At 45.8% G+C, this 72,089-nt stretch overlaps 1 long non-coding RNA gene across 2 annotated transcripts; it reads right to left on the bottom strand.

The window, feature by feature from the left end:
- Positions 1-17,950: 17,950 nt before the first annotated feature.
- On the bottom strand, positions 17,951-51,974 carry LOC310753043. Of its 2 annotated transcripts, XR_014543105.1 has the most exons (4): positions 51,891-51,974; positions 24,007-24,199; positions 20,000-20,166; positions 17,951-19,966 (listed from the first exon to the last, which is right to left on the bottom strand). It is a non-coding gene; the product is annotated as an uncharacterized lncRNA (long non-coding RNA). The 2 variants fall into 2 exon arrangements; XR_014543104.1 differs by having other exon boundaries at positions 17,951-20,166.
- Positions 51,975-72,089: the final 20,115 nt, after the last annotated feature.

The following is a 72,089-nucleotide window of genomic DNA, read 5'->3' as shown; positions in this document are numbered from 1 at the left end:
GGTCCAATTGCTCTTCTCCCCCCCCCCTCTTCCCTTCGCTATTTTGTTTCAGCCTTTCTTCTCGTTTTCTTTGTTCTTAACTTTTGCCAATATTTTTAACAGCACATTTCTGCAAATTGCTTCCAAAAGTCTGCAGTTGTAGAAAATCTATCACGGAGCTTGGGGTTTGATTCAAAGTTCAACATGGTTTTATATCCTCCCTATAATATCTATTTGAACACGTCCATTGGCCAACACAGAAAGTTAGTTTTGGCTGTGTTCTTTGCTGAGGCTTTCATAGGTTCCCCCCCCCCCAAATCTATTTGCTTTTTCCTTACCAAATGTCAGGAGTGTTTTAACCCTTACCCTTGGAGACAAGGCAGTCCTAGCCAATCAGAAGGGTTTTATGCCTTGGTGCCCCCCCCCCGTACACCTTTGAACATGGACCCTACAATTCAAATTCAGAACTGAATCAAAACTGACTCTTGACTCAAGTATTTTCATCTTTTGCTTCTAATCCCAAGCCATCCTGGCTTGGACCCAAAATTCGCAGTTGGCAGAGAACTCACCTAGGTATTTACAACTCTGGTTCTCGTCCACACGGTTTCATTTGTAGGCCTCTCTTTTACCCTGGCCTGATCTGCTTCTTTCCCCACTTTCTCTCCTTCTATTTCCGGCAAGTCTTTCTTTTCCTGACATTTCAATCTTTCCTGTCCCATCCCCATTCCCCCAATCCCGTCCCCTCCTTGGTTCCACACACATGTCCAGCAGTTCCAGGTTAACACTTACCCTTGGCCTCCCTGGGGGGAAATTCTTGCCCAGACCAGGGTGACACTGGGGCAGAGCCGGCCCACCCTAGAGGCAAAGTGAGGCAACTGCCTCAGGCAGCAGAATCAACAGGAACAGCAGATCCGACCTTCAAGGATTACATCTCCTGATGCTGCCGTAGCAGCTACAGCTATGGCGTGCTCCCTGGAGGCTGAGTCTGCCTCCTCCTCAGGAGATCCGCGGTGCCACTTCTGCCTTAGCCTCTTGACGAATAGGAGGTGAAGAAGAAGAAGAATTTGGATTTAATATCCTGCTTTATCACTACCCTAAGGAGTCTCAAAGCGGCTAACAATCTCCTTTTCCCTTCCTCCCCACAACAAACACTCTGTGAGGTGAGTGAGGCTGAGAGAAGTGTGACTAGCCCAAGGTCACCCAGCAGCTGCATTTGGAGGAGTGGGGAAGCGAACCCGGTTCACCAGATTACGAGACCACTGCTCTTAACCACTACACCACACTGGAGGATATGGTCGGGGCTGCCCTCTGAGGTCTCCTGGGCCCATTCCCCCACCCCCTGACTTGACAGCCTTTGATTCCCTCTTCAGCCATCAGCTAAGGCTAATTTGATTCCTGTTTGTTCCTGAGATAGGTCTTTATTTCCCCTTGTTCCTGATATAAATCTTCACTCAACTCTTCTTCCCTGGCATGAGGAGACGCCATTTTGTGCCAAAATGTTTTGCACTGACCCTGCACCTGGATGAGGTGGTACTCTCTGTGCTTCTCAAACTGCCCCAAATCCACAGTTGGCCAAGAATTCACCCAGTGCATGTCCCCAGCTTAGCCAAGTAGTGCAAGAAAACCAGCACATTTAAAATAAAAAAAGAAATGCAACTTCCAGTGGTTGTCCTCTCCGCCCCCCCTCCCCACTGTTGTCAGTGGGTTGAAATGGGCCTTACACTGGGATAGGTGTTTTAGTTTTGGGACCAAAGGAGGCAAAGAGAACTCACCTAACAAACACACACAGAGTAATTGAGGGTGTCTCCAGGTGACCTGTTTATTGAGCATTCATCTTGATTTATTTCCAGGGATATTAGATGGCATTGGCTATTTAATGAGCATTCACTCATATGTTTGTGAGGAGGTTAAGTGGCATTGCATCAAAGCAAGGGTTATCTCACACTTTCCAGTGCATTTCTCCTCACTTTCCTCACTGCAAAAAGTCCAATTGTGCAAGACCTGAATTTGCTGAAATGGCGACAGTCTGGAAGCACTCCTATTATTATTAAAACAGAAGGTATAGTACTATAATATGATAATGCTATAAACATTATTATAATATAGTGCTGCAGCATTATAGCTCCATAATAATTTAACACTACAGTCATATCTTGGGTTAAATGTGCTTCAGGTTGAGTGTTTTTAGGTTACGCTCCGCGGTGACCCGGAAGTAACGGAGCGTATTACTTCTGGGTTTCGACGCTCGCGCATGCGTAGATGCTCAAAATGGTATCATGTGCATGCACAGAAGCGGCAAATTGCGACACGTGCAGACGTGCAGACGTGGGTTGCATTTGCTTCAGGATGCGAACGGGGCTCCGGAACGATCCCATTCGCATCCAGAGGTACCACTGTATAGCAGAATGACATTATAGAACTATACATCTCTTTGAATTAAAAATAAAATAGCCAAAAAAGGGTATTAGCCAGAGCTCACCATGAACTCATCCCCTGTTCCCTTCTTCTCTTAGAATGGCAGTGGTGCTTACTTGAGAGGTGCTGGAGCCGAGCTCTGGTGAGCTCCAACTGGAAAATAAAAGGCCCTGGTATTAGCAATAATTAAATGATTGATTAAAATAAATATAAAAACAGGGTTATAGAACAGCACCCACCACCAGAGTGATTGTGAAAGTCTGCTGAGCTTTAAATAGATCCAGTCACAGCAGCTATGTCATACCCACTGTTGTGGGCAGACCATAGCAGGATAGATGCATGGAAAAAACCACAATACCCCTGATAGTGTGGAAAGTTAATTGTAATACTGCTTGTAGTTTACAACAGAGAAGATTGGGTAGTACTAGGAGCTACTCACCTGGAAGCAGCCCCAATGTTATTTATGTCCAAGGCGGTTTTGTAGTGCTCCACAAGAACTTGCTATCTATAGACAATAGTGGGATGAATGGACTGCAGGCAAAAATGTCTCTTTCATACTCCTTTCATCACTTCGAATTATCTGTCATTTGTCTTCAGTCACGAATGTCAGTGCCCAGAGTTCGAGATGCAGGCAGCCTGATTAATGACACAGAATGAAGGACTGCTCTAGTCCTGCAGAGACCATATACCAGAACGACGTCTATCTGAACACTTTGGTGAAGAAGAAAATTCTGGTGGGTGCGTGTACCAAATCACTGCCCTCAACATCACGTGCCATTGGTTGCTGACAGGGTTGTGGCATGGAGGGAGTTAGGCTACGCATGCCTTCGGCCACTGCTGCACACACAATGGGTTTTGTTTTCCGTTGTGTAAACTGAACAAAAGACCTCAGTGAAATCTCCAAACGCGAATCACCAGAAGTGGCAGCTGCAAGGCCGACAACTACATTGCAGACTTGGGATACTTTTTGTTGTGTTGTTGTTGCTAAAGGAAGAATATGGAACTTATTAAAGTTTAATTTGGAACTTGCGGGGAGGCTGGTTTCACCTGAACAGCAAGCTCTGTAGAGGTTGCTCGAAACTCGGTCTGTGCAACAGCTGCTCTTTCTGCGCAACAGGCCTCCCGAGTGCAGCAATGCACCATGTAGATCTGCTGCCGCCGTGCCATTTTGTTCTCCAGGCTGCCACAAAACATTCTTGTCGGCAGTCTGTGGCACTCTGCAGAAAGCCACGTGGTGGCAGCTGATCCGCACTGCAAGCCAGCATTGGGATACGTTAGCATATTGTTGCACTAAGACTTGGGAGACCAAACTTCAGATCCATGAAGTTCCTTGCTGGGTGGCCTGGGAAGAAGGGAGAACTACGTATACACTGCCTTGTGCTTCTTGAGAAAGACATGCATGTAATAATATGTGCAGTGTTGGCAAATTTGGCTTCAGGTAACTTCTATGCAGGGACGCGGGTGGCGCTGTGGTTTAAACCACAGAGCCTAGGACTTGCCGATCAGAAGGTCGGCAGTTCGAATCCCCGCGACGGGGTGAGCTCCCGTTGCTCGGTCCCTGCTCCTGCCAACCTAGCAGTTCGAAAGCACGTCAAAGTGCAAGTAGATAAATAGGTACCACTCCAGCGGGAAGGTAAACGGCGTTTCCGTGCGCTGCTCTGGTTCACCAGAAGCGGCTTAGTCATGCTGGCCACATGACCCGGAAGCTGTCTGCGGACAAACACCGGCTCCCTCAGCCAATAAAGCGAGATAAGCGCCGCAACCCCAGATTCGGTCAGGACTGGACCTAATGGTCAGGGGTCCCTTTACCTTTACCTTAACTTCTATGCCTCTTGTCGTTTGTGTGGAAGGGCAGTTGTGCTCCCAGGTTTGAAGGGGACCTGGGGTAGGATATCCTCTGGGTCCCCTCCCCACTATTGCACCACTCCCCCCCCCCGCCCACTTCCATTCTGCTTGCACACTCTCCCCTTGCCTATCAGGTGGCAGAAAGAAAACAGAAACAAACCAGCTAGACTGGTCAAGAAAAAGCGATTTATATGTGTTGTACGTGCGATATAACATTGTGCCACCAGAAGGCGACGTGGAGTACCGTTTTTCTCTACCTGTTTTCCCTGTTCAAATTTACAACGCTTTAAACTGAAACGCTTCTCTGATGTGTCTAGATCCAGCCCCTTTTCTTTCTTCTGTTTGCAGAGGTGGGGTGAAGAAAAAGGGGCCTGTTTGTTCGCTTCCCTGCCAGGTAAGCAGCGGCAGCAGGGGGGAGCAAACAGGACCATTTTTATTTCTTTTCTTCTTTTTTTTAAAAGATATTTATTAAGATTTTACCAAAACATAAGTTTACAAAATAGAAAAAAGTCACACAGGGAAAAAAAGATACAAAAAAGAAGACATAGAAAAATACATAGAAAAGAAAAAAGAAGAATAAAAATACAAAATACAAAAAACAAATAGATAAAAAAGAATTAAAAACAAATCCGTTTTTAGTAACTTTAAACTCATTAGCTTGTTTCCTTGACCTCCTCACACCTCCCCTTTTTGTATTCCCATTTAAATAATCAAATCAGCAAATCCTTACCCTCTTTCGTTTATCTTAACTCTATATCTTAACATATTATAACTCTATATTTTCATCCATTTATCAATTCATTTTTGCATATTCTTATTAACTTTGTTGCTAATGCCACTTATTTTCAATCCAACATCATTTTAACATTCATTAATTTTACAGTGTTTCTGAAGATAGTCTTTAAATTTCTTCCAGTCTTCTTCCACCAACTCTTCTCCCAGGTCTCGGATTCTGCCAGTCATTTCCGCCAATTCCATATAATCCAGCACCTTCATCTGCCACTCTTCCAGGGTGGGTAACTCTTGTGTCTTCCAATACTTTGCAATAAGTATTCTTGCTGCTGTTGTTGCATACATAAAGAAAGTTCTATCCTTCTTTGGCACCAATTGGCTGACTATGCCCAGGAGAAAGGCCTCTGGTTTCTTCAGGAAGGTATATTTAAATACCTTTTTCATTTCATTATAGATCATTTCCCAGAAAGCCTTAATCTTTGGGCACGTCCACCAAAGGTGAAAGAATGTACCTTCATTTTCTTTGCATTTCCAACATTTATTATCGGGCAAATGATAGATTTTTGCAAGCTTGACTGGTGTCATGTACTACCTGTATATCATTTTCATAATATTCTCTCTTAAGGCATTACATGCCGTAAATTTCATACCGGTGGTCCACAACTGTTCCCAGTCAGCAAACATAATGTTGTGACCAATATCTTGTGCCCCATTTTTATTTCTTTCAATAAATAAAACGAGAAAGGGCATTGTCAGGCAGTGGGAAGTGAAGGAGCAGTTCCCTTTGTCATTCTTCAGACCTTTTGACAGAGGTTGCCTCAGGTACACTTGGAAGGAAGGAAGGAAGGAAGGAAGGAAGGAAGGAACTGCTCTATCCTCACCTGTCCTGGCCCCTTACCAGATGGTGATTTGCTTTCCTCTTTTATAAAGCTTTCACAGAGATGTGCTGCCACAGGGTAAAACACCTGAGAGTTGTCTCTGCCGTTTTCATTGGGGCCCAGGGAGGCAGAGCACTCTGGGAAAATTAAGATGGTGGGCATGTCTGCCTGGGGCTCTGCGCCACAGCAGCACACCTGCTTTGTAAAGAGAAATAAAAAGGTGGGGTGAGGGGAGATGTTGCGGTACGTGTTACTGATGTGGTGCTGGGATGACCAGTGACCCGTCTCAGACAGAGGTTGTATCCAGGCCTGTACTATTAAGATATTTTGATTGGAGACACCAGGGGCCTATCTTGGAACCTTCTGCAGACAACGTGTATTTTCTACCCCAGGGAAACGCCTTCCTTGAAGGATTGTCTGCTTCTGCTACTTTAACATAACAGACTTTGCAACTTTAACACCTAGCCTCTAGATCAGTGTTTCCCAACCTTGGGCCTCCAGCTGTTTTTGGACGACATCATGGATGATGGGAATTGTAGTCTGAAAGCAGCTGGAGACCAAATGTTGGGAAACACTGCAGATGTTCCAGCCTACAACTCCCATTAGCTCCAGCCAGCATGGCCAATGGTCAGGGAAAGAGTAGAAGACGCCTGGAGGGCAAAAGCGTAGGGACAGTAAAATATACTTGGAGTTGAGAGTAGATGCCATTCTGAGTTCCTTGGGTCCCGGAGCTGAAGCCTGGATACACGGTGTGAGGCAGTGGTGCGGCAGGTGGCGGTGTTGCAGTGCTGTGTGTGGCGGTGAGCTCAGCGGGATCCTATCTTCGCCACCAGTGAAATATACTCGGAGTCGAGAGTGGATTTCATGCTCTTTATTCAGCTCATAGTGGTGAGGAGGAATAGAAGTACCCCCAGAATGTCTGCTTTATATACGTTATTTACACAATGAGCCCCACGTGATTGGCTAATTCCGGGATTCACCTGTAGGCCAATCAGGCTGCGAATTCAGTTCCACCTGGAGCTGGATTGGGTGGCTGCATTCTGGACCCTATTCTGGATTGGGTGGCTGCATTCTGGATTGCTGCATTCTGGACCCTATTGTTCTAGGACCAATCAGACTGCTGCCTTTTGGATCCTGTTCAACTCAGTACATAACAGACAGCCTGTGTGGAACACACCCTACTGACTAGCTCAGTTGGTTAGTGTGTGGTGCTGATAACAGCAAGACTGCAGGTTCGATCCCCATAAGAGACAGCTGGATGTTCCTGCATTGCAGGGGTTGGATTTGATGTTCCTCAAGGTCCCTTCAAATTCTATGATTCTATGACTATGCGCTGTCTCTCCAAACGGTGTTCTGAACAAAGGAAACAAGTGCACATGAATGAACATCTACCACCCACCACATAAATAGTCAATCACGGTGGCACAGGTCAGGTGCAAGGGAAGAAAGGGGTCTCGTGCCTTTGTTGTAAAGCAGAGAGGTTTTCAGCAACTACAGCTTTTCTGATCCCTACATGACAAGTGGCACGAACCCAAATTTCCCCTCATGTACAAATATTAAAGTTACAGGAGCCCTGCCGAGTCCTCCTTTGCATCTGGTCACGACAGCCCAGGAGCATGTCTGCTTATCAGAACTATAAATGTATTTAATAGCTAATTTTATTTGCTATGCATGTTTAATTCTTAAAATCTTCTGTAACAGGGGGCTCCCTGGGGTTTGCGAATAAGAGCCAAGATGTACTGTTCAGTCTCTTGAATATCATTCACATACATTGACATTTACATGCTATTGCTGTAAGTGATATTTCATAACCGTTGTTTAGAATTTTGTGTCACTTTTTCATATAATAGTTATCTGTCGTGAGGTTGTTTTGTAGGCTCTTCATTCTCTGTTAACAGTTCTAATAATGTTTCAGATATTTGGCTAATATCGGGTCATATTTGTGCCAAACGACAAAATTGCATGATTTACTTTATTTTGAAAAAAGTAAATAGCAGACATAAATAATCAAATCATAGAATTGTAGAGTTGGAAGGGATTCCAAGGGTTAAGTAGTCCAAACTCCTGCAAAACAGAAATCTCAACTAAAGCTTCCAAGACCAATGGCCATCCAACCGCTGCTTAAAAACCTCCAAGGAAGGAGAGTCCACAACCTCCTGATGGATGGAGACAGTTCCACTCTCCAACAGCTTGCTTGTACCATCAGAAAGTTCTTCCTGATGTTTAGTCAGAATCTCCTTTCTTGTAAGTTGAATCCATTGTTTCAAGTCCTAGCCGGCGCAGGAGAAAACAAGCTTGCTGCATCTCCCAGGTGACAGCCCTTTATATATTAAAAGATGGTTCTGATGTTTTTGATCTGTTTTATATTTGTTTTTTGGTTCTCTTTTGTAGGCTATCTTGGAAATCTAGATTAATAAAACTGTGTTGTTGTTTTTAAAAAAGATGGTTCTCATATCTCCTCTCAGTATCCTCTTTTCTAGGCTAAACAAATATGGGGTCCCCAGTTTAGATCAGGACCATGGCAAAAGAGGAGGATATTTAACCCTTTGTCTCCACTCCAATCATGAGTGGAGCTGAGCAGCCAGTTTACATATCAGTTGATCAAGGGCTTTTTTCTGATTAAATACTTTAAAGCTGAGGTGGAAAACCTGTAGCCTTCCAGGTGTTATCATACTCCAACTTCCATCAGCCCCAACCAACATTATCAGCAGTAAAACATGATGGGAATTGTGGTCCAACAGTAGTTGGAGACAGGGCCAGCCCATTTAGGAGGCGAGATAAGGCAACCGCCTCAGGTGACAGGAACCACAGGAGCATCAGGTCCTGATGAAGATCCTTAATCCCCACTTGTTCCTGATGTAGATCTTCATTTCGTGGTTCGCCTCAGGTGCCAAAATATCTTGGGCCAGCCCTAGCTGGAGGGCCACAGGCCTCTCACCCCTGATTTAAAGGTTAATCCTTGTGCATTGAAATGCGCTCAGAAACAAATTGGCAGCACAGCAGAGATCCATTCCATTGCTTTGTCCCCCTGTGATTCCTCCACAGTCCTGTTGCCCAGTCTCCTGCTGCAGCCAGTTTAACAAGTTTAACACCACAGCAGTAAGGTTGGCGGGTCTCGAGATTTTAACACTCTTGTCAGAGCCTCTGTCAGAAGACTCATAATCTCAGGGTGAGGAGCCAGAATAAATAGAGATGGGCAGGCTATTTATTGCTTGGCTTTAGAGCAGCCTCCCCCAACATGGTGCCCCCAAAAGCCTTTGCTGGCTGTGGCCGATGGAAGTTATCCAAAGTCCCTGGAGAGCACCAGGCCGGGGAGGCAGCTTTAGAGTTCTCCCTCTGCCATCTGCCTCAGGCTGCACCCTGAGGCACCACACACAGGCAAGCGTGGCCCCTTAACCCAGCAGGTCTCAATGTACCACACGAACCTTTAGGCTCCATTGCTAAGAGAAATGTACACAAAAGGAACTGCCTAGTAGAGGAAAGGCCTGAGTGGTATAACAACTACTTCTCTTGTACCAAGGGTGGGGGTGGCGCAGTGGTCTAAACCACTGAGCCCCTTGGGCTTGCCGATCGGAAGGTTGGCAGTTGAAGTCCATGTGACGGGGTGAGCTCACAGCTCCTGCCAAGCTTGCAGTCCGAAAGCACACCAGCGCAAGTAGATAAATAGGTACCACTGTGGTGGGGAGGTAAATGGAGTTTCCATGCACTCTGGCACTCGTCACGGTGTCCCGTTACACCAGAAGCGGTTTAGTCATGTTGGTCACATGACTTGGAAAGCTGTCTGCAGACAAATGCCGGCTCCCTCAGCCTGAAAGCGAGATGAGTGCCGCACCCCATTGTCAAGTTTGACTGGACTTAACCATCCGGGGGTCCTTTACATTTACCTTACCATTACTTTTCTTGTTGCTCCAGAGCTTTCAAAGCTAGTTTATTCACATAACCAGTAAGACATTACTGAGCTTGCATCAAGAAGCTGAGCTGAGTAGCCTACAATACAGGGCCTACAATACAGGATGCTTAAAAAAAAAAAAAGGACTTCAAGGCTTACATGTGAGAGAAGAAAGCAAAGGGGCACATATCAGGGCCAGCTCAAGACATTTTGCTGCCCGAGGCAAGGGTACAATGGCACCCTCCCCCAAGAGAGAAACAGAAACCAATAGGACTGGAATCTTAAGTCCAATACTGGTGAAAGGACCATGTCCTTCATTACACTTGAGGGCAGCAGGCTAGCATAGTGGGTTCTGAGCAGATCATGTGGCACTCACAGCTCCGTCCTCTCCCCACACTTCAGCATCTGCTGCCTGAGGCAGCTGCCTCACTCTGCCTCATCGTAGAGCCGGCCCTGGCACATATGCAGTAGGTAAGTCCACCTTGTTGCAAATCCCGATTGAGGAGTCTAGACCATCTGCTTTTCAAACCAAACCAGATAAAACCTTTATAAATGTGAGTGGTAGAATGAGAGCAGAGGGAAGATGTATCTAAAATTGGTCTACTACCTCTATTTTAATAAAGTAGGATGAAATATTTGGATAAAGAAGTGGGCTGGCACATTTAGTAAATTTACAGGAGAAACGGAATTGTGAAGAGCTGCATAAACTTTAGAACATGTGTCCTTCAGGTGTTATTGGACCCCAACTCCCATAATCCCCAGCTAGCATGGCCAAAGATCAGGGATGGTGGGAGGTAAAATCTAGGAATTTCTGGAGGACTACAGGCTAGCCATCCCTGCTCTACATGATTGCTGAATTTTTTTTATTTAAAAAATCTTAATTAAACTGGGCAGTAAACAATCGAATGGACTTTCACAAGCAAAATATGAAATGTTTTGCCTAGCAATGAAAAACCAAATGCAAAAGTGCCATGCAATTAACAATTTGTAGCTTGTTATTTCTTAACGTATTTTCATACTCAGATGGGAGTGACTCATCACCCTGCATTCTTAAACTAATGCGAGAAAAGTCTGTTCTGCCTGCCACAGAAGTATGGATCAGGGGCCAAGATCTGCTTTTCTGCCAGGGTGGGTATGATCTCTGGAATGCCAGCCATTGTGTTTGCTTTTTTGGTGACCCTGTTCACACAAAACTGCCCTGGGCATGGGATATGATAGGAGACTATCTTATCTCTGCACGAAGAATGGTTGAAACTGGTTCTGTGTTCTAAGGATGCAATTGCCACATGCAGTTGGTGCTGCCACAGTCACTGACCCCGTTCTCAGCCAGAAGTAGAAAGCACAGTGCCTGCCCAAGGCAACACTGGAAGTCCGTGGCAGAGCCAGGAATTGCATCCAGATTTCCCAGTTCAGCAGTACAATCTTACAGTGAGGGGGGAAATAATTTGATCCCCTGTTAAATTTGCTCGTTTGCCCTCTGACGAAGAAACGACTTTTCTGTCAGACAATCTCTGACTTTTGTCTTCTGGGTTTCTGGGGTTTTCCCTGTTGTTATTCAGTCTCTCACGGCTACAATAAACCTACCATTAAAATTATGGAATGGTCATTTCTTCGTCTGGGGGCAAACAGGCAAATTTAGCAGGGGATCAAATACTCCCCCCCCCACTGTACTATTCTCCCACGTAAACAATGGAAATCCACTGAATTGTTTGATTGGCCTTCTCTGTGCAGACCGAGTTGGACACAAATGCCTGGATCAGTCCCTACCGAGTGTTTATCCTTCATTAGCTAGTTCTTCAGAAGCAAGAGTGAGGAGGAGCACTACTGCTTACATGCTGCAGAAAAACCTCTTAACGCTTTTAATTGCCTCTGCAAATCCTGAGCGGACGGCATCCAAAATGCCCTGAAATGCTTTTCTGTTCAGTGGTGGGGGGACTGAGGGGGGATGCAAAAGGGAATATTTCCCCAACCTGCGCAGACGCTGCAGATTTCTTGCCTCGGAGCCCAGTGTGGTTGGAATGATATTTTCGCTCATGAGTGTGTGTGTGTGTGTTTTAATTCATTTCCCAAAGAAGATGTAATGTCTTCACAGAGCACTTGACTCCTACATCTGTGTCTGCAATATGGCGTCCTGGCACATCTGTTGGAGCTGAGGCTTGTACTACAAATACAGCCGGCTCCGGCCATCTGGAGTGTGGTTTCCTCCCCCCTCACACACACACACACACACACCTCCTCTTCTTGCCCGGTGGGTCTCAGGGAGAAGAGATAGATCCATCCCAGGGATAACTGGAGGCATATGGATGTTACTTAAGATGAGCGCCTGGCGCCAGCAGCCACGGCTCTCGCAAGAAGCTTTCGGCAGGTTGGTTGCGTCTATGCCCAGCAGAGCCCTTGCACAAAACACAGCAAACACATGTGCCTGCATGAAAGCACATGGACTTAGATGGCAGGCTTACAGCCATATGCATGTGAGCCATCTGAAATTGTGAGTGCACCTGCGTGCAGGGACAGACGTTGCATCAGTAAGCCAATTCACTTTTTAAGTTGTCTGCCACAGTATACTGGGTTGTCTCTCTGCCCCAGATTCACATTGCTGCTCTCCTGGAGCACCCTTAATTGTACATGCAATTAAAACTAACGCATCATGTAGCAGAATGTGTGGTGATGTTAAGGAAGGTAGGAGAGGCTATCTTGTTTTGATTTTATCCCTCCTCACTCATGCTAGTGAGTAAACAGCAGAGCACATTCCCTTTGCTACTTATTGGAAGCAAGTTGGTGATTCATTAGAATCCTTTAATTAAGCAATCCAGTCTGGCTTTTCCAGTCTGGATTGTTCCTGGTAAGTTTTCCCTTTATTTCCCTCTTAAAAACACAACACGGTCTTATTTAAAAGTAAGAATCAAGTTTTACTTACATTCAGTTCACAGCGATAATCTGAAAGCAGGCTTTATCTTGTGTTTACAGTGAAGTGAAGTCTGAGCTACATCTCAGACTTTCTGCTTGTGGGCTCCACGCTATGTGAAGGTTGACCCATGCACTGGCTAAGAGCCAGGAGAGCGAGAGTCCAAGAGTGAGAGTAAGAAAGTAAGAATCCAAGAGAGAGGTGGTTGCGTGGCCAACCCTTTTATCTGGTCAACTAGGGTCACGGACATCTACCAGGCCACACACTCAGGGGGAGGAAGCTCCAGAGCAGGTATGACAGGAAGTCCTCCCTGTCTGGAGCCACATTCCCCTGTGTGTCCATTCTAGGCAACAGGAAAATGTTGTACAGTCATACCTTGGGTTACAGACACTTCAGGTTGTGCATTTTTGGGTTGTGCACTGCGCCGAACCCGGAGGGTTGCTTCCAGGTTTCAGCGCTCGCACATGCTCAGAAACACTAAATCGTGCTTTGCACATGCACAGAAGTGCCAGATCGTGACCTGTGCATGCACAGACGTGGCGCTGCAGGTTGCGAACATTGTGGGTTGCGAATGTGCCTCCCGCATGGATCACGTTCGCAACCCAAGCATTCACTGTACTAGTAATAATACATCCCACAGAATGCAGATTTGCATAAATGAGGGGCTGCATACACATAGTTAAAAGGGCTCACATATATACACATAGGCAAATGTGTAGATCCCACCTGCTGGGATAGTTCAGTCGGTAGAGCACGAAACTCTTAATCTCAGAGTCGTGGGTTTGAGCCCCATGTTGGGCAAAAGATTCCTGCATGGCAGGGGGTTGGACTAGATGACCCTCAGGGTCCCCTTCAAACTCTACAAGTCTTTGAATACATTCACATCTCTACAGGTCTCATATTGGGGCTGCAGGCAGCATAGGAGGACTCAAGTACCTTAGTCACTGCACGAACATGGTGGCTTGTCAGATGGGCGCTGCTGCCTTAGTCTCCACAGTTCTTCCACTTCACCCTCTGCTGAGGGTGTTATATAGCAGCTACCTGCTCAGCAAGGGTCACATGACACAAGGAGGCCAATTGGACCTGGACTTTCAAAAGCTTCTGACTCTGGCCTAACTTCTTTGAGTGAATTGTCTGTCAGGTCTTCCTTGTAACTGATGCCAGGTGGGTGGGGACTGTTTAATGGGCTCCCCAACATCGTTGCCCTCCCTCCCCAAGCAGGCTTACCATCAGTGGGCAGCAGCAGCTTGTCACCGTCTGGAGGGCCAAAAACGCCCTATACCTGTTTTTGCTTTTTGTTTTTTTAGCCCGGGGTTATTGCCTATCTACTCATCATAGACTAAGCCTAAGAGGCAGTGCTAAGCCATGAAGGTGATTAAAAGTTTGGCACCATGGCAGGTGATGCTCTGAAAGAAGCCATGTGTGTGTTTTGGTGCAGAGCAAGGAAGAATGTGAGGCAAGACATTTGCCTTGCTTTAGGTAGGACTTGTTTGAACTCCCTATGATCAGAGATGGAACATATTGTTCTCTCACATTGTTCACAGTTCATCCTGTTCTCTCGGAGAGAGGTTTTGCTCCGTTGCAACAGATGTTGCAACAGATCCCTTCCAGGTTACATGCAGCTTAGAAATTTATTGCCATCCTAAGCAATCGCCTAGGTTGCTCTTCCACTCAGGCTGGATCCCACAGCTGACGCAATGGGGTTGGCGCACATTTCCAAGCACAATTCAAAGTGTTGGTGCTGACCTTTAAAGCCCTGAACGGCCTCGGTCCACTATACCTGAAGGAGCGTCTCCACCCCCATCGTTCTGCCCGGACGCTGAGATCCAGCACCAAGGGCCTTCTGGCGGTTCCCTCACTGCGAGAAGCCAAGTTACAGGGAACCAGATAGAGGGCCTTCTCGGTAGTGGCACCCACCCTGTGGAACACCCTCCCACCAGTTGTCAAAGAGAAAAATAATTACCAAGCTTTTAGAAGACATCTAAAGGCAGCCCTGTTTCTGGAAGCTTTCAATGTTTAATAGGTTATTGTATTTTAGTGTTTTGTTGGAAGTCGCCCAGAGTGGCTGGGGGGACCCAGCCAGATGGGCGGGGTATAAATAATATATTATTATTATTATTATTATTATTATTATTATTATTATTATTATTATATCTTGGTGCTTGAGGTGGAAAAATCAAGATGTCACTCACCTTTCCACGAATGTGTTGGGAAGCATTCCTGTGGAGCTGTGAAAGAGCTGTGATCTTGAGTAACTTAATAATTCCTACAGGTCAAGGATGGGGAACATGTGGACCTCTGTATATTGCTGGACTAAAACTGCCATCACCTCTGGCCAATAGCCATACTGACTGTGGCCCGAGGGAACAGGAATCCAGCAACATTGGATGGTGACATAGTTCCTATCCTTGCTATAGGGTTTGCAAAGGATAACTTCCCAACTGATCATGCCACTTGGGTGATGAAGAAGAAGAAGAAGAAGAAGAGGAGGAGGAGTTTGGATTTGCTATCCTGCTTTATCACTACCCTAAGGAGTCTCAAGGGGACGCGGGTGAAGCTGTGGGTTAAACCACTGAGCCTAGGGCTTGCCGATCAGAAGGTCGGCGGTTCAAATCCCCGTGACGGGGTGAGCTCCCGTTGCTCAGTCCCTGCTCCTGCCAACCCAGCAGTTCGAAAGAATGTCAAAGTGCAAGTAGATAAATAGGTACCGCTCTGGCTGGAAGGTAAACGGCGTTTCCGTGCGCTGCTCTGGTTCGCCAGAAGCGGCTTAGTCATGTTGGCCACATGACCCAGAAGCTGTACGCCGGCTCCCTCTGCCAATAAAGTGAGATGAGCGCCGCAGCCCCAGAGTCAGTCACGACTGGACCTAATGGTCAGGGGTCCCTTTACCTTTACCTTTAAGGAGTCTCAGAGCGGCTAACAATCTCCTTTCCTTTCCTCCCCCACAACAAACAATCTGTGAAGTGAGTGAGACTGAGAGACTTCAGAGAAGTGTGACCAGCCCAAGGTCACCCAGCAGCATAGCTGTCAACGTTTCCCTTTTTTAAAGGGAAATTCCCTTATTCCGAATAGGATTCCTCACAAGAAAAGGGAAAAGTTGACAGCTATGGCCAGCAGCTGCATGTGGAGGAGCGGGGACGCGAACCTGGTTCACCGGATTACGAGTCCACCACTATACCACACTGGTGAGATTTGTCTGCCACCTTTAAAGGCCCCAAAATCCATATTACCTTGCTTTGAGATATTGTTGTCTTTGTGGTGCAGAAATGGCACCTCTAACATAACTATTGCCTCCAATACTGTACTTATGGTGTTTTCACTGCTCCTTATGCACAGAGATCAGGCAGAGCGTCTGGAATATGTAACTTGCAACTCGTAATTCAAGGAAGCTCACACAAAGAGCTGAGCAGATGAGATATGGGAGATCCATTATTAGATTTCCTGACACCTTTTTCTAAGCTTAAAAGCAGCTTGATGGGAATGGAACCACCGTGCAGGGTTTTCCCAATATAAACCCCTCCACCTGACATATAGTTGCCTGTGGTTATATAATCCAGTTCCTGTACCTGCTGTAGTGTCTAATGGTGTAAGAAACCATTAAGTTCTGCTCTGTCACTCTTGGCTCTTCCAAGAGTGATGGAAGCATGAACATTGTACTTTGTGTGTCTCCACACACACACACACACACACACACACGATGGATAGATCAATATCATACATGTATGCAGTGGCATTAATGTGTATCAGGAACAGCTAATCTGGTGTCATCTAGACATTATTAGGCTACATCTCCCATCATTCCTAACCATTGGTCATGCTGGTCATTGCTGATGTGTGTCCAGCAACATTTGGGGGTCACCATTTTGGCTACCCCTGATGTGACTTGGTAAAAAAAATCTAAACCATTCAAACAAATACTGACTCTTGCCCGAGGAGGGGCTTAAAAACCTATTCCGAACAATGAGAGAAACCACTCAAGAATAAAGTGGGAGAGCCAAGGTTTAGCAAAGGATAAATTTGAGCAAATGCAGTTGTAAGATTTTAAGAAGTTAGGCTTTGTTTCAGCCAGGGGTGAGGACTAAGGCTGTAATTAGATATTACAGCACACATGAGCCTTCCACCAAGAGCAACAGCGCCACTTCTCCTCTTTCTTTCCTAATGTCTAGCAATAAAATAATAAAAAACTGACATGATGAAATTATATTATGAGTTCCACTGCTCCCTTCCAGCTCACTGGCCCATTAGAGGGGCACTGGACAGGGAAATGTGCAGTGTGATGACATCACATCACATATTTTATACTACGAAACATTGGGGAGCAGGGGAGGGGATGCAGTGCGAATGGTTATAGTGGCACCCATGTGCGTGTGCCATGATGTCGGCTTTGGGGCTCGGGATTAAGCCAGACATGATCATCTGGGATAGCTCTGTCAGTAGAGCATGAGACTCTTAAACTCAGGGTTTGGGGGTTGTGGGTTCAAGCCCGACAATGGGCAAAAGAGACCCCCACGGTCCCTTCCAACTCTACACTTCTATGATTCTGTGCTGCAAATAGGTTTTGACACAGGACCCCCCAGGGGTGAGATAGAGCAGTGGAATTTGAAGCAAGATCCACAAAGCAGTTGTGTTCTAGGAATGAAATAGCCAGCATTTGCTTCTGCTGTAAAAAATTGTGGGAATGTTCAGGGTGGCAGGAGGGGATATATTGTTTATTAATATCCTTTTTGAGGGATGTGGGTGGCGCTGTGGGTTAAACCACTGAGCCTAGGACTTGCTGATCAGAAGGTCAGCAGTTCGAATCCCCGCGATGGGGTGAGCGCCCGTTGCTCGGTCCCTGCTCCTGCCAACCTAGCAGTTCAAAAGTATGTCAAAGTGCAAGTAGATAAATAGGGACCGCTCCGGCTGGAAGGTAAACGGCGTTTCCGTGCGCTGCTCTGGTTCGCCAGAAGCGGCTTAGTCATGCTGGCCACATGACCCGGAAGCTGTATCCCTCAGCCAATAAAGCGAGATGAGCGCCGCAACCCCAGAGTCAGTCATGACTGGACTAAATGGTCAGGGGTCCTTTAATATCCTTTTTAACTTGCGCTAGCAAGTTCCTTCACTTAGCAGAGTGCATTCCCTTTTACACAGCAGAAAACTTGTTGCAAACTCATGTGAGTTTCTTAAGACAATACGCAATTCAGTCTGGCTTTGAAATGTGTTCTAATATTTTCCTGAAAAGACCCCTTGAATCCCTCCTAAAAGATTAAAGACACCACAGTCTTATTCATAAGCAATAAAAAGAAAGTTTACTCACGATCAGGCAGAGCATAGTTTGATTCCCTGAAGGCAGGCTTAAGCCTTAAAGTTACAAACATGTACAAACAGGTTTACCCCATATGTGGGTTGACCTAATGACTGCAGTTAGCAGTCTGAGAAGTTCACAGAACGAAAGGAAGATGGAAAAGAGAGAGTGGCCAGTGGCGGAGTTAGCTGCATGGGTGCCCAGAGCGGTGGCCATGATGTGCACCCCTGCAGTGTGCCTTTTTGTCACACACACACCCACACTCCAGGATGACACCCGGGGTGGCCCGCCACCACCGCCCCCTTCCTACGCCCCTGAGAGTGGCAGCATGCATTGGCCTTTTACCAGGTCTGGAAAGGTCACGCCTACCCACTAGTCACATGTAAGGAAGGATGCTCCAGGCCAGGAGGAACAGGTAGTTTGACTGGCTGGACCAAACATTCTCCTGCATGTCCACTCTAGCAAAACAAGGAATGCTGTACTTGACTGCTCCCAGTGGATTGCATCCGACAAAAATTAACAAATGCTCTAGATGAATGAGTGCATGGGTGCAACTCGCCACTGAAAAGTAAGAGAGAAACTAAAGGGCTTCAGTAATGAAGGCGTTAAGCTGGTCAGTTCTTTCCAGGCTGTTTCAGGCGAGTTTCTGCCTCTTGTATTAGGGACGAGCTTTTGCATGAGAAAACCAGGAAGGTGGAGGGCAAATGCAGATCATGGAACGCAGTGCAGACTGCATCTTTTCCTTCTTTTCCTCCCAGTTCAGCAGAGAGGAGACAGCGATTCTACTTGGCTGGGCATTTAACGTAGCGTTAGCCTTATGTGCCTCAGCATCACACCGTTGGCTCATACTCAATTTCTTACTCTCCATAACTCCTATATCTTTTATGGAAGCAATGTTGCCGCTTCTGACAGTATATTTGCTTCATTTTCCCTGCACATGGCTTTTACATTTGTCCTTGTTGATTCATTCTGCTGCTGCCTACCCAGCTAACCTGTTTGTTAAGACTATTCTGAATGCTTTGGGTTTTAATCCTTTCCAATTCTGAATCTACTGCAGATCTGAGAGGTGTCCTTTCTCATCCAAATCCATTATGGGGATATTAAATTACAACTGCAAAGTTACACCCAAACAGTGCATGTAGCTGTTTTGGTGGTGGTGTGGTTTGTTGCTGAGGCTGTTATGTCTGGGCTATATGGGGAAATGGAAGTAGAGCAATGGGAGAAATGTAGAAAAAGTTCAAGGGGGAAATTGCAATTCCAATTTGGATAGATCAGTTAGGGCTAAACATCAATTCATGTTTTCTTTTGCTCTGTTATTGGCAGAGGAGCAACGTGGGGAGGAAAAACAAACCAGTAAAACAGGTATTTTGGGGAGGCAATAGTCAAATTCCTATTTGGTTGTTTCAAAAATTCTTTACCATCGATTAAGGCACTTGTCCTATCCACTAACAATTCAGTTTCTGGGGATTAAATGGCACATCCTGATATACCGATGAGACTCATCATAACAAGACATGGGTGGGTCAGTCAAGATCGGCCTCCCAGTCCCTGACCTGTTCTGGAAGAGACTGGCTTATAAATCAGCACTCACCCCAGTACTGATTCAGGGAAAGGCTGTAGGCCACAATCCAGCATGTCATTCTGGATCCCAGTGAAATAAACTCTGGGCTGGATTGTAGCCATGATGTACAGAAACACTTGGACAGTAGCTGAATCTGAAGCTGGTTTGAAGGGCAGAAGATAGGCCTGGTGAGTATAGGCAGTGAAGACAGCTTCACTAAATCGGAGCTGGGAGGGGAAGGGTTGCGGACACGGGGGAAGCAAATCAGGTAATGCACATCAGGTGAAGACACCCCCTTCTTCCCTCTGGTGTGTACAGCAACGGGGGGAAAGCAACTTGAGATACAGCAAGGGGAAATTACCTCTCTGCATTTTAAGCCACTAATGTGTATGTACAGACCCAAAATTCAGCAGTAGAGAGAATTCTTTGCATCTATGTCTTGCATCCTCTCTCTCTCTCTCTCTCTCTCTCTCTCTCTCTCTCTCTCACACACACACACACACACACACACCTCAAACGAGGCCACCAGGGGTTATTTGTTTTGGAGGGCCAACCACAAAAGTAAGAATTCTGATGTACAAATATCCCTGTGTGTCTTCTGAACCAGTGGATCAATTCCTGGAAACTCCGGATGGTGTGCTGGTGATGTAGATTTTGGAAAGAATCTAGGATCTGCATCTGGATGTATAAATTTACACAGAGAAAATTAATAACGTTGTACTGGAGCAAACCCAACACTTTTCTCTTTTCATTAATGCAATAGAGCATAAGGTTTGCCAGTGATCCCTTAAGTCATAGAAGAACCCATTATATTAACACTAGGTTTCACTAAGCAGGCCATGGACCATAATCTTGAGCCACAAGTAGGTCCATTGTTTTAAAGGTGACACCTCTGTAGGTCCTAGGAAGCATCTCATACTCTGCAGCCCTTCAAAAGCCTATGCAGATCAGGTAAAGGTAAAGGGACCCCTGAGCATTAGGTCCAGTCGTGGCCGACTCTGGGGTTGCAGCGCTCATCTCACTTTATTGGCCGAAGGAGCCAGCGTACAGCTTCCGGGTCATGTGGCCAGCATGACTAAGCTGCTTCTGGCAAACCAGAGCAGCACACGGAAGCACCATTTACCTTCCTGCCGGAGTGGTACCTGTTTATCTACTTGCACTTTGATGTGCTTTCGAACTGCTAGGTTGGCAGGAGCAGGGACCGAGCAATGGGAGCTCAACCCGTCGCGGGGATTCGAACCGCTGACCTTCTGATAAGCAAGCCCTAGGCTCTGTGGTTTAACCCACAGCGCCACCCGCGTCCCAGATATCTGTAAGCTCAGAACAACGTGAAACTATTACTTCTCGTGACCTGGACACTATGCATTTGCATGCATTGGCTAGGACTGATGGGAGTTGTAGTCCAATTCATCAGGAGCACATCAGATTGGTGAAAGCTGCCCTGGTGCAAAAAATAAATAAATCCATTTTAACAAAGCCTAACATTTTGCAGTTAGGAAAGTGATTGGGAAATGCATTGAAAAGGACAGAGTGGATGAGTGGTTAATGGGAACACCCCACAAGCAAATCAAGATGACTCCTCGGTGAATGTTCATTGTTGTATAACCGCTCCATAAACAAATCAGAATTAAGAAAGACTGGGTTTAATCTAACCTCTGCCTTAGCATTCTGCAAGCAAATCAGGATAAATAGGTCACCTGCAGGAGCCTCTGGTTGGAACTTCTCATAAAACCAGATGGTGCTCCAGAATTTCTAAGGTCTTAGGGAACAGGGGCCAGTGGGCTAGCAAGGAAATTGGATACTCTGTCTGCTCTCACACTCCTTAAAGTAAAGGTAAAGGGACCCCTGACCATTAGGTCCAGTTGTGACTGACTCTGGGCTTGCGGCGCTCATCTCGCTTTATTGGCCGAGGGAGCCGGCGTACAGCTTCCGGCTCATGTGGCCAGCATGACTAAGCCACTTCTGGCGAACCAGAGCAGCACACGGAAACGCCGTTTACCTTCCCGCCGGAGCGGTACCTATTTATCTACTTGCACTTTGATGTGCTTTCGAACTGCTAGGTTGGCAGGAGCAGGGACCAAGCAACGGGAGCTCACACCGTCGCAGGGATTCGAACCGCCGACCTTCTGATCAACAAGTCCTGGGCTCTATGGTTTAACCCACAGCGCCACCTGCGTCCTTACCGTTGTTCATAGCAGTGTCATTCTTTCGAGATTCCATATATATTAACCAGAAAAGAAACGGGTTCCATGCTGCAGTCTTTACACCAATGGCTTACACCATTCTGCGATGAGAATCTGTCCCCGTTGGAAGCACTTAATAATAAATCTCGCGCCAAACATATGGCCCATCACGATTGTTCAGTCATTAACTGCCCTCGTAGCTGGACACAATTTCTGCTAATGAAGCACTAATAAATGAGTGTGCTGATTGTTTTACCTGTTACTGCCACTATTATGAAAATGAAAAGGCCCTAGTGATTTTGAGAGTGAATTTGTACATCAGGTAAAAGTTGTTGCGATAGAAAGAGCTCAAGCTTGGGCAAAGCTGAAGGGTGTTTTGCACCACTGAGCCACAGAATGGGGCGCATTTTCTTCACCATGTGGGCACTATCCATTCCAGAGTGCAACTAGAAGTACTCAGCATTTCTGCAAAGCAAAGACATCTCTAATTTTCTTCTCGTTTGGCAGATGACCATTTACACGAGGAATGTGGAAATAAAAGATCGCTGTCCGGTTCAGTGCAGTGCAGGCAAAAATTCAAAGATAAAATTGCTTGCATGTATGGGGATAATAGGGACATGGGTGGCGCTGTGGGTTAAACCACAGAGCCTAGGACTTGCCGATCAGAAGGTTGGCGGTTTGAATCCCCGTGATGGGGTGAGCTCCCGTTGCTCGGTCCCTGCTCCTGCCAACCTAGCAGTTTGAAAGCACGTCAAAGTGCAAGTAGATAAATAGATACCGCTCCGGCAGGAAGGTAAACGGTGTTTCCGTGCGCTGTTCTGGTTCACCAGAAGCGGCTTAGTCATGCTGGCCACATGACCCGGAAGCTGTACGGCGGCTCCCTCAGCCAGTAAAGCGAGATGAGCGCCGCAACCCCAGAGTCGTCCACGACTGGACCTAATGGTCAGGGGTACCTTTACCTTTACCTTTATGGGGATAATAGATGGGCAGCAGTAGCTTGACCCTAACAACAACAACAAAATGGCAAACTGGAGCAGAGCTGGCCAAAGACCTTTTTGGTGCAAGAGGCAGAAACCTCAAATTTCTCCTCTCCTGTTAATGAACCTGGACTCACAATCTGCTGGAGAGTTCTCCTGTGCCAGCCCCACTGAAATGAAGAGGGGCTGTGAAAGAATGTGCTCTTATTTCTTTCCATGGGGTTTGCTGAGGGGGAAAACAACAACTCCGTGGGTCAGAACTGCCTGGCTCTCACACAGCTGTCATTCAAGCTAGTGAGGCCCTTGATTTGGATTGTTATGGAAAGCGGGCTCATGTTCTTCCTGGATCCCTGGTCCCATGGGACTCCCGTGGTCCCATAAGAGAAGAGAAGCTATGTGAAGAGAGTTGGTGGGGTGCGATATTTGTTACAGCAGCAGTTTGGGGTGGTGGCCGCAATGGTGGTGGCATCTGCAGAGCTGCTGCGAGGCGAGATTCTCGTTTCGCATAGCCAGCTCCGGGAAGGACTTGATGCGGCCTCCTCTATTTACAGATGTTTAGAAGCCTCAGATTGAAGCAACGCAAAGGCTGTTTGCAGACCAGCAGATGTTTTTTTGAGGAAAGAAAAGGGACAGATTCTTATCTCGGCCACGTTTTGGATCAAGGCAGGTCAGGCATCCCATTGACATCCTGCCTCGTTTCTGGCCGGGTCTTGATACACGACCTGGGGGTGGGTGCAGGAATGAAGCAGGCCTTTACGCGCGCATGTGTGTGTGTATACACACACACACACTTCAGTGAACAGCCACAGATTGGGGGGGAGCAAGGGGGGTTAGAACTGGAAGCAGATGGTCACTTTGGCAGGGCGCCGGAAAAAAGAATCTGTTCCATACATCGCACACAGCAGTCTCGGCAGAGGCCTCTGCCAGGAAAAACAGAATTACCTCTCTGATTACAGCAAGCGGGCGCAAGCGCTCTTCCTGTAACACTGGGCTTTGTGAGCCAGCCAGGCCAAATATGGGCTGCTTTGGTGTGTTTTTTTTAAAGTGCAAAATAAAGCAATAGTGCTGCACAGCTCAGGCATGGCCTGTAGAAGAGAGATGGTTTTTTTCTTGTCCTCAGCTTCAGTACAGACCCCTTTTTTAAAAGAAAAAGAGAAAGTTTCAGTACAAAGGGGTGAGCGTGATCCGTCGTCACCCCTCTTCCCTTTGCTTTAGTGCTACCCTCCCCCCCCACATACTTTTGTCCTTGGAGCAACAAGTTCCAATTTTCAAAAATAAAAATCTCTCTCAATCAAAGAACACTTGATGTTACAAAAATACATTCAAGAGATTATTTATTATTAAATCCAGCTAACCACCATTTATGTGGGGCTTTGGGTCTGGCTTTGGAATGGAAAGTTCCTTTGTTGATCTGATGGATGACCTATTCCAAGAGCGAGTCACGGAGAGTGTGCTTCTGTTGGTTCTTTTGCACTTCTCAGCACATGGTATCCTTCTGGATAGTCTCTCTGGGTTGGGTTCTAGAGCCACGGTGTTGCAGTGGTTCGGCTCCTGCAAAGAAGGCCAATTTTAGAAGGTGGTGCGGAGTTACCTCCTTGCAGTTAGGCTATGCAGTTCCTCAGGGAACTGCAGGTTTTATCCCCTGCTATTTAACACCGTATTTTTCTGTGTATAAGACGAGGGGTTTTTATTATTAAAAAATGTTAAAAATTGGGGGTCATTGTCAGGGAACTACCATCGGAGCCAGAGGGAGAGGGAGGGCTCCAGAGGGATTCCGGAGAGCGTCCTGGGAGGGAGAGAAGCAGCCCATCTTCTGGGGAAGGAAATCAGCGTAGCACCAGTGGAGAAGGGGGGCAGATGGGGGAATCGGCGAGGTGCCTCCATGACTCCTCGCCGGAGACCAGCGGGGAGAGCACAGGTCCTCCGCTGCCCACACCCTCCCTGCGCAGAAGGAGAGTAGGTGGAGACTTGGCGTCAAAGAGCTTCTTTGCTGGAAGAAGTTCAAGAAACGCCCACTGACGGATTCTGCCAGCAATTGAGACAGCCACGGGTGAGTGGCTCTCCGGACAGAAAGAGTTCACCCAGGTAACCCAGCCAGGTGTGGCGCCGATTTACGCACGAGCAACCCCTAGAACCATTACAGTCATCTTATACACGGATAGTGCAGAGGGGGGACGGGCGATTGGAGGCAGATGATTGGTGGCTTCGTCAATGCGTGCAATTGGCAGTGGCGGTCAGCTCAACAACTCTGCACATCCCCCCAAAAAAAGCTTAACAACTTGGGGCAGTCTCCCCCCATTTCCTTAATTTGGAGTCCCAAAAAATAGGGGTCGTCTTATACACTGAAAAATACGGTATCTATAGGAAAAGACTGGGAGAGATTAACCAGAGATGTAGACTTGACTGTCACCAATATGCAGATGGTACCCAACTCCATCCCTCAGTTAAATACAATCGTGTAATGACTGTTTATGCTATGCATTTGTACAGTCGTACCTTGGAAGCCGAACACCTTGGGAGTCAAACGTTTTGGCTCCCGAACACCGCAAATCCGGAAGTGAGTGTTCCGGTTTGCGAACGTTCTTTGGAAGCCGAACGTCTGATGCTGCTTACGTGGCTTCCGATTGTGCGCAGGAAGCTCCTGCAGCCTATCGAAAGCCGTGCCTTGGTTGTCGAACGTTTTCGGAAGTCAAACGGACTTCTAGAATAGATGCCGTTCAACAACCAAGGTATGACTGTATTGCTAAAGGGGTTTGGGAAATTGCATGGACACTAAGAAGAGCTCTCTGAGTACCTGATGGGTTGATAATGAACTGTGCATGTGTCTCTGCTATCTCTCACGTGGTATCTAACCTAGATCACATGACATTCAGTTGCAAATCTCCATATTGGGTGTGTGAGTTGCTCTTTGTCTCTCAAGCCAAGAAGACAAAGGTGCTCATACATGTGTCCCCTGGAGAAAACCGCCTCGGGCTGGAATGAACGTAGTGGGAGATACAGCTCTGATACTTCACATTGGTGTGTACAACTGGGAGACGCCACGAATTCCCCATTTCTACAAAAAGGCCTTTTCCATCAGGAAAAAAGATATTGAGTGAGGCCAGAGGTGCCAGCTTCTCCAGACGATTGAGGGGGCCTGGCCCCCTTAAAAAAAAAGATTGGGAGCCATTGTGCCTCAGCCACCAGGAACTGGCACCCTTGAATGAGGCTCAGCCCTTGCTTAATACAATTGAGCAGCTTTGCTAGGGGAGAGTGGCTCTGCTGGAGAAGAGACCCAAGTAGGCTCTATGCTATCATACCCTCCAAGTGTCCCTATTTTCCAGGGACAGTCCCGGAATTATGAAAAAAACAAACCCCCCCCCCAACTTCTGATTTTATCCTGGAATGTCCCCATTTCCCCTGCCACTGCTGAGCTCAGGGACAATGATGAGCCGGCACTTGTCCCAGGCAGCAGCAGTGAAGGAGCATCCTATTGCCTCTCCGTAGCCTCTCCAAGGCCGCTGCTGCAGGCCTCTTTCCTTGGGCAGCTCATAGCACTTGCTGGAGAGCAGGTGATGAGGGAAAAGAGGTTGCCACCACCAAGGGGCAGTTAGAAGGCAGGGCTGCCCTGGGCAGGGTGAAAGGAGGAGCAGAGCGGAGTGCAAGGAGTCATTTATTTATTTATAAATAAAACTGTGTGTCTTGCCCCTTTATAAAATTCATGGGTGTGTCTTTTTCTTTTTATAAATCAGAATTAAGGGGTTCTCTCAGGACAGTGGAGGTCACATGTGTTGTGTCCCATTGGTGTGTAGAGTTTAGTGGCAAGCACCCTTCTTCTGATAGGAAATGCTTGGGGTGGGGAGCAAGAAATGGGGGTCGAGGAGGGTCAGTTGTGTGGGAGTGAGAAATGGCCCTTTTTCATCAGAGGGATGTTGGTGGGGGGTTATGCACTATCACAAGTGGTCCTCCCTGGAGTTCCAGCCAGTTTGCGATATGTTTGTCTGGCAGGACATTAGGATTTACTTTTCTGGAACGCTTTGCTCCCAGACATTTTGGAGGGCGATATAATCAGAGACCCTTTTGTATTCTCTTGATCGTGAGTTGACGTTTAGGGAGTTTGTCCTGAGCAGGACCCAGCAGCTGAGAAGGAGGAGAAAGGAAATATGCTAAGGATATGAACAGGGCCGTCTTACCCATAGGCACTAGGGGTGAGGGGCACCCTGGCGCCGGACTCTCAGGGCACCAGGCCGAGAGTCCGGGGCCTGAGAGTTGAGTCCAGGGAACAGCCTGCCCGTTGGCTCTGCGCTGTGGGCTTGGGGGTAACCGAGCCAGCGAGATGCTGAGGCAGCCGGCTAGCTCCACCCTCCTGAGCGCCTGGGACTGCAACCCGGCGCCGCGTATGTTTAAGACTGCCCTGGATGTGAATGAATTTTATGAATAAAGGTCTCCTTAAGCCTTATTAGAATCCATTCTTCATGAACAAAGGGGGAAATACAGAACCCCCTTTTGAGTATCTTCCTTGAAGGGTCTAACAAAGCAACTACCAAACAGGTAGCATTATATCTGAATGTTGCAAAGTCACTTAGACCTGCTGCGATCGTTAGCTACTAACTTGTCAGCTTTGTTCTCCTGAGGCTGTGGGTTTCTATTTATTTTTTAATACTTTGTTCTTTTTTTAATGGCTGGTTGACCATATTTGGTCGACAATATTTGGTTTATATTGATGGGTCTGAAATTGGACAAGCCATCTGGAAATTACCTTCGTTTATTAAGTTGCAAGCAACTTGCATCATACAACGAAATTTCGGTTCCAAGGGTTACATGTATACATGGAAATTGCACAGAACCAAAATTACCTTTGGAGCCACCTTGCAGATAGCTAGCCTGCCATCTATAAGGCAGCCCGTAATGGGGAGAATCAGTTGACCTGGCATGAAAATAGCTTTAAATATCTTGGCCTTTCTTTCTAGACCAGTCCTACTTCAGTGTCTGCGCAGAGTGCAATGGCTCTGGGAATGGTGGGGTGGTTCTTGTGAGATCTTGCGGGAAGTCGGATTTCCCGTGGGATCTCATAAAAGCATCCACACCATTCCCAGATCCGCTACACCACTGGCTAAAGGTGCCCTGCTCTCAAGGTGCTCCACGTGGGATTTGCCCAGGGAAAAAGGCTGAGAGTGTAAGCTCTTTTTTGTGCCTGATCTGCTTAGGGTTTCCACCTTGCACCCACCTCTAATCCTTGCCCTCGCTAGCCTGCCTTCAGCCGCTGTGGCTGAAATCACAACATCAGACTCTCCAAGTGTCCCTATTTTCCAGGGGCAGTCCCAGACAGTGGCGTAGCGTGGGGGGTGCAGGGGGGGCGGGCCGCACCGGGCGCAACATCTGGGGTTAGGGCAAATCCATGGGTTAGGGGGCGCAAATCCACGGGTTAGGGGGCGCAAATCCACGGGTTAGGGGGCGCAAATTACTTGCCTTGCCCCGGGTGCTGACAACCCACGCTACGCCACTGGTCCCAGATTTACAAAAGCCGTCCCAGTTTCTGATTTGATCCCGGAATGTCCCGCTTTTCCTTAGGGTGTCCCGATTTTCATATGGGGGATATGGAGTTCTGTGACCCCTGAGCCAAGAAGATAAGTAACTAGACAACCTTTAGAAGAGACCTGAAGGCAGTCCTGTATAGGGAAGCTTTTAAATGTTTAATGTTTTATTATGTTTTTCTATTTGTTGAAAGGTGCCCAGAGTCAGATGGGCAGGGCATTATTATTATTATTATTATTATTATTATTATTATTATTATTTACATCCCTATTTTCATCAGAGAAATGTTGGTGGGTATGTCACATACAGTCAATGCACATAAAATACAAGTTTGCTGTACATGATATTTGTAGCTACTTTCCTTCTTATTTGTTCATTTAGCTTGGTTTATGGCTAAGGTTTTATTTTTTTCATTGGTCTATTTGATCTTTGTTAATACACAACAATTGTTTACATCAATTAGAACAGGAAGGGAAATATAAATCTGCATCCCACAAAGCTGCAATACGTGAATGTGAAGTTGTTCTCGCCACGTTTGCGAAGACCCCATTAGAATAACACAAAGGGGTTTTGTTATATTTCTCTTTGTTCTTTTATAGCTTTGCACTTTGTAATCTGTGACTTTGCCATTTTAACCTGTTACTCTGACATCTAAATTGAAAAGCTGTCAGCCTTTATAGCAGGCATAGCTGTGTGGAAGTTTCAAAATAACACATTGCTAAGTCACACATTACAAACTGCAGAGTCATGAATAATGAACTGAGAAATCTTGACTAATCAACCTCAAAAATGAACCGAACTGCCAAATAAAGAAGAAAGATGTTCTGTGAAAAGGAAACTCCCAAATACTTTTAAGGTTAATACAACTAAAAATGGTGCATTATTATTATTGCTGCTGCTGTTGTTGTTATTGTTGTTATTTAATAATAACGTTATTAATGGATATATTGGCTGTGAGCCCTGGAAGACCTGTTCCCTGCTTTGCAGCCTTTTCCACCTGGCTTGGGAATGTGGGGCCTAGACTGACTCCAGCTACAAAAGCTGAGGCTGTTGAACAGACACTTGGGCTGGGGTATTGTTTTGGGGTTTTGTTGGGGGGGGGGGAATGTTGCTGTTGGCTTTTTGTATATTTTAGACCTTGTGATTTATGCAGAAATCATTCCATTTGCCTGTGTATTTTCTGATGTTTTATTTATTGCTTACGACTACTTTTGTAACTTGCAGTTATGCTTTTTTGCACGTTGTGAGCAGCCTTGAGCAAGTTTTGAACTGTGGAAAGGCAGCATACAAATAAAATTATGTATGCACGTATGTATGTATATTTATTTATATACCACTTAATTGCCAAGATGGTTTCTGTGTACACAATAAACCAATTTCATCATAACATTAAATTTAACATTCACAAATAAAATGTACCATAAAACTAGCCATTAAAAAACAATTTAAAGATTTAAAATAGCAGATTAAAGCATTTTAAAACAGTGGGTTCAAGCCAAGAGATCAGGGGAATTCTCGTGTAAACAAGAATGTCTTCAAGAGATGGTGCGATGCCAACAAGGTTAGCCTTGCATGGGCTTCCGCTCGTGGGAACAGTTAATTGAATAAAAACAACAACAACATTATTCATTTATTTTAAAATATGTGTATGCCACCTGTCATGTGATCATATCTAGGCATCTACAAATAAATTATTATTAAGCATTATTATTATTTGTTCTATCCCAGTTTTCTTCTGGGATATTCATTTTTAGAATTACTTTGATATTAAAGTTCCTAAGGACTACTTCCACTTGGTCAAAATGAACCTGGATTCACTATAATGCCTGTGGGGGGGGGGGCAAAGGGATTCTGATTCCCCTTAATTTTATAATGGCCCCTTTACCCACCATTGTTTACTGGGTTTGGCTAGAACAGAGCAATTGGGGTGGCTTTCATTAAAGAGCCCCCCCAACTCCCATGATTCACATGCTGACTCAGTTGTTTCACGAATATAAATGGACCTTGATAGATGGAAGCCACGGGTGTTCAGGCTCTTCAGGGAAGTAAATATAATTAAAATTAATATTCACCCCCTCACACTTTGTCTGCACCCTCAGGGATGTACGGCATCGCATATTGCACTCAAACTAAATACCATCCTTCCCAGCTTCTCATTGAGTGGTACCAATAATATTCCCTGAAGAAACTGCGCCTTCCGCATGAAGGAGGTTTTTAATTTGCCTTGCCTCATACTATAGAGTTTCCCTAGTATCCCATGCCCTAGAGGGGAAACCTCACCCTACTGAGCAACTGCTACAAGGGCAGCAAGGCTGGCTCCGTGCCAGAAGTTGACAGATCGGTTTGGAGCTCCTCGTGAGGTGGGGCATGCAACTTATGGGTGGCAGCTTCACAGCAAAACACCTTCAGGCCCTGGACTAACTCTGCCCACACAGAGTGAGATCTTTGGATCCTTCTGTGTTGTTGTTGTTGTTTAGTCGTTTAGTCGTATCCGACTCTTCGTGACCCCATGGACCAGAGCACGCCAGGCACTCCTGTCTTCCACTGCCTCCCGCAGTTTGGTCAAACTCATGCTGGTAGCTTCGAGAACACTATCCAACCATCTCATCCTTTGTCTCTCCTTCTCCTTGTGCCCTCCATCTTTCCCAACATCAGGGTCTTTTCCAGGGAGTCTTCTCTTCTCATGAGGTGGCCAAAGTCTTGGAGCCTCAGCTTCAGGATCTGTCCTTCCCATGAGCACTCAGGGCTGATTTCCTTCAGAATGGAGAGGTTTGATCTTCTTGCAGTCCATGGGACTCTCAAGAGTCTCCATCAGCACCATAATTCAAAAGCATCAATTCTTCGGTGATCAGCCTTCTTTATGGCCCAGCTCTCACTTCCATACATCACTACTGGGAAAACCATAGCTTTTACTATACGGACCTTTGTTGGCAAGGTGATGTCTCTGCTTCTGTGTAGGAAAGAGCATAAAGGGTTTCCTGTTCCAGCTGAGCCTTGCTTAAGTAAAGCCACTTCCGCCCTACGGAGGAGATGGGGTCACGGGCGTCACGGCCCCAACACGCGAACAGCAGCTGGAACCAGCCCCTGCGTGATTGGCCATGTCATCCCCTGGCCAGCCAATCGGCTGGCTTAGGGGGCATGGCCTGCCCTATTTAAGGCAGGATGCGGCCGGGGATCTCCTTCTTTTGCCACCTGCCATCTGTTCACATGCATCAATTCACGTGTGTTATACGAAGGGCGATTGCTGCCTGTGGTCTCCCCCCAGCTGAATTTGCGGCTCACTCCTTTCATATTGGGGCCGCCACCACGCAGTGCATTTGGGACTCTCAGCTGAAAGGATAAAGGACTTGGGATGGTGGAAGTCTGATGCATTTAAGGGGTATATTCGCAAGACCTTATGACTGATCACGTCATCACCTGTAACCAATAAGGTTGTGGCCTTATTTAGCCCATTAACCTTAAAAATTGTGTCATGTGTCATTATTTCCACTGGTGGGGGCAGGAACTCGCCACGCAACAAGGTTTTCCTGAGCTTCAGTGCATTCCGGCATTCTTTGGCCCTAACTTGCGGCTTGCTCCTTGACTCAGTCTCCTGACTCTGGCTTTTTCTTCCGGCTCGACTACAGGCTGCTCTTAGCTCCCATCTCACCAGTGACTGCTACTCACTGCCACCCAGTCGTAACTTTGTCTCGTGCAGCTGATCTTGGGTGTCGTGAAAGGGCAAAAGATATATATTATTTCTGTTATTATTGTTAATACTGCCAGAGAAAGGCACCTGTGGGGTTTTCTCCCCTGGGTACCAAAACTGTCATTGAAAGTCTACTCAATATTGATCCAGAGTAGATTCCAATGTATAGTTAGCAGAGTAAAAACTTAAACATGTTGCAGGATTCCCAAAAATAGACCAGAGGCAATATTTCATCCAGCAGAGCTTTACTGCTACTGAAGGCAAATGAGCATAATGGTTACAAATCCAATACATTCAAGATTGGCACTGTCCGTAAGAAATCCAGTTGCAGCAGACTTAACAAATTTACAACTTACGGTAACTAAAACTTAACACTATATACCATGGGTAGGCAAACTAAGGCCGGGGGCCGGATCTGGCCTAATTGCCTTCTATATCTGGCTCGCGGACAGTCCAGGAATCAGCGTGTTTTTACATGAGTAGAATGTGTGCTTTTATTTAAAATGCATCTCTGGGTTATTTGTGGGGCATAGGAATTCGTTCTTTTTTCTCTCCAAAATATAGTCTAGCCCCCCACAAGGTCTGAGGGACAGTGGACCGGCCCCCTGCTGAAAACGTTTGCTGACCCCTGCTATATACAGTACACCAGGATGAAAGAGAGACAGAAAGTGAGTGAAACTCGAGCAACCTCTCGGTTATTATGCACCTTTACTGGGGAATGAGATACTGCCATTTGCTGCTCCATCTTAGGCAACAATACATTGTAGGCTGACCCTGATGCGTGCTGCTGGAGACTCATTAACAATACTTGCATTGTGGGTGGGTAGCTCTTTGTTCCACTCATATAACATTCACCGAAAACAGGGCCAGCCCTACCATTAGGCAGTTGCTTCAGGTGGCAGACACTGCAGGGAGATGCTGGAGAACAGAGCTGTGTTGTACCTCCTAAGATAACCTGTTTACCTGTAGGAGGTGTTGTCTTGCCAGCATCCAAGTCCATTTCAGCTCCCAGTCCAGTTGGCTTCTGTGGAGCCATATGTGGAATATGAGTGTGGAGGCACAACCTGGTCTTTCACCTCAGGCAATGAAATAGGTCAGCCCTGTCAATTAATAATCTGATCACAATTGTGGGAGCCAGACAGGGCCCTCACCTCCAATTTCCTTCTACTTTTTCTTACCATGTTATTGCTACTCAGTGGTCTTACTTGTTGAAGACCTCACTCTTTATGTTAAAATTACTGGATTCTTCCTATATTAGTTTAAGGGTGGGGTGGGGAATAAATAAAGAAGTTCCTTTTTAAAGCATCAGCCAGCATGTTTCCAGTAAAAGTGCCATGTTGGCATAGCTGTCCACTGTTCCCTTTTTTAAAGGGAAATTCCCTTATTCCGAATAGTATTCCTCACAAGAAAAGGGAAAAGTTGACAGCTATGCATGTTGGCCACTTTGATACTTCTCTTCCTGCTTCTATTATGGGGGTGTCACTTTTTTACTAGATAGGCTGTGCGTTTTGGGATATGAACACTTTGATCTGGTGCTCCCGTGACTGCTCTTCATAGCCATGTTGCCGTCATTATACAACTCAATGTTGCCGCATATTTCCTTTAGATAAAAAATAAAAAATTGTACAGTTAACATCCTAGGTGGCTATCTGCCTCCCTGCTGTGCATCTCGATTGTGAGATGATGAGGACGATTATTTTCTGTACAAAAAGCAGCATCACTCCCTCCCACTCTCTAACCTGCCCTCCTGTCATTTTAGGAGCCTTTACATTTTTATTTTTAAACATCCTTCTTGGCTATGTGCTTCCCATTTTTAAAAATAACCGTTAAAGGAAAGAAGTAAAGAAGTAAAGAAAACTGGGAGTTAGAGGACATAAAAACAGTGAACAGACAAGCTGGAGACAGTCACTGTACTTCCTATTTTTAAACAAGAACATTTGTGAATAGCTGCGTGGTTTAGCGGCGGTTGGGGCATCCCTTTCTCTCCCCCCCCCCCCGAAAACACAGAGAGAGGCTCTCAAATCTCTTATTTCGGGACAGAACTCACCATGACCTCACCATTCATCAGTGCATTCTGGCTCTATATGAAACATCTTTTCTGTATCGTGAAGGCAATGTCACACTTTGCTTTACGAACAGAGTGGTTTCCTTTCACCTACAGCCCTGTTCGCCCTGTTCCCCCACCCTCCTTTTAATAATATTTTTTAAAGCATTATATACAGGAAGACTGGGACACACTGTCAAACGGAGTGCCAAGAATACCCCAGTCACCCACGATTTTAATTTGCCCAGGTGTAGGCAGATTGGTGCCATCGGCCTGTGCGCCTGAGTCCTTTAAGCAGCTCGCAATGTGCCTGGTTTATTTCACACCAGCACTGTGCCCCACAGAACCTAATATTGACTAACAAACAAGCAAAAGGGAAGATTCCCTGCTCCCACAAGCTTACAATCTACCGTATTTTTCTCTCTATAAGACGCACCAGACCACAAGATGCACCTAGTTCTATGATTCTAGTTTTTGGATGAGGAAAACAAGAAAAAAAATATTCTGAATCTCAGAAGCCAGAACAGCAAGAGGGATCGCTGCGCAGTGAAAGCAGCAATCCCTCTTGCTGTTCTGGCTTCTGGGATAGCTGCGCAGCCTGCATTCGCTCCATAACACACACACACATTTCCCCTTACTTTTTAGGAGGGAAAAAGTGAGTCTTATAGAGCAAAAAATACAGTAACTTTTGCCACGGGGGAGACAAAGAGAACGGAGGAGAGACAAGAAAGAGGCTTCTGTAGGTAACTACAGATAAATACAGGCATTAAGGCTGAGCTGGACGCTCTCAGTTCTAGCACAGCTCTTGCTAGCCCACTAAGTATTGTACGCAAATGTGTGTAACTGAACAGCCACAGCTCCCCTTTCCCCACCGCACTGATAAAGCTGCTTTGGGAGAGGGCAATGTGAAATGGAGAAGCAGCAGGTGGGAAAGGGTTAAGCATCCCCTCCTAATGTGGTTTTCTTTGAATGGGGGGTGGGAGTGCCGAAGGCCACAAGGGTTTGGTCACGTATGTTTGCATGTAGGCATCGTCTCAGGGGCCAAAGTAGTGTAACCTAAGCCATATCTTTGGCTCCTGCGGTGGAGGTTCTCTCCTATTTAGATGAACGATATGTGGGTGCACCTGATGAGGACTAGGACCATGCGGCGTCCGGATTAATTAAAAAAAAAAATTCTCCTGTGCCATTTTCCTGCTGAAAATCACCTCCCTCGCAACCTGCACACACAGACCTCGAAACAGCTATTTGCCCCTGAAGCTCAGACCAGGGGGAGAGTCATGGAGGACCCAAGAAAGGAGGGGAAACATTGCAGGCAACATTTTACATCAGACCTTCCCTGGTAGCAGAAGCAGCTTCAAGGTGCTATAACCAGTGCTTTTTTTCCTAAAAAAAAATAAATGTTTAGGGGTACTCTCATTTTCCTACTTATATTGAAATACTGCCCCTCAATGAGGCCCAACTTAGTTTCACAAAATGTTTAGGGGTATGCGTCCCCCAGAAAAAGGCACTGGCTATAATAATCTGCACCCCGTAACTCTGTAGACAGCTGTGCCTCAAAGAATGGATATGATTATTGCAGAAGCAAGAATATCAGCATTTTTTCCTCAAAAGTGTCAAAAGGGTATATTTAGATTCAAATATTGCTTTCCATTTTTGCTCGCATGTGAATTGCCAGTATTCTTCTAATTTTTTTTCTTTCTAATTTACTCATTTTTAAAAAAATAATAATTAGTATACCACTGACTGGTTTAACACATGTAATTTTATATTCCTCATTAATTTTCCACTCTGTATATGATACATTGTAAATGTTGATATTTTTAATTCAACAATTGTGTAGCTTTTGAATTGATAGCCTAAATTTTTCTACAGAGCATAATTTTTGATTGGGTGAATGCCTTTTAATTACGGCGACATTCCAATTAGCTTAGTGTATTTAAAATAATTTCACAAAACCTGTTTTTTTCTTTTAAAACAATCAAATGACAGAGGATAAGCATCTTTATATATATGTAAAGCTAAAGCAGCTTCAAGCCTCATTTTCTATTGTAAAGGAATAATATATAGTTGAATATGTTTACAAGGAAACTTGTCTCTTGTTTTTATATATACAGATATTTAGAAAGATAATAACAGTGATAAAAAACCACCATAATTTGAGAGGGGGGGAACAATGGCTAAGCTATGGGAAAACTAAAGGCTAATTTAATTTTCCTTCAGGAAACTTCATATAAAAATAAGATAATGAAAATTATCTACAATTGTGAGGCATGTTTTTAGCATTGGGGCTGAACTTTTCCGAGGGTGTAGCCTCTACTGTGAAATAACTACTACTATTATTTTTCTACTTAAGATCTGTGATGATAAGATGATGATTAATCCTTAGGGAATCCATTTTGAATAAAAATATCTTGGTTGTATCTGTGGACTCTTCTAAGGGACAAAATACCTTCTGTATAAAAAACTTTAAAGTCATGGGTGAGTTCACATTAGAAATACTTAGTAGGGACATTAGAAGGACCATTAATATGAGTTATTTTTATTAATTTAAATTAAATTTATATACACCCTTCATCTGAGGACCACAGGGCAGTTTATAGTATAAAGTTGGAGAACTTTCAAATCCCTTCTTTTAAAATATAGATAAATACTGACATATGGCTATTTGGAGATACTCTAGTCCAAAGGACTCAGATTCATATTCCTGAATAATTGTTTAGCAACACCAGTCTTTGCTCAATAGGCTCTTCAGGTAAAATGTACTCTTACGATTATTGTTGATCACAGAGTACTGTTGATAGTAATTGCATATGGACAACTTTTCCAAAGTACTCAAGTTATACATGTTTGGCCGTTTCAAATGTAGCACTATGCCATAGTTCGACATTATGAGAGCTTGTACTCTCCCTTTTTTTTGCTGGTGCAAAAAGGCTTTGGAAGGTTTCACTCCCATTTTAGATTAACCACAGCTTTTGATTCCATCTAAGCCCAGACAAACTAAGGTTAATCTTAACAAGGTATTGTTGGAATCAAGCTCTTTTTCAAACCATAGTTTATGAAGCGGGCTTGTTTTTGTTATCCATAGTTAAGATTAGCCACTGTTTAGAGTCCAGAGAACACACAAAAGCAAAGAACACAAAAAACCACGGCATGACACCACACAACCCTGTATTTGTACTTGAGAAACGAATGGTGAGTCTAGACCTTTCATTACAAATCGGAAAGCGGTAGCCTACACGAATCATGAATTAGGCTCCTATTTTGAAAGCTGAGAAAGAAAATATGAGAGGGGGTTTTGTTAACAAAGCATCATTTTGCTGGCTGCTGATAAACAGGTAATGTTGTGTGGGGAAGGGGTCATTTTAGGAAGTTGTGAGTGGGTGAGGGATCTTGATGGGAGTTATTTCTCTGTATTAAAAAAACTAAATCTTTACATTTAAAAAGTATGTCTCACATGGCCCTTTCCCTACACAGAACTAACCTTAAAGAAAAATGCACCTGCTTGTATGCAGCAACATATGTGATGCTGCCATGAATATCTCTTTTGCTTTATATAAATTATTTTTAAAATGTCCAGTAGCACCTTAGAGACCGACTAAATTTGTTCTTGGTATAAGCTTTCGTGCGCATGCACACGAAAGCTTATACCAAGAACAAACTTAGTCGGTCTCTGAGGTGCTACTGGACAATTTTTTAATTTTTTTAATATACTTTGACTGCGTCAGACCAACACGCCTACCTACCTGAATCTCTTTTGCTGCAATTGCAGAGGTCAAAAGCTGAGGCAGCGAAATCCTAGCCCAAGATATACTTGTATGTCTTTCATACCTGACGACGAACGTGATTATATACTACTTTTCATTCCTAGCAGTTGTCTTCATGAAGAAAATTTTTTTTATACATGAAGCAGTCCGAAAAACCACTCCTTGTCAGACACCATGGAGCTTCTTCGTTGATTAAGGAAAGTAAAACTTGACTTTACTTCAGTGGAAAGGGAGGTTGGTGAGCAGATTGCTTTGTCTTTGGGCTGGGCTGGAAGGGGCTACAATAACCTTACAGCTCTTTTATTCCTTATCCTGTGGAGAATAATGTGGGGGGAACCTCATGCTTCAAGCAGGCGCCTCTATCTAGCCCCTGGGCAGTGGCGCCGGCTTGCACCCCACAAATGCAGCTGCCTGGGGCTGCACACTATCTCCAGGGTGCACATGCATGTTGTGAGGCGTGCGTACTATGTCATTACACCCTTCGTGGTGTGCACACTACTACGTCATCAAGCCCCCAGCGAGATGACGTCACTTGCGCACGTAGCAGGGCGCACTGACATAGTGTTGTCACCACTCTGGGGGTGGGCGGGCATGATGATGCCGTCTCACTGCACTTTATGGGTGCCCTGCACCCTCATTCAACATATTGTGGGAGCCATGGCACCCGGGGCCCCAGCACCTGTGCCCCCAGGCCTACCTCTTGTCCACACTCTGCATAAGCCAGCCTTTGTGTTTTTCCCAGGGGCTTTTGCCTGGCTGCAATGTGCCTTCAATCTGCAAGAAAGCATCTTGCTGGCCTGGATGTAGTATGGAGAGATATGTGGGTGTAGTAACCACTGATGTGTGGTGTGTGTGTGTGTGTGTGTGTGTGTGTGTGTGTGTCTGTGTATGTGTGTGGCTGGAATTCAGCCTACTGTGCAAAAGTAAGAGTCACATTCTTTGCCCTCCCCAGTTTTGCCTGTGACCCCACTCACCATTGGCATATGGCAGGGGTCAGCAAACTTTTTCAGCAGGGGGCTGGTCAGACCTTGTGGTGGGGCCGGACTAAATTCCTATGCCCCACAAATAACTCAGAGATGTATTTTAAATAAAAGCACACATTCTGCTCGCGTAAAAACACCAGGCAGGCCCCACAAATAACCCAGAGATGCATTTTAAATAAAATGACACATTCTACTCATGTAAAAACACGCTGATTCCCGGACCGTCCGCTGCCTGGATTTAGAAGGCGACTGGGCCGGATCCGGGCCTTGGTTTGCCTACCCATGGCATATGGCCCCCACAAGGTTGCTCACTAGACAATGTGGCTCTCCAGGCTCAAAAAGAGCTTCCCCACCCCTGCTAAACAGAGTTGTGCTTTTGAGATGCTTCTGTGGCCTCCGCTCCAGCAGGCAGCCATTTATACCTCTGGACTCAAGAGGCACCCTCTTTTCTCAGATTAGTAGGCCTTCCTTTCCTCTCTCTCCCCATTGGGGTTGCTTGTTCTGAGGCAGCCACAGGTGAAAGAGAGGACAAGGCTCCTCCGTCACCATGAATAATTGTGCAGAAGAGGGGAAGTTCAGCAGACCTGGCTTGTCCTATAAGCGTACCCTCCTTCCCCTCTCTGAAAAATGGTCACTCTTCCTATGCAATACCCCATCCTGACCCCACACCCTCCAACATTTCTCAAATGAATATAGGGACATTCTCTTCTACATCAGGAAGCTTTTCCCGTGTTTGATCTTGCCTCACACATCTGTCACCTTGAGGCAATTACAACCTCTCAGTCTAACCTCCCTCACAGGAATGTTGTAAGGAAAAAATGTACAAGCAAATGTACAACGCTTTCAATAGATAAATGGAATGAAATAAAATGCTAGCTGTGAGCTGCTTTGAGTCCTTGTCAGAGAAAAAGGTGGGTTTTATATCTTGATTTTATTCTGTGAACTGCCCTGAGAGCCCAGGGTATAGGACGGTATATTAAATCAATCAATCAATCAATCAATCAATCAATCGAAACTGTGAAAATGATCAGGGACATACCAGAGAGTAAATCCTATTTAATTCAGCGAGAGTTAGTTCTGAGTAAAAATGCTTAGGATTGCAATGTAAGGACGCACAGTCTTTACCCAGTTACCTGGGAGTAAGTTCCATTGAATACAGTAGGACTTACTTCTGAGTAGACAGGGTCAGGCTCCATTTTCCAATAAAGGAATAAACACTCTACACGTTTCCTTAAAAAATGGCTGGCTCAGGAAGCATTGCAATTGAAGAATTTAAAGTGGATAGGTTACCTTTGCCTTCGAAATTATAGGAAGGACTTTGTATGCCAGCTTCGCTGTATCCTTCATTTGGTGCAGGTATTTTATTTTCAGTATAAACAGGACTCCATTTTCCACACACACACACACACACACACACACACACACCACTTTTAATTGTTCTCCAAGTTGTGGACGGGGCAATCGGGCATCAGAGCAGAAACCAGGATGGCGTCTGTAATTCTGGGTCTGTCCCTGGAAAACTGGGATGCTTGGAGGGGATGCATAAGCAACACCTGCACACGATTCAAGGTGCAAGCACCTGCCCCACTGTAACCCAGGCCCCTTACTGCACAAACACAGACACTGCCAGTGAATGATGCCTCTGTGGTCCCTGTGACAATGGGAAATTTGAGGGAGAAATCCTCAGGAAAGGGCTGAGCGGCAAGCCTCGTTGCAGTTAGGCCATGGCTCCATTCGGTAGCAGATTTTGGGGTGCCATTAAAGTACAGGGAATTGTGGGTTAGATTTTATTATTATTATTATTATTATTTGCCATTGCTGGGAAGGGGTAGAGAAGGCAGATTGTTCTGCCAAAATGTCTCTGAGTGTCTCTTTGCTGAGGAGGCTATTGAGCGGGGACAGAGCTAGGCCTTTAGAGCAGAAAGAGGTCTGACAGACTGGAGATATTGGCGGGTGGGTGGGGGGGTTGGATGTCTGGAGTCCTGGCAGGGGTGGGGGCTATATTGGGCTCAGGGATCTCCCCTCAGCCGCCTCTCATGTCCTGAAATTCCAGTTTCAAGGGGTAGAACTTTGAACAAAGCCTCGATTGACGAGGTGCCCGCTGGTGCCATGGCAACGCCGGCTCTGTCTTGCATGGGCAGAGTGTGCCAAGAAGGTGCCATGGTGACGCCCGAGAGGCGCGCGTAAACCTGTGAAATCCCCGCAGCCGAGGAGGAGGGCAATTGTCTGCCCTGGGCACTCTCCTTAAAGAAGGCACATCCCCTTCCCCACCCCATGCCCCTGGGTAGGGATGGCTTGGCAGCGGTTTCCTCTCCTAAGCCGTCTCTGTGCAGCTGTTATTTGGGGAGAGGCAAGCTCAATAGGGTGCCCCCCTCAGTTGGCACAGGCTGTGTGCTGGGCCATTGTTGTGCTCTATACCAGCCTGCTGAATAGGAGGTGGCATCTGTTTTCTTCCAGCGATGGGAACTTCATCTCCAAAGCCCTGGCATCAGATTAGGGGGCGATTGGGTTGGGGGAGAGAACACTTTTATTGTCCGAAGGGGGCATTGCGTTTCTATCACTAATGCAGCTCACACAGAGAAGGCAGAGACTCGGTGCCAACAGCCATGACCCAGTCTGCCCCTGGCTGGCAGCTTTGCCAGTCTCCTTGTGGCACCCCCTTCCCTTCTACCCATGCCAACATGCCCACCCCCACCCCCTCCTGGATAGGCTTTCTGTGGGGAACGGGGCGAGTGCTAGCAGGCAGCAGAGCAGACGAAACAAGAAAAGCCGATCTTCAGAGTGAAAGCAAGTGAAAGAGAAAGGGCAGGTGGGGGGGGGGAGTGCAGTGGAATGAGGCGAAGCTGACACCAGGACTCCTGGGTTCTCTTCCATATTCTGGAAAAGCAGAGAAGGGGGTCTAAGTGGGCTGTCCAAAGTCTGTTTCTGGGGCCTAATCTGGCCCGCCGGTCGGTTTAATCTCTGGCCTCTGTGGCAGTTTTATTTCCTGGGGTAAAATCCTTTAAAAAACCCTCGACAACTTAAATCCTAAAAAAAGCTCAATAACTTCAACCATTAAAAAAAAGCTCCTAAAAAAAGGTCAACAGCTTTGGTCGGCCCTCACGGGCCCCCACTTCATCAAATCTGGCCCTCTTAGAAAAAAGTTTAGACACCACTTTAAGTAGTGGGGCAGGAGCTGGTGTCCCCATTCCATTATTAAGGAAAACACTATCCCTGATTTCTGCACCCATTTCTGTTTCTCTGTATATTAACAGGACAATTACTGCCACAATTACAAGGTTTTAAATAAGCGAAATATATAGCTCAGGTACTACTGCGTCCATGGTTTGTTCACAATATATCATATAATGGTGTCACCTTATGCTAGATTGTAAAATGACATAATATACCAAATCCTGCCACACAATCTTCCTGCTACACAATCACCTATTTCATTTTGGAAACTAGTGTTAACAGGCAATTAATAAATGTAAGTTATAATCAAATTAATAAGCAGCCTAGTTCTGAAGTTTCTCTAATACTAGTTGGGGACAACTTTTGCATGGCAGGCTCTACATTTGGTGTTCGGCTCTGTGGTGGTCAAGGAAATTTTTTGATTTCCCCCCAAATTAAAGAAATAACTCCTTTTCCAAATTTGAGGAGGATGTTTTAATTATTATTATTAGTGGCACTGTTGTAGTTATTGTTATTATTGTTGTTATTGGCTTTTATTGGCAGAAGTTTAAACAACAAAATCATAAAATCACCCAAAGTCATCCGAATACATTAATAATCCAAACATACACAACATGTAAAAGACTAGATAGCCACCACTGAGAAAAGCAGGAAACTTTAAATTTCCCTTAAAAAATCTCAGCACTGAATATGCATCAACAAGATGTCTGATTTATCAAAAATGGTGGGACAGCATCATCAGCAAAGCCCCAAACATAGGAGGCTTGTCTCTGGAAGACAGAAAAAAGATTACCAGTATCAGACAAATGAAGGCGATATGTGTGGATTATAATCTAAACAATCGAGCAGGATAGAACTTTCCATGTTATTCATCCTTTTCAGGTAGCAAAAGGGAACTGGAAATCTCTATACCTTGCTATATGACATATCAAGCATGATTCCACATCCATCGCCTGCTCTGGGATCCTTTAGAAATGGCATTAACACGAGCGCACCCCCAGTGTCCCTCCCTAACAAGTGGGAAGGCTTTTGTGATAAAGCCGTACAGAAGTGGGAACTGTCTTTGTAACATGAAATTTCCTTCCAAATGTTGTTATTATTAATGCCTTATAAATCCACCACTAGTTTTATTTGGTCAGCCCTTTTTTGGGTATTAAGAAAATAGATTAAAATCATTACACAGATCCTATTTATGACTTTTTAATTGGATATTGTACGGTGTACTTTTATGTGTTAACACTGTGCTTCGGGAAAGGAGTCAGCATGGAATATGAGTAAGTTAAACTATTTGGATCAGTGAGTGAAACGTTGGCTGCATCCCCTCCCAAACCACCTACACAAGAGCAAACAGTCCTGTGTATGTGTGTGTGTGTGTGTGTGTGTGTGTGAGAGAGAGAGAGAGAGAGAGAGAGAGAGAGAGTTTTCTCCATCTTTCACCTCCCTCCTTTTCTGCCCAATTAGCTCCTTTACCCTCCATCTCCATTCAGACTTCCCTTCCCACCTCTTCTTGCCCCCCAAATTTGGTCCTTTCCTGCCTGCCCCTCGCAGCACATGTCTTCTCCTGCCCCTCTTTGTGTTCTGCTTCCCCAACCTTTCAAGTGAAGAAGGATTGAACTCTTATTCCTGACAACCAGTTTTCTATGTACAGTGCTATATCTATATATCTATACGGATAGTTCGGTTATGTGACACACACCCCATGAGACAGCCCAAACAGAGGTTTGCTACCTCATCTGCTTGTGAGAGCAGATCTGTGTACACACCAAATATTGAAAGCGTGTTATTTCCCTCTGAAAACTATAGTTTACCTCTCAAAGAGCTATAATTCCCAGCACCCATAACTATTTGATGGTGCAACCATGCTTGTTCACATGTCTGCCTCCAGCTGTATGTTTAAAAGTGGAAGGTTGTGAATTGACATACATACAATGGCTGTTAAAGGGTGGGGAGTGTGTAATGTTAACTTCAAAAGAGGTCATAAATTGGGGGGGGGGTTAATCCCACCCCTCCAATTGCTTGGGGTATTTTTCCTCCCTTGGCTGGTGGTTCGCTTCCAATTTTGGAGGTGGGGAGAGAAGTGCCTGAGGCAACCGAAGCCTCCCACACCACTTTCTGCATTATCAGGGAAGATACATTAACAGCCAATGCACGCCCTCTAACATTTCTCTGATGAAAATAGGGACGTCCCATTCCATAGTAATAATTTTACTATTTTTACCCCACACATCTTACTGGGTTGCTCCAGCCACTCTGGAGCACTTCCAACATATATTAAAACATAATAAAACATTAAACTTTTTTTTTTAAAACTATAAAGGATTGCTTTCAGACAGTTCGGGGGTCGGATAACATACCCTCCAACTTTTCTCCAATGAAAATAGGGACATCCTAAGGAAAAGTGGGACATTCCTGGATGAAATCAGGACTCAGCTATACTGCTGCAAATAAAATGATTTAAATGTGTTGTAAAGTGCAATATACAAATGTGACACTAGATGGCAATGGTGAGCTATGGCAAATTCAGTATATATTTTTCAGAACTTTTTTTAAAAAAGCATTTTCACAGCGTTTTTTATATGTGTGTAGATGCCACCTCAGAAACCGGGACGGCTTCTCCAAATCAGGGATGACCCTAGAAAATAGGGACTCTTGGAGGATCTGCTAATGAAGATTCTCCTCTCAATCCTGAGGAGGCCTGTACTTCTATATCTCTTTGATATACTTGCCATACTGCATTTGCCATACACATTCAGAAAAGTGAAAATGCTACGTATTTACCCATGTGCACATACACACAGATGTGAATTGTGAGAGTGAGAAAAATCTCTCTTCCTCCAAGCACCGTCATTTGAGTCGCATTTGTAAGGAGCATAACTGCACCTGAACATCTGCAAATTCTGACACCCCTTCCAGACAGCTGCTTCCTCTAGCAATGTTTTATCAGTGACAGGTTGCTGAATTAATATACCTGACATACTTTAGCCACATTTGGACTGTGCCAATCTTTATGTGCATCACTGTTAGTCAAAAACGACTTGCGGGATAATTGCGGGTGGCACAGAATAGATAGCAGCACCAAACAAGCAGACCATCGCCCTTGGAGTTTGGTTGTCAGCTTTTGAAAGCTGCTACCTCAGCGCTGTTTTGATCTCTGTGCCGCACATTTGCAGGTGGACATGCTTATCTCCATGCCATGAAATGCTTTATGGGCTGATCTCTGCAGATAAATCCCTGTTAAAGGCGCAAGAGAAGGCTGGGCCAGCTTTCTTCAAAGCGCTCCCTGTCAAACTCCTTGTGCCGGCAACTACATTTGCAAATAGCATTGCGTGCTAAAGCAATACCTTGCTTAGAGTGCAATCTCAAACAGAAAGGAAGGAAATTCATGTTTTGAAAGTTGCTCAGTTTAGAATTAAGTTGATCAAGAATTTAAAATACTTATTAAATAAAGGGACCTGCAAATGTTCAAATTCTCTGAAAACAGCATGAAAACATTCTATTTTAAAAGCATTTTTATTTTATCTATCTGCAAACAGTTAATATTTACTCTGGCATCTCTGTAATTTTTTAAAATTGTGTGTACACAGCGGTGTTTTGTATGTGTATGCGGATAATGGTTCGGTGTGGTGCTACAAGTAATACCTACTTGGTTTTTTTGCACCGAACGATGATCACGTCATATTTTTCATCTCCAGTTCCCATTGCTAACTATTTCAATACTTTGGGCCTTTTCACCCGACAGGTGGCTTCTCTTCCTTTTGGTGCAGCTGGCTCCAATTGTTTACAATTTACTTGATCATCTATATTTTGTCTGCTCCCTAATACACTCCATGTGGGTTTACATACATCCACAGTGTCCACATACCTTTGAATTAAACTGGAGAAACTGGGCTGCCCTGGGAATGCACCAAGAAGTTATGCACACCTGCCACCCTAGGGTTTCAGAGGGTCTTTTGCGGCATATGGGGGGGATTTTTTTTTTTAATGATTTAAGAGAATAGCAATGGTGCAATGTCACCACACTTGCGGTGAAATTATGCTGCAGTTTTGCACAGATGCGCAAGAGATTGTTATGAAGTAAAAGGAGGTAAATGGCACTATCTATGTCACCTTTTGTGCCAGAGAGTGTATAGCCACAGGAAGAACAAACAGGTACACAGTCAGCCCCTAGGTTTTCAGCATGGATGTAGATCAGCTGTCCAAACTACCTGTTAGAGGTACGCCTGGCATTTTCACTGTACAGTTTTTGGCGAATGCTGAGGGCTCACTTCTCTACCCTGGCTTTGACATCTGAGATGTATGCCTTCAAGACCCACCCTATTCCTGTGACTGTAATTTGTTTTATCCTTCTTAATACTGAATTTTAAATGGTTGGAAACAGGGCCGTCTTTAGCATATGCACCACTGGGGTGCAAAGATCCGCCCAGCACCCCCAAATTTTGTTTAGCCAACCCCCAAATTTTGTTTAGCCAACCCCCAAATTTTGTTTAGCCAACCCCTTTGGGGGGGCGAACTCAAAGGTGTTGAGGAGGGGGGCAGGGGCTTTTGATCCATTCCTTTTCACTGCCGCTGATCAAGAGGGACCAGTATACAGTAGGTATACATTTGCCCCCCCAAAAATTTGGTGCCCGGGTGTCCCGCATCCCTTGCACCCCTGGGTAAAGATGGCCCTGGCTGTAAACCACCCTCAGTTCTGCTGGTGAAGGGCAGGTAATTTATTGTTAAAATTACTACTACTACTACTGTTACTATTAATTTACTGAGCATATTGTTTAACATTTCATGTATCTATTTTTCACTGCAAACAGCAGCTGTTGGCCTCCCTGTTCAAGACTGGGGCTGCAGCATGTGGGGAGAGAAGGGTTTGACATTTTCCATCGGGGCAGCGATCCTAATGGAGCCCCACCCCCACAGCCGCAAACTGCTATTTGGCATGGGAGCTGACGCTCTGTTTCGGTTTGGCACTGGCTCAAAGAAAGTCCAACGTTTGACAACAAGCGTAAGTTTCACAATGAGTCCTGTAGCGGGGAGAACTTTCACAGACTGTACGTTCGCACCAGCCTAAGACAATTTGATGCCTGAGGCTGTGTACACATTACCATTTTCTCTAGCTCCAGTGCACGCCCGGCACTGGCTTTTGAATCTGTGTGCACACAACACTGCCCACGATGCGTAGCTATCTTGTAGCTTCTTGGGAAATACCTTAAGAAATACCGCATTGCGCATGTGCAGGTGGCGGCTTCATGAATAGGAGCCTGGGGGCGGGGAGACCAAGCAGGTAATGTGCATCAGGTAAAGGCATCTATGTTCCCTTTCTAGTGTGTACAACAATGTGCAACTGCACTGACCTCGTTGTGTTTTAAGCTGCTAATATGTACATAATGCCAGACTGGGAATCCAAATGGTATTCCTGCTAACTCGCCCCGACTTGGTGGAACACTCTGTCACAAGAGACTAGGGTCCTGTGGGACTTGACATCTTTCCGCAGGGCCTGCAAGACAGAGCTGTTCCGCCTGCCCTTTGGTTTGGACTCAGTCTGACCCTTATGTTTTCCCTCCCCTTACGGTTTTGATCCATGGGCTACTTTTAAAATGAGGCTGCATTTTAAATTGCATTTTAACCTGTATTTTAAATTGGTTCCCCCCCCCCAATTATGTTTTTATTGTAATTTTACTGGTGTTAGCTGCCCTGAGCCTGGCTCTGGCCGGGGAGGGCGGGGTATAAATTATTATTATTATTATTATTATTATTATTATTATTATTATTATTAACTAACATAGGGCACAAGCCCTCTGAGAAGCCACCCTGTGCTAGCCTCACCGATTAGCAATTTTCAGGACCAGTTCCAGGTTCAAGCTCCCACTCAGCCTGGCAGTTTCCATTCGTTCCAATGCAGCTTGGCCAGAAGTGGGTGACTCCCCTTATCTCATGGTCAAGGCACTTCTGAATCTAGAATATAAACTGCCCATGTCATCCCGTATTAGGTTAAACCAGTGGTTTTCAACCAGTGTGCTGTGGCACCCTGGGGTGCCTTGAATGATGGTCAGGGACGCCGTGGGCAACACTGGCCTCTGTCCCTCTTTCCTTCCCTCCCTCCTCTGATGCCCTCTTGCATGTGTCTGCCTCCCAAAGGCTTGCACAGCTGTTTGTTGCAGCAGCCCTGGCTACAAGCTGTGAAGGTGAATGGTGCCTCTGGGGCTGGCCAGGGGGCAGCTCAGAGATCAGGGGCAGCAGTAGCGGCTGCCCAGAGGACTCCCAAGGAGAGGGGAGGAGGCCGAGGAAACACTCCACAAGGGAGGGTGTTCAGAGAAGTGTGAGAGGTTGCCAGCTCTGCAGGCAAGAGGTGTCAGAACTGGGCTCCTGAGCCCCACAGGTGCACCACAGGAAGAAGGCAGTTGGTCAAGGGAGCCGTGGAGTCAAAAAGGTTAAAAACATCTGGGTTAAACTATTGTGGGGTGGTACTCAGTAATTCTGAAATGCTATGGGCCGCTTTAAAATGAGGGAGACACACACTGAAATTTGACATTCGTGGGTTTTTGAAGCAGAGGTACTTATGTGACCATGAACAGAAATCAGTTGCTGTTCAGCCATTAGTTTTGTCTGTCTCTAGCACCTGTTTGGACAACTTGTATGGGTGGTAGAGGCAACCAATGGCAAGAACACAGCTGGCAATGTATGCGGTAGGTTATCTCATATGGGTTGCCGCATGGCAATGTGTGTGGAAGATATGGCAGCATTTGTGTTGATGCCACATGGTTCCCTAGATCGTGTTAGAGAAGTCACTGTCTCTGGTTACTGACTTACAAAATGTGGGGGAGTGGAAGTGTCCTACTTCATCGGGTGGTGAACGAAGACAGAATGCAAAGCACTTTACTGTAGAAAAAACACACACCCAATAATCATCGTATTTTTTGTTTGACTTGAAATTATCTCATGGACAAACCAGAGTGGCAAAGTAGGAGTTGTCAAATTGATGTGCGACTCAAATGCTATGGGCGTAGTGCTCAAGAACAGCGATGAGTTAGTAGCTGGAAGAATGGTGATGTAGATTATCATCATCATAAAGGCATCAAACACCAGCTATTACTTCCCCTACTTCTAATATTTTTATATTATTATTATTGTTATTATCAATCATTTTCCTGAAAAAAACATAAGGCAGTGTACAAAATTTAAAACACAAAAATGAAGAATCAATATAGTTACTTTTCAATAGATTTGCTATAATTGATAGCAGCATAAAAGTCTAATAAAATAACAGCAACTCAATCAGGAAATACAAAATCTATAAAAATAGCAGATTTAAAATCACAGTAGCCAACCAAGCCTGCTGAAACAGAAATGTCCTTATAAGATACCTGAAGACCTACAACAGATTACTAGTGAGCGCAGAAAATGACGTCAAGGTACTAAATCAATAAAATATATTTCTGTACCAGAGATATATATAATACTAAAAATGACTTTACAAGGATAAACTTGTTGGCCACACAAGACATACAAAAATAAGCCATAATATTAACATTATGATTGATATTTGTACATCTCACTGGCCAATTAGATTATCCTTGTAAAGTCATTTTTAAACACACACATACACGGTAAAGGAATATATTTTAATTACTGAGTACCTTGACTTCATTTTGAGTACCTCTTCTATGGTCAGGAAATATATCCTCTAGGTTTGTTAGAATTCTAATGAGAACATTTCATAAATTGGTACCCACTACCATGGAGAATACACACACCGATGTGATTTCACATATCTACAAGATTTCCATCCTTGACCTTAATTGCTAGGCAGGTTCATAAGGAAGTAGATAGACAGTCCCTAATGTAAATGAGTCCTGGTCCATTTAGGACTCTTAATACTAACATCAACACTATAAAGTTGATATAAATGAGGTCCAGAAACAAATAGGAAACCAACGAAGGTAGAAGTAATATGTCACCAATGCAAAATGCCACCAAAAATTTCCCTCCTTGATGTAGAGAAACAAGGTTTAGAACAGTGGGGGGTGGGATTTCCTTTAGCCCACTGACTTATAGAGCTCTTGTAGGCAGCGTACATCCTGACTAGCAGCTGGCAAGTTCCTAATAGTTATTTTAAAAAACAAAACAAACCTCAGCACAGCCACATACTCACTGGTTGGATTTAGGTGAGCCAGTACTATTCAACCCAAACCCCACATCTGCAAGACAGGGAATAATAATACTGGCCTACTTTACATGGTTGTTGCAGTGATTATTGAGAGTATGTATGCAGAGCACTCATAACACATAAAATTGCCTGTGCAAATTTTACCTATTTTAGTAGTATTATTGATATTAAAGCTCACCCTTCCTGTACACAATATTCAGCATCTGAGGTCCTGCTCTGTGTGCCCCTGCTGACTGAAGGTGCGTAATAGGAGCAGGGCCTTTTCAGTGGTGATACCAAATTTATGGAATGCCCTCCCCATAGAGTCTAGCTTGGCCCAACACCAAGCACTTTCAGCATCAGGCAAAAGAACCAGTTTTTCAAGAAGTCCTTCAGAAGCGGCTTTAATATTAATATATATATATTTTGCAAGTTTGAGGAAGGAGAATTTTGCATGCAAAAGTTGCCAGGTTCAGTCAGTCGCTGAACACAATTGTCTGACTCAGTATGGCAGATTCCTGTGTTCCTGTGGTGGATTAAGCAGCATTTACTGCTGTTTTGCTGCTGGGATGAGGGTTGTTTCCCTGTTTTATTGATTGCATCTTTTTTTTATTGTTCTGGGACTTTTATTTTCATTCGATTATTCTCTTTTGCTGTTGTTTGTCTTTTAGTTTATCGGTTTGCAGTTTGATATTTACTGTTTAAATAGCTGGTTGTCACACTGACTTCACTTTTTTGAAAAAACAACAACCCTGAACGAGTCAATGAATGGATGGATTTTCTGACCAGGTTTTGAGCCTTGAAGCCCCACAATGCATCTGATGGTGCTGGTGTTAGGAATTCTTCATTTGAACAGCAGAAAGCAGGAGAAAGGAGGACTTGGGGATCATAATGCACCCCATCAGGAAGAGTGAGGCAGACTGCTCCAGGTAGAAAATTTGGGAGTACCACCGGGATAGGGAATTTGGATTTTACGCCACCAGCACCAACACTTTTTGCTGATTGCCTCTGCTATCATCATTTCTACAAAGGGATTGGCATGCTCAACATCACTTGAGATGCAGCCTTTTCACCACATGTACACACTGTTCAGCATGGCAAACATGCACATGGCAGTACATGCAGATTTCCTATATTTCTGTCATATGTGAGGGAGCCCTCACACCACCCAAATACATTTCAGGGTGGACCAGAATGTGTCGGGGATGACCCATTGCGGCTGACACTATTGGGCTTGGAGTCATTGTTCCCAAATTTATAAAAAGAGAAAGACAGAGACAGAGAGAGTTGGGGGAGGGGGTTTATGACTCTCTCTAGCTAGCATGTCACCTAAAAAAAATATTTCTGTTCAATGATTTTCATAGTTAACAAGGGTACCTACAACATCTTTGTTTTCAATTCATAGAGTCCTTTCTACAAGTCAGTTGCATTCAGTGCGAGACACTGCTGTCATAGACCTTGTGAGGTTGTAGGGGAGCAAATTGGGGAGGGGGGAAGAGAAAGAAGGCGGGTAATGATCTTTCATTCTTTCGCTTAGTAGGATGTGACTTTTTTGACAGCCTTCTCACAGAGACCACTTTTTCGTGCTCTCTCTGCATGCTGTGGGTGAGTCCAGCGTTCAAAGCACCAGCCATTTCCCCTCCCCTCCTTCTCAGGGGTATGTCACTGGAGTAAATAAACAGCAGGGCTAGGCTTGAGCATCTCAATCAATCCCTCTCCCAGGCATGACAACGCCCACCTGTGCCCTGCATTGCCTGTGTTGTGCTGACACCAGCAAAGTGGTGCCTTTAACATTATAGAATTGTTTTAATTTTTGTGTGTGACTGCCTTTGGTCATTCAGAAGTGAGACAGAAAGTTGGGAATGAAATATATATCTAAAACAAATAAAACACCCGTCCCAAACCACCCCATCCCCTGGCACTGCCCATTCTACCTACCTAGCTACAGCGTTGGCACAGGTGGTCCCCTCCTGCCCTTGCAAACGTCTGCAGCAGCCAGGAGCCAGACAATTCTGCCTGCAGGAGGACTGCCAACAAGCCAACACCAGTTATAACAGCCCTCCCCTTGTCCCACCCTGCTGCTGCCAGTGCCAGCCCCCTCTCCTCCCTTGACAGGGCAGCACAGTGGAATTCTTCTTCGCTGGACAAAAAAACAACACCCCTTGTAGTGCTCCATAATCCCTATTCCCCCTCCTGGTGCCCCTCTCTTCCCAAAGCTGCTGTTGTTTCTCAGAGGCTGCTGGGGACCAGGGACCACATTCTCTCCCCTCACTTTGCAAACTAGTGTCGTCTCTTAAGTGGCTGTTTGTCCTGAAGCCATCGCATCTGCCACACCAGGGAGGCCGCTCTCTCTTGCTAGTTGCTTTCGCTCTCCCAAGCTGCGCTGGGCTCGCCTTTCCCCCTGCCACAACTGCCCTGGAATCCACAGGTGCCCTTCCACACCACTGAGAGCCAGTGTGGTGTAGTGGTTAGGAGCGATAGACTCATAATCTGGGGAACCGGGTTCGCGTCTCCGCTCCTCTACATGCAGCTGCTGGGTGACCCTGGGCTAGTCACACTTCTCTGAAGTCTCTCAGCCCCACTCACCTCGCAGAGTGTTTGTTGTGGGGGAGGAAGGGAAAGGAGAATGTTAGCTGCTTTGAGACTCCTTCGGGTAGTGATAAAGCGGGATATCAAGTCCAAACTCCTCCTCCTCTTCTTCTTCTTCTTCTTCTTCTTCTTCTTCTTCTTCTTCTTCTTCTTCTTCTTCCCTTGTTCTTTAAACCAGGACAGATTTCCGGGCTCGTCAGTAAAGCACTTGTTTTGCACTCCCAAGGAGGGCCCTAGGCTCAACACCCCACCGCACCCACCTGTGCCTGCAGTTTAAAAGGGATGTCAGAAACTATGGCAGTCTAGAACATAGCCTTCCATGCCTGAGGCCTTGGAGAGCCACTGCTTGCCAAGGCTGACACAACAGGTGGACCCGTGGTATAAGGTAGGACCATACTTCCATCAATAGTCATCAAGGAAAGGCAAATGGCACCTCCAAAACAGATGGTGCAACTTTTTACTGGTTTACTTGGTTTTTTGGTTTTGTTTTTTTGTAAATGCTGCCCTTACTTACCTGAACAACCTTGCAGGGCTCTAAGGAAGGGCCTGTGCCTCTTGCCTCTTAGCTTACACTGGTATCTGAAGAAGTGTGCATGCACACGAAAGCTCATACCAATAACAAACTTAGTTGGTCTCTAAGGTGCTACTGGAAGGAATTTTTTTTTTGTTTGTTTGTTTCGACTGGATGAAGAGTTGTGGTTGCTCAGTCCCAACATTTGAAACACAGCAGACCCCCTTCCACTTGAGGCAAGCTGATGGCTCCTTGCTAGGGTGGCTATATTTCAAAAGGTAAAAACCAGGACACCCCGGTTGAGCTTTTTTAATTTATTTATTTTTTACGATAATGCGATTTTTCACCCGCCTTTCAGGAATTCCCCCCAGACATCACTTCCACCTTTGAAATCCCAGATGTATGGCAGTCCTTTCCTTGACTCAAGCAACAAGTTCTGAGTCCTATTGCAGGGCAGCAAACCATCAGTTACTTACTTTATTTCCTTATTTGTTCTGTTATCAAGAGTGTCATTTGGAGAGAGGGCCACATTGCATGTGATGCGACGGATCCACGATCAGATCCTCTGGTGCCATTATTCTTATTCTTATTCTTATTCTTATTCTTATTCTTATTCTTTCTTATTCTTATTCTTATTCTTATTCTTATTCTTATTCTTATTTGTTTGTTTAAAAAGAGCTGTCAAGAGGCAATTGGCTCAAAGAAGCTGTACTGGCCTGGGTACATTTGCCCCCTCCTCTCCGTCCCACTTTCCGGATCAATTTGGGCCTTCCTCCAAGCAGACAATAACCACTTTGGGAAGGTGGGGGGGAGCACAATGGGGGCACCTGTCTTTTCCCTCAGTGGGGCTAATATCTGCTGGTGAAGACCATCAAAGGAGCCGACTCCTAGGAGCCGAGCTCCCTTTGCCCTCCCCCCAATAAAATGTTTGAGGCGACAGGGGGCCCCCCTAAATTGATGAACGTTGCCATTCATATGCTGTGGGCATATGCGCATATGGGCCATGTCATGTGGTGGATCATGCTGGGTGGGGCTTATCTGCCACCCCAATAATTTATTCAAGTTGGCACCCCTGAAGACCATTAAGCAGGTAAATGGTGCTTTGAGAAGGAGGTGGAATCAGCAGAAGGAGGAGTGGAAAAAACACCAGAGCCAAAAGTGGGCTGGCACCCCTTCTCCCTCCCTTCCTCCCTCTGTCACCCCTCCCTGCTTCCCCCCCACCTTCTTGCTACCTGCATGAAATTAGGCTGAGCCTAAAGTCTCAGGCTGCTCACCTCTGGGTTAGGCACAGCTGCTGCCCTGGGCCAATTCATCCCACCACCACAGCTACTTTTGAATTTCTCTGAACAGGGACCTCCTATGACAGGCTTCCTCAACCTCGGCCCTCCAGATGTCTTGAGACTACAATTCCCATCATCCCTGACCACTGCTCCTGCTAGCTAGGGATCATGGGAGTTGTAGGCCAAGAACATCTGGAGGGCCGAGGTTGAGGAAGCCTGTCCTATGACATCTGCAGGGCAAATTGCCTTGGTTGTTGTACCTTCTCTGCCCCAAACACAATGCACAAATCACGCAGCCTCCACAGCAACTGCCCCACTGCCGCCACTGCCACCGCCACACGCACATGAGGCTGCAAATCCGTTCTAGGGAGGACCCCTTTATCAGCTGTGTTATGCCCACCACCAGCAAGAGACTTGTTTTCTGTCTCCGAGCCCAGCAAGGGAACCCAAGGGGAAATAGCCACCCCTCCTCCTGCCCCGCCTTTGCCCCATGCCTGGTGAAGGGGGGTTGTCTTCCAATGCTGGGCGAAGTAATTTCGCTTCCTTAACCTCATTGAACAAAAGGTTCTTGAGGAAAGGAAGCTATTTTGGTCTCTCTGAGGTTTATTTATAGGCCCTTTCAATGCCTGAAAGGGAAAGTGATTCATCCCCCAACACAGTGTATTTGCTAAGCTGCTCCCCTCCCCCCACTTCCACCAAATCCCTCCTGATCTGGCCTTTACGCTCGGTGGATAATAACATGGTTTCTAACCTCAGTGCTGTGTGATCATCACAGCACCTTTTTGTCTCATTATCAGGGAGTGGGTCCCATTGGAGACTTAGTCCCCCTGCCAACTGCCAGCTTGTTAAAACATTACATGGCCCTACCCTCCTCACAGTGACATCCATTGAGGCAGATGTGGGAGATGGAGGGAATAACACTGACACCCAGTCGGCTGGTGCCCTGAGGCAGATAATTTGAGGGGGGCTAAGTCGACTCCAGCATGAGGCAAGCTGAGGAAGATGCTTCAAGAGGCAGATAGACTTTGCAGAATACAAAAGGATAGGTCCCTTCCATCAAGTTTTAAAAAAGGGTAAAGGACCCCTGACAGTTAATTCCAGTCGCAAACAATTCTGGGGTTGCAGCACTCATCTCGCTTTACTGGCCGAGGAAGCCGACGTTTGTCCGCAGACAGTTTTTCCACGTCATGTGGCCAGCATGACTAAGCTGCTTCTGGCGAACCAGAGCAGTGCACGGAAACACCGTTTACTTTCCCGCTGGAGCGGTACCTATTTATCTGCTTGCACTGGTGTGCTTTTGAACTGCTAGGTTGGCAGGAGCAGGGACCGAGCAACGGGAGCTCACCTCATCACGGGGATTCAAACCGCTGATCTTCCGATCAGCAAGCCCAAGGTTCAGTGGTTTACACCACAAAGCCACCTGCGTCCCCTTCCATCAAGTAACTTCCATCTACAATTCAGTGTGAGAAAGTCACAGAAACAGGGGGTGGAGCGCAGAGAGTGAATGGAGCCTGTGGCCAACTCGCTGCCCTGCCAACCCCCTGCCGCCAAGCAGGGCCACGCCATGCTGTGCCCCTGCCTGCCGGCAACCCTTGGTGAGCACAACAGGCATTCACCTGAAGGGCACATTCACGCGGCCTTCCAGCCCTGAGCTACATTGCGATGTTGCAAGGCTGCATGAGGAGGATGCAACAGACATGGGCCCTGAACAGGAAGGGTGCATGTCTGTTGTGTCCTCCTTACTCAGCCCTGCATGGGGCTGGCAGGGTGACAAAGAGTAAAATGTGCCCCCCCATGCACCCAGGGCCACCCCCCCCCCTCTGGCTCTCCCCACACAATGCCACTGACAGAAGCAGAGGAGGAAGCTGCTGGCAAGAGTAAACAGGGAAGGAATGTGGAATGCAAACCATCAGGAAGTTCTCCTGCAGAAGGAGGCGCTGTGCGAGAGCATGGCAGAGCACTTTGCAGCTGGTGCCAGAACTCAGCATAAACCCTCATTCTCTTAGGATGGCAATGGCGTCCACCTAAGAAGGGCTGGAACTGATTTCTAGTGAAAAGAGCCCTGGTTGCACCCCCATTTTAAGAAGCGGGAAAGGTGTCATTTGTTTTTTCCATTTGAAGGCCAGCTGTTCCAGCACTTGCCATTTCTGTTCCCCCTTCACACAAGAGTTGCTCCCAGGGCTGTTGCATGGATTTTCTCACACTGAGAACAGCTCTTTGGATATCTTCATGGGGTGTGGAAGGGGGTGGAGCAGGGGTGCTAAAATATGAGTAAAATTGAATCATGTTCAGTTTGTCCCTGACTTTTCTGTTTGACAACATGCAACTATGGAGGCTCAGACTGTGAGATATTCTGCAGCAGATCTGTGCAATTTTTCTTTGCATTTTTTTGTTTTGTTTTTGTTTTGACAGGCTAATGCTGCATCAGCAGAAGTATAGTGTCCAGATCAAGGGAAGTAATAGTACCACTATGTTCTGCCACATCTCAAGTACCACAATTTAAGAAGGATGTTGACTAGCTGGAAGGTGTGCAGAGGAGGCCGACCGAGGGCTTCTAGCTTTAGCTTTCCTATGGATTCAGCTTCCTTGATGGATGGTGGCTGCCCCCAAGTTCTGCTCCATGGCTGAGGTTATGGAGTCATGGAAGTCCCTCCTGCTTCAGGTGCCTGGTGGTGACAGATCCAACATCCAAAAAACCAAAGTGCTGCACCGACAAGTACAAAATAACCCCTCTGCAGCGCCACAAATCCAACTCAGTGGTGTAACATTGGAAAATGACAATCACTTCTCCTACCTAGGCAGTTATCTTTCCACAAGGGTCAACATTGATGCCAAAATCCAGCATCGCCTGAGCTCTGCGAGTGTGGCTTTCTCCTGAATGAAGTGCAGAGTGTTTGAGGACCGGGACATTTGCAGGGAAACCAAAATGCTTGTTTACAAAGCTATTGTACTACTAACCATACTGTATGCTTGTGAAACATGGACCACTTACAAACGCCATCTCCAACTTCTCGAAAGATTCCATCAACGGTGTCTCCGAAAAATCTTACACATCACTTAGGAAGACAGGCGAACTAATACCAGTGTACTGGATGAAGCAAAGATCACCAATGTTGAAGCAACGATTCTTCAACATCAACTTCGTTGGACTGGTCATGTTGTGCAGATGCCTGATTGTGCAACTACTCTATTCTGAACTTAAAAATGGAAAGCGTAATGCTGGTGGTCAACAAAAGAGGTTTAAAGACTGTCTCAAGGCAAATCTTTAAAAATGTAGTATAAACACTGACAACTGGGAAACACTGGCCTGCGAGTGCTCCAGTTGGAGAACAGCCTTTACCAAAGGTGTCATGGACTTTGAAGACACTCGAACTCAGAACACAAGGGAGAAAAGTGCTAAGAGGAAGGCATGCTTGGCAAATCCACACCGTGATCAACTCCCACCCAGGAACCAATGTCCCCACTGTGGAAGGATGTGTGGGTCCAGAATTGGCCTCCACACTCACTTACGGACTCATTGTTAAAACTGTGTTTATGGAAGACAATCTTACTCGGCTACGAGTGATCGCTAAAGAAGAAAGAGGTGACAGATCCCAACACAACTTGGTGAGACCCCTCAAAATGGTGAGACCCTCCTTCCACTGATGGGGAGACCTGCTGAGAAGTGGGACCCACAAGGATCCCCAGTGAGATCTTCTCAGTTTCTGGCACTGGAAATCCTGCTTCACTTTCGGGCAGATGCCTGACTGCACCTGGTAGCTCTGAGACAAAGGCAGGAATGGTTTTCTCTTTAGGAGAACCCCATTCATGATTCTCCTGCCTTAGCTTAGGCAGGGCCAGCGCCAGACCGGGGAGCCTTGGCATGGTGCCACTGATTGTCCTCCACCTCACTAAGTATAGCTCCTTTCTCTAACTATAGGCCAAGGCATTGCAATAGGAGCTGGCTGGAAGCCAGACGTGAGAGCTGAGCTTTGCTCTTGTTCAAAAGCAGCGTTGCTGCCAGCCCGCTACTGAAATGGCCATCAAGGGGAGACCAGTGAGTGGCGGCATGGCCAGATCAGGCTTATAAGAGGCTCTTCTCTCTGCTGGCACTGGGCTTGTGTGGCTGCCATTCATGGAATTCCTCTGCCCACATGAGGTGGTGATGGCCAATGAATTGATCATTGCCACTGAATATCATTCCTGTCCTTTGGATTCGCATGAGAGCCATTAGAGTCTAAGGCAGTGGTTCTCAACCTGTGGGTCCCCAGATGCTGTTGGACTACAACTCCCATCATCCGTAAGCCAAAGCTGGCTAAGAATGATGGGAGTTGTAGTCCAACAACATCTAGGGACCCACAGGTTGAGAACCACTGGTCTAAGGCTTAGACCAATGTTTCCCAACCTTGGGTCTCCAGCTGTTTTTGGAATACAACTCCCATCATCCCTAGCTAGCAAGGCCAGTGTCAGGAATGATGGGAATTGCAGTCCGAAATCAGCTGGAGACCCAAGGTTGGGAAACACTGGCTTAGACAATGAGTGGCGCCATACCTCTCTGCTGGAGCCTATACCTTGCATGCAGAAAGATCCAAGTTCAGTCCTTGGCTTCTCCTCTTGGGATGATCTGGGTAGTAGCAGGTGATAGGAGAGACCCTTCTCTGCCTGAAAACCTGGAGAGCTCCTCCCAGCCAGAGAATATGATATTGGATTAAAATAGATAACTAAGGCCGTTTCCTATGTTCCTGCAGCAGTCTCCACTGAAATGAGTGAGGCAGATGAACAAACCAGTCAATTTAGTCATCTGTTGGGCATTTTGCAGTGTTGACAACTTTTCTGACGTGGCCAAGATAGTTTTAATAAACGCAGAGATGCATTTTGAAGCAAAAAAAAGGTTTGCCGTGAAATCTCAAAAGCCTTGTTTTCCATCAGGAGGATGGGTGTTCTTTCCTTCCAGCTCAAATGCGTGCAAATATGATTGGAGAGCGGATCCAACATAGGCTCAGAACAAGAGGGAAGCAAATGGGTCCGTTGGCTCTTTGCAGAGTGTCGCATGACTGTCGGACGGTCTCACACTGCTCGATTTGCCGACACTTGGGACTGGCCGCTCAGTCCTTTTGTGGAAGAATCAGTAGAGGGCAGCACAGGTACAGCAGTGGTGCTGGCCTGGTGCCTTGAGATGCAGTCAGCACAGCTGCAGGGAGCTTGGCCCTGGAGGTGGGACACGGCAGGGCTGAGGAAAGGAGATGGCAGGCGTGGCCTGCAGCTGCTCTAGGGCTTGCCAGAAAAGAGCTGGCTAGCCCAGCCCAGGCCCAGATCTTCTGAATTGCTTTCCAGTCATCTGGTGGTTGGTTGGTGGGCATTCCTGAAAGCAGCAAGAGGCGCTCCCTTTGCCCCCTTCACCCCAGAGCGGCAGAGCCATGCAAGGTGTTCGTTGCATGTCAAGATCCAGGAGACGTTTCGGCATGAACTCTCTTTCTCTTAATTCATTGGAACTTCCTCCGTCACCAGAGTTAGGAGCAGGGTAGTGGGTGCAGGGAAGAGGAGAATCTAAGCGTTTCCTCCATCTGTAAGCTACCCGAGACTGTAAAAAATGCAGCCAGAATGTCCCAACTGTTAAGCTTCCACAGGCGCATCTCTTCCACTTGCTCCCAGCCATGCCCCAGCTCCAGCTAATCACTTTGCGATCGGGGAATTTATTTTTAAAATGGATTTAACCATTATCCTGAGATTGTCATGGGGTTTGAAATATACTCGGAGTCGAGAGTGGATTTCATGCTCTTTATTCAGCTCATAGTGGTGAGGAAGAATGAAAGTTCCCCCAAAATATCTGCTTTATATACATTATTTACACAATGGGCTGCACGTGATTGGCTAATTCCGGGATTCTCCTGTAGGCCAATCAGGTTGTGGATTCACTTCCACCTGGAGCTGGATTGGGTGGCTCCTGCAGACCAATCATACTGCTGCATTATTCTAGGACCAATCAGACTGCTGCATTCTGAATCCTATTGTTCTAGGACCAATCAGACTGCTGCATTTTGGATCCTATTCAACTCAGTACATAACACCGTTGTATATGTTGCGACCTGACTTGTGCTGCAGCTGTAAGAATGCAAGAGCCTCGGAAGAGCCTGTTGGATCGGGTGGGCAGGGGCCCATCTAGTCCTGCATACAGATTTCACAGTGGCCATCCAGATGCCTCTGGAACGCCCTGCAACTGTTATTCAGAGATATATTGCCTCCAACACTGGAGGTTGTACACAGGGATCGTGGCTAGAGGCCACTGATAGCCTTATCCTCCACACACACACACACCCCAGGTTGGTGGCCCAGTATACCCGAAGGAGCGTTTCCACCCCCATTGTTCAGCCCGGACACTGAGGTCCAGCTCTGAGGGCCTTCTGTGGAACACCCTCCCATCAGATGTCAAGTAAATAAACAACTACCTGATTTTTAGAATACATCTGAAGGCAGCCCTGTTTAGGGAAGTTTTTAATGTTTGATGTTTTATCGTGTTTTTAATATTCTGTTGGGAGCTGGGGAAACCCAGCTAGATGGGTGGAGTATAAATAATTTTTTATCATCATCATCATCATCATCATCATCATTACTACAGCTTGTGGTAATGAACTCCATGCTGCACTGTTTGAAGAAGTGTTTGCATTTGTCCGCCTTGAATATTCCAATGTTAAGTTCATTGGGTGGCCCCAGATTCCATGCAAGGATAGTAAGGCACAATGAAGATCCAGAAAAGTGAATAAAAGCCATGTTTCCTCCAAGAATGGAATCCATCCCTTTCTATTTCCTGCCCCATTGAACTGTGTGTCCAGGAAGTCCTGGGCCAGCTGGAGTGACAGTGCGAGCAGCCCTTGGATTCAGGTGAATCCGGGAAGAATAATAGCCATCCATGGTGCATCCCCACTTCTTGTTCTGACTTATTAGGAGGAGATAAGGTCAGTTGTAGCTGGGGCAACTTTGAGCAGCTGTGTCCACATGTGTAGAGGCAAGGGTACCCGGGTAACCTAAAAAAGAGCTATAGTCAGTTGCACATGGGGGACATCTTGGCAAGGATTTAATGTGAGGGGGATGTGGGTACAGCTAGGCACGTAAGGGTTGTAGGGGAGGGTGTAATTCTTGGACATTTGAGTACAACTCAGCATGCAAAAGAAGGGTTTGAATGGAGTTCAGACAGAGTTAGGAACCTCCAGATCCCAAGCTATCCCTGTACTTTTATCTCTAGGCTGACTTCTCTCTCTCTCTTTGTTCTTTAGACTGATACATCTTAGGTTACATTCTGTTTGCAATTTCTTCCTCCTCCTCATTGTCTCTTGGACCTCAAGATGAGAAGTCACCTTTCAGCTATCCTCTGAGAGAGTAAAGGATTGAGCATGGCTGCCATGTCCTTCTCGTTAGACTAGAACTATAAACCTTTTCTGTCCAAGTTATATATTTCCTACAGTAAACAACTTTATTATTTTCTTACCTACAAGCATCTCTGTGTGTAATTGCAACAGGTAAAGTCTGCTCTCTAACCAAAGTTCACAAGCCAGGCACTGCTTACTGTGCATACTAATGGACTTCAGTAGGTAATTGGCCCAGATAGCCCAATAGTGACAACGTGATAATTAAAGATGCAAAGCACCCCTTAATTGCTGGAGTGCTAGATGAATGTGGCATATCCAGGCTCTGATGCCTAAAACCCAAGTCAGTCAAAATTTTATATTTAGAACTTCTAACCAAGCCCAACCAGACTCCACAAGCGACCAAAACAGTTGCTTCAATTGGCTATATTTTAAAGGGTATGAACAAACAATGTGCAGTTTGAGAGGTGTGTCCCAAACAGGATTCTGTTTGCATTTAAGAGGATGCTTGCATGTGGATTGTTGGATAATGTGCAGTTTGTGGAGCTGTAGAGTAGACTTACGATATACGATATCTTTATTGTCATTGTCCCATGCAGAACAATGAAATTGAAAAACTACATAAAACATTCAAAAACCACTAAAAACTCTGAAACCCCTATTTTAAAATACACTATACTATAGAGACCCCTTATGCTGCGTTTAGAACCAGAATTGCATTTGTGTAGAAACTGTTTCTCAGGCGGCTAGTCCTGGCCTTTATAACCCTATACCTTCTTCCAGAAGGCAGAAGCTGAAAGAGATCATTTCCGGGGTGCGTACTATCCTGCGCTATCTCTGCCGCTTTCTTATGGCACCTGGCAGCATAGATTTGATCTAAGGTGGGAATTATTCTTCAGAGTCATATCCAAGCAGTCTGAAGCGTTACAAAGGATCATGGGACTACATTTGTGCAACCATGCTTGAGAGTGCTGCGGCACTGGATTTCTCAGCCGCTAAACAATTTTTAAGGAACCCTATAAACGTTGCAACATGGCACACGCATTGACGCAATGGGTTGAGCTGCTATTGCCTGCTGATTTTATAGCCATTATCCAAGGATAGTTGTGCAACTGCGTTCCACTGTGCAATGACAATTAGAATTACATGGCTCGAGGAAGAACACATTTCCCCAGAAACTTTCTAAAACTTAGTCATTTCATGCCATGAAGATCCAACCATCTGCTCTCGAGGATGAACTTCTGTTATGGGAAGCCTGAATTTTTAAAGCACTCAAACTGCAATATTTTGTCACTGGGATGAATACTATTGCCCCCGCCCCCAATCTCAGCCTCGAGGATTCCCCACAGCAAATGAGTAACAAACTGCTCATTTATTACACTATAAATGGATCATCTGACAAAGTAAAGAGGGGGTATTGGGCTGGGACAGGACTCTGCAGGCTGCTACCTGTCAGGGGTGTGAGAGTTGTGGAGTGGGGTGGAGTTATGGGGAGCCATAGGCTGAAATCATTCAGAAGCTATGCATGGCTCTCTCTGCATCCTGCACTCCCTTGTCTGCAGAAGGTTAATCTTCTGCATTTTCTGAGTAAATAAGGCTGTTGGTGGTCCAGCACTGAAATCAGTACAGTGGTACCTTGGGTTACAGACACTTCAGATTGCAGACGCTTCAGGTTACAGACTCCGCTAACCCAGAAATAGTACCTCGGGTTAAGAACTTTGCTTCAGGATGAGAACAGAAATCATGCAGTGGTGGCACAGTGGCAGCGGGAGGCCCCATTAGCTAAAGTGGTGCTTCAGGTTAAGAACAGTTTCAGGTTAAGAACGGACCTCCGGAACAAATTAAGTTCTTATCCCGAGGTACCACTGTACCTGCAAAACAACATGTCCATGTTCTTTGGGGTTTTGTGGACAAACAGCTGCCTGAAGCTTCTCTTTGTTGAATCCTGGAAGCCAAGACCCAATTTGGGGCAAGTACTCTGGCGCTGTGGGTTAAACCACAGAGCCTAGGACTTGCTGATCAGAAGGTCGGCGGTTCGAATCCCTGTGATGGGGTGAGCTCCCGTTGCTCGGTCCCTGCTCCTGCCAACCTAGCAGTTCAAAAGTATGTCAAAGTGCAAGTAGATAAATAGGGACCGCTCTGGCGGGAAGGTAAATGGCGTTTCTGTGTGCTGCTCTGCTTCACCAGAAGCGGCTTAGTCATGCTGGCCACATGACCCGGAAAAACTGTCTGCGGACAAACGCCAGCTCCCTCGGCCTATAGAGCGAGATGAGAGCGCAACCCCAGAGTCGGTCATGACTGGACCTAATGGTCAGGGGTCCTTTACCTTTACTCTTCAACAAGAGCCTCAATACACCCTTCTGCCCAGTCCAAATGGATCAGAAATTGTTTCCTGTTGGATAGTGCAAAGGGGAGGAAACCATCTGCAGGCTGCAGGCTGACAACTTTGGAAACAGGCCACCTTGACCGTGCCTTCTCCAGTGCCTCCATTGTGAAAGAAATAAAGGGCATATATTTTTTAAATTGCATTCATTCAAATAATATACTGCAAGATGTGCTGCAATCAGTGACATCAAGATGCTTCCGACTGCTGGCTTGAAAGCACAAGCATCAGTTCTACTCTTTGTTATTTATTTAGGCATCTAAGAACCTTGCATCTAAGCTAATTGGCAGCTTAGGTTTAGCAACGTTCATTTAAATTAACTGATAAAGGACATAGTTATGAAGACTGATGCTTTGATCTAGCTCATGAATCAAAAATTGTCTCAACGGCCAATAACAATGTTTGGGAAACCTCAGTGATGGTGGATCTGGTGCAGAACATCTGCAAAGCTGAGAAGCAACCTGACGAGGTCACACTGGATCCAGGTTTAAATCCCTGCTCTGTCATGAAGCTTCTTGGTTAACCTGTCGGGTCAGTTAGGTTCCAACAGTTGTTGTGAGGATAAAATGGGAGCTTCCTGGAGGAAGAATGGATAGGCAACTCATGTGATAAAACTAGAGATCAGATTGCCACTCTTCTTGTTGGCGTGAGAAGTGAAGGTAAGCTTCAACTTAACAAGGAGATATAGGCCAGATAATATTGTTATGAGTTGCGGGGGAGGAAGTAGTCTACATATGAGGTCATTCTAACCCCTAGATCCAGTAAGTTTTGATGCTGTGAATCCCTCCCTCATAGGCTCCAGTTGTGTAGATATGTGTAAATAAACGATGTATCAGAAACACCACAGTCTCTGCTGCGCCTCATTCCCAAAAGGAAACGCAAACCCCTGGAATCTCATACCACTTGGAGTGGCATGCAACAATATTAATATATTTATAGTAATGAATTGGGGCCTCTCTTTTTTTAATCAGGAGAGGAGTAGAACACTCACTTGCTCTCTCGTGCTGTGGCTGAGGATTGCAGCAGTCTCTAGGGCATGTGGCTTGCAGTAACACATTGGTTGCCACAGCAGAGTAACATGGAAGCCCTGGAAATTGGCCCAGGACTCTTTCCTCAAGAGTTTATCTGATGCCAAGGAGGCAGAGGAGAGCCATTAACAGTAAATGACTGTTCTTGATGAAAGCGGAGCCCTCGCACGGTGTGTTCTTTCTCGGGGCCGCAGGCCTCTTCCCCCACAGTCCTCCTGTATAATCCACAAAACAGGGACTTGGCAAGCGTTTGCTACTTGCAAAGGTTACATGATTTATTGAGTCATCCCCATACCTTTTTCCTGAGCCACCAGAAATCTCCCTGCAGCTGCTTTTCTGCACACCCGGCTCTGCCTCATTCTCTGGAAGCAACCCGGCATCCCTCTATGACGACGGCAACTGTGCTGAGGACCAGCAAAACCATCTTTTGGTTTCTGGGAAATGGTGTGTGAATGGTTTTTACAACACAAAGTGCGAAGCAGGCCTGTGTGGAATTCATTGCTACGTTGTGCAAGTTCAGAAACTGGCATTGAGCGCAGAGAGTGCTATTGTGAGAACCTCAGCAATTTTGTTTCTAGCCCTTTTGAAAGTGGAGGTGGACTGGAAGTGACATGGGTCATGCCTGATGACTTCTCAGCTCCCAGAGAGTGGTGAGCTGATCAGAGAGTGTAGGGCTACAATCAGTGTCAGATTTACGTATAAGCTAAACAAGCTATAGCTTAGGGCCCCACTCTCTTGGGTCCCCCCAAAAAATGTAAAGGAAAAAAAAACCTGGATGTACATTTCCAAAATATAAGATAAAAACCAAATAAAATAAAACCTGCATACAGTTAGAGCTTAATAATTATTTCACTATTAATATACTTCTTCTTAATTGTATTTCACTATTAAAATACTTCTTCTTAATTGTATTTCAGTTCAACAATTACTTTGATAAAATACATATTTATTATGTGCAAATGGCTTTAGATATCTATTAGGTCCATCAATGACCATATAGCATATATTCAACACAAAAAACAGCAACAATTTGTTGTTGACAAAGGAGAGCTGGACATATAAAGGGCCCCATTACCTTCAGTAGCTTAGGGCCTCATCAGACCTTAATCCGGCCCTAGTTTCAATACCGTAACATTACTCTTTGCCCTTTACCAACACTAGAAGAAGCAGAAAAAAATGTGGAAAATAAGCAGAAGTACACACATTTGCTGTTTTATATAACACAGCATTCTGTTTTTCTTGGTGCAGAATTTGTTTTACCTTGGCATGAAGTTACAATGGTTTCATTATAGTTCCATGGCATTTACAGTATTAACTTTTGTGTGTGGACAAAGTACCTTACAGTTTTATCTTCACAACAGCTCCGTGAAGTAAGCCAACAATGATTGATTGATTGATTGATTGATTGATTGATTTCGCCATACTTGATGATGATCAGCAGCTGCTTTTGTTCACGATGTGTGAGGTGGCCTGAACATTTTTCAGTTGCATTATTTCCATGAAGGCTCATTTGCACAAGCAACTTGCCACTTGATATTGCAGTCATCAGTGAGAAGCATGCATCTCTGTATATCAGCCAAAGGTTTAGTGTGAATTGGAAGCTTACATGTGGGGAGAGGCCTGGCTGTAGCCATTTCCATGACTGCAAAGAGCAAAATAATTGCAGTTTGTGCAAACCAGTCCCATTTCTGCTGCAGATGTTAGATTCCACGTTCACATTTACATAGTGAATCTGTAGCTAAATGAAATTTCCTCTGCTCTGGCTGTACCTTTTTTTTTGCCATATTGATTTTAGATTATGAGAGATACAAATAGCTACAGTGCAAAATTGAAATGTATGGCCCCAACAAAAGCCAAAAGTCATGACTGGAATAGAGATTTCAGCATCTTCTTTTTGGACCAGAAAAACATTTCCAAGCAACTCTTTGATGTCCTAATGTTTTTGTGATTAAGGCACTGCTTTTCTCCATTTCAGGAATTCTCCAGAACTGTAAATCATGAGATTCCTGGTGAAATAATAGTTAACTTTTGAAATATTTAATAACTTCTAGTCTTTGTGGTTGCTCAATAACAACCGTCTCCCAATGTGCTAAAGGAAACTCACTCTCTCATTTAAATAGGTTATTTCTTAAGTCTTACCATATTGCAGATTTAGGGGCATAACTTGCATCATTTAGACATTAAAGCATGATCTTATGACTTGCCATTCTAACAAATAAGTGCTTGGAAGCAGGATGTCTCTCTGAGCAAATATTACAGGGCAAATGTTTAAGATCAAGTGCCCAAATATTTGTGGAAACAAATAAATGGGCCACATTCTTATGCCTCGTGCATATTCTTCATGACCAGAGTTTGCTCTGTTTCGCCTTCTCTCTTCTAAAAGTACCCTTACCTCATTTTCTATTTTACAGATATCAGGAGCAAAACAGATCCTCATGACTGAGGCTGAAATCAATTGCCCACCAGAGGTAGTGGTATCACCGAATCACATCCCTAAAACGCCACCTAAGCCCAACCCACCTACCCCAGGTGCCCTCCTCCACTGATCATTCACTGAGACAATGCAGTCCATTCCAGAGCATTGTGAGTGGAGAGCAATTCACTTCTCAGCGCTTGAGTTGTCCTCTTGAAGTAAGCCCAGTCACACACACTACAAGGGAGACTGGAAGAGGACTTGGGGTCACAAGATAATATGGCTTGAAAGAAATTTTCTTCCCAGTCCCAGATACGGTGTACAGTTGAGACATGGATATGAAGGAATGCCACAAACCAAGTCATCAAAGGGAAAGTTAATCAAGCCCACTCTGAGCTCAGCAAATGTCTTTCTTGTGGCATTTATTGAGATGTACCCCTTGCTCCCTGGAAGTGGGACAAAGCCCAGAATATGAGGGCAGAGGGGAGAACTCCTTCCTGTCCCTGCTGAGTGAGTTCACCCAGCCTTCCAAACCTGGTGTCTTCCAGATGTTGTTGGACTCCAATTCTCATCACCCCAGCCATCCTGGCCAATGATCAGAGCTGATGGGAGTTGCAAGATATCAGGTTGGTGAAAGCTGTGCAACACAATTGAAACCCAGTGAGACCCCTCTTCCTGGAACAGGTCAGACACAGCCCTGGAAAGGCTGTTTCTGTCTGATTGCTGATCAGGCTACTAACGGAAGTGGGGTCTCTGAAGACTCCCAATGGGCAGTCAAGTAGTGCATGTAACAGGAGTCCATTCTTGAAATTCAGGTAGCTTGAGTAGCCTGCAATGATAGCATTTTGTTCAAGCAAAGGGAAAAATCCCTGCAACTCACATTCTTGTCTATTGGGACACCTGCTGGGAGCCCAGAGATGGCCACCAGAATTTATAGAATGTCTCCTTTGACACTGGTTTCCAGTTCTGAAGCTTCCCCAAAGGAAGGCTGCCCCTTCAATCCATCTGATAAAGGAAGGAAGGAAGGAAGGAAGGAAAGAGAAAGAAAGAAAGAAAGAAAGAAAGAAAGAAAGAAAGAAAGAAAGAAAGAAAGAAAGAAAGAAGAGTTAAAAATTTATTATACACACTCTGGACTGATCACACAGTCAGAATCTGTTGCATATCACTTCAGATCAGTCACATAAAAATAGATTTCATCTAACAAATTTTTGTTCAAACCCACACGTTTTCTTTCCAAGGAAACAAATGATCTTTGTGAAGTTTGATTTGGCTAAATGCCCAGCTACCTGATTGCAATTTTTAATTACAAAATTTATGTAGAAGAACTCCTGGTCCAGAAATGCCAACATGCAATTAAAAATGAACTATGGGATGCCCATGAGCACAGCCTACACAGGCAGCTCCAGCAAATTCCAGGAATTGCATCATGGTTTTGGATTTCTCAATAGCTTGCCTGGTTCAAATGTTATTAAACGCTTCCCCCTTCCTCTATCTGGTATGCCTATCTTCAGATTTAATTGTAGTAATGCTCATGTGAGACTTGGAATACTTAGACTTGTGTCTGGTATTGGATATCGTACAGAGTCCTGACTGAAAATTTAGCATGATACAGTATCTGCAAAACACTTCAGGGGGAGGATTAAAGATGGCATAACTTATAAATCTCAATAAGTAGCTGTAAATGCCAAATTATAACTCAGATTATCATGTACAGGAAAAAACCTCCAGAGGTCAAGGAGCTGGAGTTCCTTTTCTAGGAGAAAAGGCTAAAACATTGATGACATTTTAGTTTATATAAAGGACGGCTGCGTAGGTGTATTGGAGAGACCTGGCAGAGTTTACACCATTACGATTGAAGTGGAAAGAGGAGTCTCTCTCCCTGTCTCTAATACTGGCATTCAGGATCACCCAATGAAATTGATTGATAGTAGATTCAGGACAAACCAAATCACTATGAGAACAAAATGTTGAAACAGATACTCCTTTGGTCTGACCGCTTATCCTCTTCTGCATATCTTCACACAACCATCTTTTATAGGATTTGCTGCCACAAAGTACTGTGATTAGTTTAGGGGAATAAAGTCATGGAAAGGTATCTACAGCTGTGATGGAGCCTCCATATTCAAGGGTAGTGTACCTCTTCATCCTTGGTGCTGGGGACAAACAACAGAGGAGGGCTTCACACCCTTCTTGCACCTGGCTGGTCACTGCCAGGAACTGGAAATAGGACACCAGAAGAGAGAAGGAAATAATTAAATGGTTTTGTTTGTTGAACCCCCCGACTCCATGCTCTGTAGCCTCGACCAGCTGCTTTTTTGAAAAATGATTACACTGAAACAGAGTATACTGCAAATAAGAAAAAAGCATCTGTCAGGGACTCAGGAGCAGGAGCACAGGGGAGAGAGGAAATGGAGAGCGAAGGGGAAGAATCCGAGGGCAGCGTAGGGGAGTATGACAGTGGCCCGAGAGATTCCATGAGCTTCTCCAGTGAATCAGAAGATTCCCAGAAGGGGGCGCCGATGGTCAGGGCAAGGGGGGTCCCAGGGGGGACGCACCAGAAACAAGGAGCCAGAGGGGAACCCCAAAGCAGCAGTGGGGGATCGGGACCAGTTTCCCCACCAGAGCGTAGTGGGGGGGAAGAGTCACATGTGTCAGGGCCAGCGTCTCCTCCAGCGGGGAGAGAGAGTGAGTCAGGGCTGACCACGCCTCCAACGGAGGGGAGGTCAGTTGCAGCTAGCCCCCCCAGAGGGGGAAGCAGTGACAGCAGCAGCAGTGAAACGGTCAGGAGAAAAGTTACCGGCTGGGCGCGCGCGCCAAGTTCAAATGTACAGGCGCGGGGAACAGCAGGAGACCCGGATGGGGAACCAGCTCCTAAAGCCCGCCGGAGGGAGGGGGAAGGCTCAGGGGATTCAGCGTCAGAAGAGTCTAGAAAGGGCGAGACCCCAACGGACAGGCGGAACCAGAGGCGGAAAGAACAGAGGAAGAGGTGGAGTAAGGCTAGAGTCTTAAACTGGTGTCTGGGGGGAGGAGACTCAGACGGAGCATCAGCGGTCTGACAGTTGAGACGTAGAGCTGCGCGCTGCGGCTCTGGAAGTGAAACTGAACTTCAATAAAGACTTTTGTACTTAACAACGAAGCAGCGTTGGTCCTTTGTGAGCTGGGACCTTGGGCAGCTCTGACAGCATCACATGCAGTTGTGGTTTGAAGTAAATGTAGCTCAAGGTGTTATGCTGCCTGAGGCCAAGAGAAAGATGGTGCCCTCCCCTCATTCCATATGCAGACACCAACTGGACAGGTTAGCTTAGGGGGCACAGGGTGGGCTACATGGAACAGCTCTGTCTTCCAATCCCTTCCTATCATTCGCTCACCACTCTGCCTGGCTCCTGTTTAATTATTATTATTATTATTATTATTATTATTATTAATACCCCACCCATCTGGCTGGGTTTCCCCAGCTATTCTGGGCAGCTTGCAGCACATAAAAATTTGTAAAACATTAGACATTAAAGACTTCCCTAAACAAGGCTGCCTTCAGATGTCTTCTAAAAGTTAGATAATTGTTTATTTCCTTGACATCTTATGGGAGGGTGTTCCACAGGGCGGGTGCCACCACCAAGAAGGCCCTCTGCCTGGTTCCCTGTATCCTCGCAGTGAGGGAACCACCAGAAGGCCCTCGAACGCGACCTCAGTGTCTGGGCTGAACGATGGGGGTGGAAACGCTGCTTCAGGTATACTGGGCGGAGGCCATAAAGGGCTTTAAAGGTCAGCACCAACACTTTGAATTGTACTCTGAAACGTACTGAGAGCCAATGTAGGTTTTACAGGACTAGTGTTATATGATCTCAGCGACCGCTCCAGTCACCAGTCTAGCTGCTGCATTCTGGATTAGTTGTAATTTCCGAGTCACCTTCAAAGGTAGCCCCATGTAGAGCACATTGCAGTAGTCCAAGCGGGAGATAACTACTCTGGCAAGACAGTCCGTGGGGAGGTAGGGTCTCAGCCTGCATACCAGATGGAGCTGGTAGACAGCTGCCCTGGACACAGAATTGACCTGAATGGACAGCTGTGGGTCCATTCAGACAAAGGCTTCAGTGCAGCATCAACAGAACCACCAGGGTTAGTGTCAGACAGACAGCCAGCCAAGACTAGCAACAAGCCGGGTGTTGTGAGCTGCTTTTGGGGTGCTTAGGCTGTATGCCTGCATCCCTTCTAATTCCTGGATCCAGCAAGAGTTTGGTCGTCCTAGGGGATTTTAACATCCATGCCGACACAACCTTACAAGGGGCCGCTCGGGACTTCGTGGAAAGCATGGCCTCCATGGGGCTGTCCCTGAATAAGTCTGGCCCAACCCATAGCCGCGGACATGCCTTGGACCTGGTGTTTACCTCTATGGATGCTGGTGATCTGACACTAAGTAAAAGCGAAACAAAAGAAGTGCCATGGTCAGATCACTTCCTGGTGCAAATGGACTTCTCTGCGACCCATCCCCTCTGCAGGGAGGTGGGACCAATTCGGATGGTCCGCCCCCGCCACTTAATGGATCCAAATGGTTTCCAGAGAGTGGTAGGGGATGCTTTATCCCATGTTGATAGC

The sequence above is a fragment of the Podarcis filfolensis genome, assembly GCF_964270895.1.
Source record: "Podarcis filfolensis genome assembly, chromosome: 17".
Lineage (NCBI taxonomy): Eukaryota > Metazoa > Chordata > Lepidosauria > Squamata > Lacertidae > Podarcis > Podarcis filfolensis.
This window is presented reverse-complemented; position numbering and strand designations above follow the sequence as displayed.